The 70,402-nt window shown below is 45.9% G+C and overlaps 20 non-coding genes and 2 pseudogenes across 20 annotated transcripts; all 22 read right to left on the bottom strand.

Annotated features, from left to right (window-relative positions):
• Positions 1 to 20,550: 20,550 nt before the first annotated feature.
• On the bottom strand, positions 20,551 to 20,713 carry LOC135001665 (U1 spliceosomal RNA). Its single transcript, XR_010203043.1, has one exon. It is a non-coding gene; the product is annotated as a U1 spliceosomal RNA (small nuclear RNA).
• Positions 20,714 to 20,865: 152 nt separating this feature from the next.
• LOC135001650 (U1 spliceosomal RNA) lies at positions 20,866 to 21,029 on the bottom strand. Its single transcript, XR_010203029.1, has one exon. It is a non-coding gene; the product is annotated as a U1 spliceosomal RNA (small nuclear RNA).
• A 671-nt stretch (positions 21,030 to 21,700) lies between these two features.
• LOC135001657 (U1 spliceosomal RNA) lies at positions 21,701 to 21,857 on the bottom strand. Its single transcript, XR_010203036.1, has one exon. It is a non-coding gene; the product is annotated as a U1 spliceosomal RNA (small nuclear RNA).
• A 152-nt stretch (positions 21,858 to 22,009) lies between these two features.
• LOC135001642 (U1 spliceosomal RNA) lies at positions 22,010 to 22,173 on the bottom strand. The gene has a single exon (XR_010203022.1). It is a non-coding gene; the product is annotated as a U1 spliceosomal RNA (small nuclear RNA).
• Positions 22,174 to 22,844: 671 nt separating this feature from the next.
• On the bottom strand, positions 22,845 to 23,007 carry LOC135001666 (U1 spliceosomal RNA). Its single transcript, XR_010203044.1, has one exon. It is a non-coding gene; the product is annotated as a U1 spliceosomal RNA (small nuclear RNA).
• A 152-nt stretch (positions 23,008 to 23,159) lies between these two features.
• On the bottom strand, positions 23,160 to 23,323 carry LOC135001651 (U1 spliceosomal RNA). The gene has a single exon (XR_010203030.1). It is a non-coding gene; the product is annotated as a U1 spliceosomal RNA (small nuclear RNA).
• Positions 23,324 to 23,994: 671 nt separating this feature from the next.
• On the bottom strand, positions 23,995 to 24,157 carry LOC135001604 (U1 spliceosomal RNA). The gene has a single exon (XR_010202996.1). It is a non-coding gene; the product is annotated as a U1 spliceosomal RNA (small nuclear RNA).
• Positions 24,158 to 24,309: 152 nt separating this feature from the next.
• Positions 24,310 to 24,473, bottom strand: LOC135001639 (U1 spliceosomal RNA). The gene has a single exon (XR_010203019.1). It is a non-coding gene; the product is annotated as a U1 spliceosomal RNA (small nuclear RNA).
• A 671-nt stretch (positions 24,474 to 25,144) lies between these two features.
• On the bottom strand, positions 25,145 to 25,307 carry LOC135001610 (U1 spliceosomal RNA). Its single transcript, XR_010203002.1, has one exon. It is a non-coding gene; the product is annotated as a U1 spliceosomal RNA (small nuclear RNA).
• Positions 25,308 to 25,459: 152 nt separating this feature from the next.
• On the bottom strand, positions 25,460 to 25,623 carry LOC135001633 (U1 spliceosomal RNA). The gene has a single exon (XR_010203013.1). It is a non-coding gene; the product is annotated as a U1 spliceosomal RNA (small nuclear RNA).
• Positions 25,624 to 26,322: 699 nt separating this feature from the next.
• LOC135001614 (U1 spliceosomal RNA) lies at positions 26,323 to 26,457 on the bottom strand (annotated as a pseudogene).
• A 152-nt stretch (positions 26,458 to 26,609) lies between these two features.
• LOC135001647 (U1 spliceosomal RNA) lies at positions 26,610 to 26,773 on the bottom strand. Its single transcript, XR_010203026.1, has one exon. It is a non-coding gene; the product is annotated as a U1 spliceosomal RNA (small nuclear RNA).
• A 671-nt stretch (positions 26,774 to 27,444) lies between these two features.
• On the bottom strand, positions 27,445 to 27,607 carry LOC135001660 (U1 spliceosomal RNA). The gene has a single exon (XR_010203039.1). It is a non-coding gene; the product is annotated as a U1 spliceosomal RNA (small nuclear RNA).
• Positions 27,608 to 27,759: 152 nt separating this feature from the next.
• Positions 27,760 to 27,923, bottom strand: LOC135001636 (U1 spliceosomal RNA). The gene has a single exon (XR_010203016.1). It is a non-coding gene; the product is annotated as a U1 spliceosomal RNA (small nuclear RNA).
• A 671-nt stretch (positions 27,924 to 28,594) lies between these two features.
• On the bottom strand, positions 28,595 to 28,757 carry LOC135001609 (U1 spliceosomal RNA). The gene has a single exon (XR_010203001.1). It is a non-coding gene; the product is annotated as a U1 spliceosomal RNA (small nuclear RNA).
• Positions 28,758 to 28,909: 152 nt separating this feature from the next.
• Positions 28,910 to 29,073, bottom strand: LOC135001637 (U1 spliceosomal RNA). The gene has a single exon (XR_010203017.1). It is a non-coding gene; the product is annotated as a U1 spliceosomal RNA (small nuclear RNA).
• Positions 29,074 to 29,719: 646 nt separating this feature from the next.
• Positions 29,720 to 29,882, bottom strand: LOC135001613 (U1 spliceosomal RNA). The gene has a single exon (XR_010203003.1). It is a non-coding gene; the product is annotated as a U1 spliceosomal RNA (small nuclear RNA).
• Positions 29,883 to 30,034: 152 nt separating this feature from the next.
• On the bottom strand, positions 30,035 to 30,198 carry LOC135001627 (U1 spliceosomal RNA). The gene has a single exon (XR_010203008.1). It is a non-coding gene; the product is annotated as a U1 spliceosomal RNA (small nuclear RNA).
• A 698-nt stretch (positions 30,199 to 30,896) lies between these two features.
• On the bottom strand, positions 30,897 to 31,032 carry LOC135001621 (U1 spliceosomal RNA; annotated as a pseudogene).
• A 152-nt stretch (positions 31,033 to 31,184) lies between these two features.
• LOC135001648 (U1 spliceosomal RNA) lies at positions 31,185 to 31,348 on the bottom strand. The gene has a single exon (XR_010203027.1). It is a non-coding gene; the product is annotated as a U1 spliceosomal RNA (small nuclear RNA).
• Positions 31,349 to 32,019: 671 nt separating this feature from the next.
• On the bottom strand, positions 32,020 to 32,182 carry LOC135001606 (U1 spliceosomal RNA). The gene has a single exon (XR_010202998.1). It is a non-coding gene; the product is annotated as a U1 spliceosomal RNA (small nuclear RNA).
• Positions 32,183 to 32,334: 152 nt separating this feature from the next.
• LOC135001628 (U1 spliceosomal RNA) lies at positions 32,335 to 32,498 on the bottom strand. Its single transcript, XR_010203009.1, has one exon. It is a non-coding gene; the product is annotated as a U1 spliceosomal RNA (small nuclear RNA).
• Between the last annotated feature and the right edge of the window lie 37,904 nt (positions 32,499 to 70,402).

Below are 70,402 nucleotides of genomic sequence, written 5' to 3' on the forward strand. Positions count from 1 at the left end.
GCTTTGCCAACGTCTCCCTCCGACAGGGCGACGGTATTGGAAGCCATTCACAAGCTGTATTCTCAGCAGGTGATAGTCAAGGTACCCCTTCTACAACAGGGAAAGGGGTATTACTCCACGCTATTTGTGGTACCGAAGCCGGACGGCTCGGTAAGACCTATTTTAAATCTGAAATCTCTGAACCTGTACATACAAAAATTCAAGTTCAAGATGGAGTCACTCAGAGCAGTGATAGCGAATCTGGAAGAAGGGGATTTTATGGTGTCCTTGGACATCAAGGATGCTTACCTTCATGTCCCAATTTGCCCTTCACACCAAGGGTACCTCAGGTTCATGGTACAAAACTGTCATTATCAGTTTCAAACGCTGCCGTTTGGATTGTCCACGGCACCCAGGGTCTTTACCAAGGTGATGGCCGAAATTATGATCCTTCTTCGAAGAGAAGGCGTATTAATTATCCCTTACTTGGATGATCTCCTGATAAGGGCAAGATCCAGAGAACAGCTGGAGGTCGGAGTAGCACTAACTCAAGTAGTGCTCCAACAGCACGGGTGGATTCTGAATTTTCCAAAATCCCAACTGATCCCGACGACACGTCTGCTGTTCCTAGGGATGATTCTGGACACTGTTCAGAAAAAGGTATTTCTTCCAGAGGAGAAAGCCAGGGAGTTAGCCGAACTAGTCAGGAACCTCCTAAAACCAGGGACAGTGTCTGTGCATCAATGCACAAGAGTCCTGGGAAAAATGGTGGCTTCTTACGAAGCGATTCCATTCGGCAGATTCCATGCACGAATTTTTCAGTGGGATCTGCTAGACAAATGGTCCGGATCGCATCTGCAGATGCATCAGCGGATAAAATTGTCGACAAGGACAAGGGTCTCTCTGCTATGGTGGTTGCAGAGTGCTCATCTGTTGGAGGGCCGCAGATTCGGCATACAGAACTGGGTCCTAGTGACCACGGATGCCAGCCTGAGAGGCTGGGGAGCGGTCACACAAGGAAGAAACTTCCAGGGCGTGTGGTCAAGCCTGGAAACGTCTCTTCACATAAATATACTGGAACTAAGAGCAATCTACAATGCTCTAAGCCTGGCAAAACCTCTGCTTCAGGGTCAGCCGGTGTTGATCCAGTCGGACAACATCACGGCAGTCGCCCACGTAAACAAACAAAAAACTGGACAGGTATTGCGCCAGGTCAAGAGATCCTCAGGCAATAGCTGTGGACGCTCTGGTAACACCATGGGTGTACCAGTCAGTGTATGTGTTTCCTCCTCTGCCTCTCATACCCAAGGTACTGAGAATTATACGGCAAAGGGGAGTAAGAACGATACTAGTGGCTCCGGACTGGCCAAGAAGGACTTGGTACCCGGAACTTCAGGAGATGCTCACGGAAGATCCGTGGCCTCTACCTCTAAGAAGGGATCTGCTTCAGCAGGGACCGTGTCTATTCCAAGACTTACCGCGGCTGCGTTTGACGGCATGGCGGTTGAACGCCGGATCCTAAAGGAAAAAGGCATTCCGGAAGAGGTCATCCCTACCCTGGTCAAAGCCAGGAAGGAGGTGACTGCACAACATTATCACCGCATTTGGAGAAAATATGTTGCATGGTGTGAGGCCAGGAAGGCCCCGACAGAGGAATTTCAACTGGGTCGATTCCTACATTTCCTGCAAACAGGATTATCTATGGGCCTCAAATTAGGGTCCATTAAGGTTCAAATTTCGGCCCTGTCGATTTTCTTCCAGAAAGAATTGGCTTCAGTTCCTGAAGTCCAGACTTTTGTAAAAGGAGTACTACATATACAGCCCCCGGTTGTGCCCCCAGTGGCACCGTGGGATCTCAATGTAGTTTTGGATTTTCTCAAATCCCATTGGTTTGAGCCACTCAAATCGGTAGATTTGAAATATCTTACATGGAAAGTAACCATGCTACTGGCTCTGGCTTCAGCCAGGAGAGTGTCAGAATTGGCGGCTTTGTCGTATAAAAGCCCATATCTGATTTTCCATTCGGACAGGGCAGAATTGAGGACGCGTCCTCATTTTCTGCCTAAGGTGGTATCAGCGTTTCACCTGAACCAGCCTATTGTGGTGCCTGCGGCTACTAGCGATTTGGAGGATTCCAAGTTGCTGGACGTTGTCAGAGCATTGAAAATATATATTTCAAGGACGGCTGGAGTCAGAAAATCTGACTCGCTGTTTATACTATATGCACCCAACAAGCTGGGTGCTCCTGCTTCGAAGCAGACGATTGCTCGTTGGATTTGTAGCACAATTCAACTGGCACATTCTGTGGCAGGCCTGCCACAGCCTAAATCTGTCAATGCCCACTCCACAAGGAAGGTGGGCTCATCTTGGGCGGCTGCCCGAGGGGTCTCGGCATTACAACTCTGCCGAGCAGCTACGTGGTCAGGGGAGAACACGTTTGTAAAATTCTACAAATTTGATACCCTGGCTAAGGAGGACCTGGAGTTCTCTCATTCGGTGCTGCAGAGTCATCCACACTCTCCCGCCCGTTTGGGAGCTTTGGTATAATCCCCATGGTCCTGACGGAGTCCCAGCATCCACTAGGACGTCAGAGAAAATAAGATTTTACTTACCGATAAATCTATTTCTCATAGTCCGTAGTGGATGCTGGGCGCCCATCCCAAGTGCGGATTGTCTGCAATACTTGTACATAGTTATTGTTACAAAAAAATCGGGTTGTTTATTGTTGTGAGCCATCTTTTCAGAGGCTCCTACGTTATCATACTGTTAACTGGGTTCAGATCACAAGTTGTACGGTGTGATTGGTGTGGCTGGTATGAGTCTTACCCGGGATTCAAAATCCTTCCTTATTGTGTACGCTCGTCCGGGCACAGTATCCTAACTGAGGCTTGGAGGAGGGTCATAGGGGGAGGAGCCAGTACACACCACCTAGTGGTCAAACTTTTAAATTTTGTGCCCTGTCTCCTGCGGAGCCGCTATTCCCCATGGTCCTGACGGAGTCCCAGCATCCACTACGGACTATGAGAAATAGATTTATCGGTAAGTAAAATCTTATTTTTATTTTCAGGTACCCGTGGATTCTACTTGGAGAAGAGGACCGACTGCTTCGTGTCAACATAGGTAAGTATGTGTGTGTCGGCAGGTGTGAAATAAAGTTATACTTTCACGGTGTCTGTGTCCTGTTTTTATTTGGGTATTTTTTCCCCAGTAGAACTACAGGTACCAGCGGGCCCGTTTTTCTCCCGCATGCTGGTACTTGTGGTTCTCAAAGTACCAGATTGCGAGGGAGGCTTGCTGGGACTTGTAGTACTACTGGAAAAAACAATATTCTTTCAATTTTCTCAAGGCTATCAGCCTCCCATCCGCAGCACTTGGATGGGGGGGACAGCCCCGGGCTTCACCCCTGGCCCTTGGGTGGCTGGGGGGGACCCCTTGATTGAAGGGGTCCCCACTCCCCCAGGGTACCCCGGCCAGGGGTGACTAGTTGGATATTTAATGCCACGGCCGCAGGGCACTGTATAAAAGTGACCCCCGGCTGTGGCATTATCTGTCCAGCTAGTGGAGCCTGATGCTGGTGTAAAAATAATGGGGGACCCTACTCTTTTTGTCCCCCGTATTTTTTGCACCAGCACCAGGCGCAGAGCCCGGAGCTGGTTTTAAAAATACGGGGGATCCCCTGTCCGTTTTTCCCCCGGATTTTTAGAACCAGGACCGGCTCGAAGAGCCCGAGGCTGGTTATGCTTTGGAGGGGGGACCGCACGCAATTTTTCTTTTCCGGGTTTTTCACATTCCATTTAAAAAAATAATAATAATAATCTTTTAAAAAATATATAAATAATACTTGTGCCTCCAAAAAAGACAAACCAAGTACCTAATCCCTTCTAATATAAATTGATATGCTATTACCCCAAAAAAAACATGTTTTAAATTTTTTTTTATTAGATTCCGCCTGCAAAGTGTGGCGGATTGAAAATGACGAATTTACTGTTTAAAAGCACTGTTGTCGAATTTACAAACTTCAATTGAATATACTTTTGTTGAATTGCCGCATTTGTACCATTGCAGAAAAGTCGAATTTGTCAAATGTCGAATTTTGAAAGGATGCAAGAATAGGCCCCGCCCCCTTCTTCACATCAGCCGTCCCCTTCTACCCCTGTACCTTGCTCTCTCCTGTCTGTGCTCTCTCCCGTCTGTAGGACTAGGCCCCGCCCCCTTCTTACCCTCCAGTGACTGCTCTCTCCTGACAAGTGGACCAGGCCTGCCCCCTACACGCTGCTGGTGTCTTCATTGTTACTTGGTCTGGAGCTCCGTTGGGGAGAGAACTCACGTGAGCTCATTAAGAATGAGGAACTGGGATGTTTTAATTTTATTGTGAGTAGTGTAGTGTGGTGATGTAGTATGTTGTATGGGGGGTATAGTGTAACTATGTAGTGCAGCATATGGGAGGGCTATAGCATAGTGATGTAGTGTGGCATATGGGGGGTGGTAGCGCATAGGCGTGCGTACAGGGGTGCCTGGTGCGCACAGGCACTCCCTAATGTCCAGCACCGCTGCACGCCACGCTTGCTGTGGCACAGTGATCGCTGAGTGTGTGATCGGTGGAGCCTAGCCTGTAGCTCATTTCCGTACCTCCCACCACCGCTGCGCCCGCCCCCCTCTGCCTGCTGCTAATACTATGCTGAGTGCATTCGTCGGCGGCCTCACTGGGGGGACTGGTGTCACCTTGCAATGTGACGTGGTGATGTCCGCCTATGCTCTCCTCCCGCCCACCCGTGCTTTCCTCCCGCTGCGGTCTCTCCGTCCTAGTTTGCCGCGGCTGCCACACCACTGGCAGTGTTCCTCTAGGGGGGACTGGGAGCCGCCGGCAGACACATTCTGCTGAGACTTACTTGTCAGTGCGGGTTCCGGATGGCAGGCGGCGGGTGGGAGGGCAGACGGGGAGCAGGTGTCACAAGGAGTGTGTGGGTAACTAATTCACAATACTTCCGCTCAACGTGGCACTGCTGGTCTTTCATCTCCCATGTCTCTTCACCAGGTGGCGGGCGGCCCGGAAATTAAGTGATGTGTTGTGCAGCAGTCAGTGTGAAGTGACTGTGAGTAACACTGATGGTGCTGATGATGCTGCTGCAGAATCGGGAAGCAATTAATTCATAAATATAATGTACTCTATCAGTGTATTATACATACATAAACATGTACATACGTGTATTTGTGTATACATGTATATACATGAGTGTGTGTGCATATATATATATATATATATATACAGCCAGTTCCCAGGAACAAAAGTCCTCCCCCGCTTCCGCTAAGTCCACAGCATGACGCTGGGGCTCCACTGGTGGAGCCAGGTGCGGTGGGGGCCCGTCTCAAGTGCTTCAGCAATCAGTGGGCTTGCTCACAGGTGGATCCCTGGATTCTACAAGTAGTGTCTCAGGGATTCAAGCTGGAATTCGAGACGTCTCCCCCTCTCCGTTTCCTAAAATCTGCCTTGCCAACATCTCCCTTGGACAGGGAGGCTGTGATAGAGGCAAATTCACAAGCTGTATTTGCAGCAGGTGATAGTCAAGGTACCCCTCCTTTCAAAAATCCACTTCATTTTCTTTACCCTATTATTAAAATGGTAATTGACAAAAACAAACTACATTGTCACCAGAAGAGCAATACAAAATGTACAAGTGATATATTAAAATCATCTTTCCAGCTTGAATTTCAATGATGCATTGGGTCAACAAATTTGTGAGAAACATCTTCACCCTTAAATAAAGATTTTCTTAATTCCTTACCTGTGTGCTAATTAGATATCACCTTGTTTTCACATTAAACAGACTTCCACATGAGAAAGCAGCAAGGAAGCAGTGGCGTTAATGTTTCCTGGTGTCAACTTGTATTATTTCAGTAGACATTGAAATGAGGATGCATCTTGCTGCCTTTCCAATGAAGCAAGTTTAATTTAGTAATAGGTGAAAAACCATCCTTACAAAGGTGTTAATCAGAGACTTGGCTTTGTGGACACTTTTCAGAGAACAAATTTGTTAGCATAAAAATAAAGCCAGAAAATGAAGAGCTGTTTAATCACTCGATTGGATTTTTCTGCCAGCATATTTTTTTTCTCTGCAACCCACTGCTAAATTGTGCTTCCTAGCTGTTTTTTATAAAATCACTGAATCAAATCTAACTCTGATTACATCAGAGAAGGCCATGTACCCTACACCATAAGAGGGGGTTTGAAATTTTGACTTGTCTACTTAAATATCACCAAAATCTGATCACAAGTTTAATTACGTCCCTGGGTGGGATTGAACCACCAACCTTTTGGTTAATAGCCGAACACACTAACCGATTGCGCCACAGAGACACTTTGCAAAAAGTGCATACTGACAAAGGCTAATAAGCATACATCTAGAACGTTTCCTAGAAAAACATTAAAAAATCAATAATCTGGAGAGTTTTTGTAAGATGTTTCTTCCATCAACCAACGAATAAACACATTGGTACTTTCCCATGATGAGTGAGTGCTTCAGGATCTCTTGCACTTACATGTGCAGCAGAGTACTGCAATGGAAGCATGCTGGACCCATAACCCAGAGGTAGGCAGATTGAAACTATCCTTTGCTATATGCATTTTTTTTGTTAATTTAAGTAATCAAAACTGGGATTGATATTTTTGCTCTTTTATTTTTACTTAAAGTACAATAACTTTTACCATTTTAATTTGTTTTAATAGTATATTGACAGTATAGTTTTCTTTCAAAAATCCACTTAATTTTCTTTACCCTGTTATTAAAATGGTAATTGACAAAAAAAACTACATTGTCACCAGAAGAGCAATACAAAATGTACAAGTGATATATTAAATCATCTTTCCAGCTTGAATTTCAATGATGCATTGGGGCAACAATTTTGTGAGAAACATCTTCACCCTTAAATAAAGATTTTCGTAATTCCTTACCTGTGTGCTAATTAGATATCACCTTGTTTTCACATTAAACAGACTTCCACATGAGAAAGCAGCAAGAATGCAGTGGCGTTAATGTTTCCTGGTGTCAACCTGTATTATTTCAGTAGACATTGAAATGAGGATGCATCTTGCTGCCTTTCCAATGAAGCAAGTTTAATTTAGTAATAGGTGAAAAACCATCCCTACAAAGGTGTTAATCAGAGACTTGGCTTTGTGGACACTTTTCAGAGAACAAATTTGTTAGCATAAAAATAAAGCAAGAAAATTAAGAGCTGTTTAATCACGCAATTTGATTTTTTTGCCAGCATATTTCTTTTTCTCTGCAACCCACTGCTAAATTGTGCTTCCTAGATGTTTTTATAAAATCACTGAATCAAATCTAACTCTGATTACATCAGAGAAGGCCAGGTACCCTACACCATAACAGGGGGTATGAAATTTGACTTGTCTACTTAAAGATCACCAAAATCTGATAACAAGGTCAATTACGTCCCTGGGTGGGATTGAACCACCAACCTTTTGGTTAATAGCCGTACACACTAACTGATTGCACCACAGAGACACTTTGCAAAAGTACATACTGACAAAGGCTAATAAGCATTCATCTAAAACGTTTCCTAGAAAAACTTAAAAAAGTCAATAATCTGGAGAGTTTTTGTAAGTTGTTTCTTCTATCAACCAACGAAGAAACACATTGGTACTTTCCCATGATGAGTGAGTGCTTCAGGATCTCTTGCACTTACATGTGCAGCAGAGTACTGCAATGGAAGCATGCTGGGCTCATAACCCAGAGGTAGGCAGATTGAAACTATCCTCTGCTATATGCATTTTTTTGTTTGTTAATTAAAGTAATCCAAAACTGGGATTGATATTTTGGCTCTTTTATTTTTACTTAAAGTACAATAACTTTTACCATTTTAATTTGTTTTAATAGTATATTGACAGTATTGTTTTCTTTCAAAAATCCACTTAATTTTCTTTACCCTATTATTAAAATGGTAATTGACAAAAACAAACTACATTGTCACCAGAAGAGCAATACAAAATGTACAAGTGATATATTAAAATCATCTTTCCAGCTTGAATTTCAATGATGCATTGGGGCAACGATTTTGTGAGAAACATCTTCACCCTTAAATAAAGATTTTCTTAATTCCTTACCTGTGTGCTAATTAGATATCACCTTGTTTTCACATTAAACAGACTTCCACATGAGAAAGCAGCAAGGATGCAGTGGCGTTAATGTTTCCTGGTGTCAACCTGTATTATTTCAGTAGACATTGAAATGAGGATGCATCTTGCTGCCTTTCCAATGAAGCAAGTTTAATTTAGTAATAGGTGAAAAACCATCCTTACAAAGGTGTTAATCAGAGACTTGGCTTTGTGGACACTTTTCAGAGAACAAATTTGTTAGCATAAAAATAAAGCCAGAAAATAAAGAGCTGTTTAATCACTCAATTGGATTTTTCTGCCAGCATATTTTTTTTCTCTGCAACCCACTGCTAAATTGTGCTTCCTAGCTGTTTTTATAAAATCACTGAATCAAATCTAACTCTGATTACATCAGAGAAGGCCAGGTACCCTACACAATAAGAGGGGGTTTGAAATTTTGACTTGTCTACTCAAATATCACCAAAATCTGATCACAAGGTCAATTACGTTCCTGGGTGGGATTGAACCACCAACCTTTTGGTTAATAGCCTTACACACTAACCAATTGCACCACAGAGACACTTTGTAAAAAGTACATACTGACAAAGGCTAATAAGCATTCATCAAGAACGTTTCCTAGAAAAACTTTAAAAAGTCAATAATCTGGAGAGTTTTTGTAAGATGTTTCTTCCATCAACCAATGAAGAAACACATTGGTACTTTCCCATGATGAGTGAGTGCTTCAGGATCTCTTGCACTTACATGTGCAGCAGAGTACTGCAATGGAAGCATGCTGGGCCCATAACCCAGAGATAGGCAGATTGAAACTATCCTTTGCTATATGCATTTTTTTTGTTAATTAAAGTAATCCAAAACTGGGATTGATATTTTTGCTCTTTTATTTTTACTTAAAGTACAATAACTTTTACCATTTTAATTTGTTTTAATAGTATATTGACAGTATTGTTTTCTTTCAAAAATCCACTTCATTTTCTTTACCCTATTATTAAAATGGTAATTGACAAAAACAAACTACATTGTCACCAGAAGAGCAATACAAAATGTACAAGTGATATATTAAAATCATCTTTCCAGCTTGAATTTCAATGATGCATTGGGGCAACGATTTTGTGAGAAACATCTTCACCCTTAAATAAAGATTTTCTTAATTCCTTACCTGTGTGCTAATTAGATATCACCTTGTTTTCACATTAAACAGACTTCCACATGAGAAAGCAGCAAGGATGCAGTGGCGTTAATGTTTCCTGGTGTCAACCTGTATTATTTCAGTAGACATTGAAATGAGGATGCATCTTGCTGCCTTTCCAATGAAGCAAGTTTAATTTAGTAATAGGTGAAAAACCATCCCTACAAAGGTGTTAATCAGAGACTTGGCTTTGTGGACACTTTTCAGAGAACAAATTTGTTAGCATAAAAATAAAGCCAGAAAATGAAGAGCTGTTTAATCACTCAATTGGATTTTTTTGCCAGCATATTTCTTTTTCTCTGCAACCCACTGCTAAATTGTGCTTCCTAGCTGTTTTTTATAAAATCACTGAATCAAATCTAACTCTGATTACATCAGAGAAGGCCAGGTACCCTACACAATAAGAGGGGGTTTGAAATTTTGACTTGTCTACTTAAAGATCACCAAAATCTGATCACAAGGTCAATTACGTCCCTGGGTGTGATTGAACCACCAACCTTTTGGTTAGTAGCTGTACACACTAACTGATTGCGCCACAGAGACACTTTGCAGAACTAAATACTGACAAAGGCTAATAAGCATTCATCTAAAACGTTTCCTAGAAAAACTTTAAAAAGTCAATAATCTGGAGAGTTTTTGTAAGATGTTTCTTCCATCAACCAACGAAGAAACACATTGGTACTTTCCCATGATGAGTGAGTGCTTCAGGATCTCTTGCACTTACATGTGCAGCAGAGTACTGCAATGGAAGCATGCTGGGCCCATAACCCAGAGGTAGGCAGATTGAAACTATCCTTTGCTATATGCATTTTTTTTTGTTAATTAAAGTAATCCAAAACTGGGATTGATATTTTTGCTCTTTTATTTTTACTTAAAGTACAATAACTTTTACCATTTTAATTTGTTTTAATAGTATATTGACAGTATTGTTTTCTTTCAAAAATCCACTTAATTTTCTTTACCCTATTATTAAAATGGTAATTGACAAAAACAAACTACATTGTCACCAGAAGAGCAATACAAAATGTACAAGTGATATATTAAAATCATCTTTCTCTAACGTCCTAGTGGATGCTGGGGACTCCGTCAGGACCATGGGGATTAGCGGCTCCGCAGGAGACAGGGCACAAAAATAAAGCTTTAGGATCAGGTGGTGTGTACTGGCTCCTCCCCCTATGACCCTCCTCCAAGCCTCAGTTAGGTTTTTGTGCCCGTCCGAGCAGGGTGCAATCTAGGTGGCTCTCCTAAAGAGCTGCTTAGAAAAAGTTTTTTAGGTTTTTTATTTTCAGTAAGTCCTGCTGGCAACAGGCTCACTGCATCGAGGGACTTAGGGGAGAGAAGTGAACTCACCTGCGTGCAGGATGGATTGGCTTCTTAGGCTACTGGACACCATTAGCTCCAGAGGGAGTCGGAACACAGGTCTCACCCTGGGGTTCGTCCTGGAGCCGCGCCGCCGACCCCCCTTGCAGATGCCGAAGTTGGAAGAGGTCCAGAAGCAGGCGGCAGAAGACTTTTCAGTCTTCCTGAGGTAGCGCACAGCACTGCAGCTGTGCGCCATTGTTGTCAGCACACTTCACACAGCGGTCACGGAGGGTGCAGGGCGTTGGGGGGGCGCCCTGGGCAGCAATGTATAATACCTTTTTTATGGCTAAAAATACATCACATATAGCCCTTGAGGCTATATGGATGTATTTAACCCCTGCCAGATCTTACAGTCTCCGGAGAAGAGCCCGCCGAAATAGGGGGCGGGGCTTATTCTCCTCAGCACACAGCGCCATTTTCCTGCTCAGCTCCGCTGTGAGGAAGGCTCCCAGGACTCTCCCCTGCACTGTACTACAGAAACAGGGTAAAACAGAGAGGGGGGGCACTTTTTTGGCGATATTACTATATTTAAGCTGCTATAAGGATACAACACTTATATAGGGTTGTTCCCATATATATTATAGCGCTTGGGTGTGTGCTGGCAAACTCTCCCTCTGTCTCCCCAAAGGGCTAGTGGGGTCCTGTCTTCAATAGAGCATTCCCTGTGTGTCTGCTGTGTGTCGGTACGTGTGTGTCGACATGTATGAGGACGATGTTGGTGTGGAGGCAGAGCAATTGCCGGTAATGGTGATGTCACCCCCTAGGGAGTCGACACCGGAATGGATGGCTTTGTTTATGGAATTACGTGATAATGTCAGCACATTACAAAAATCAGTTGACGACATGAGACGGCCGTCAAACCAGTTGGTACCTGCCCAGGCGTCTCAGACACCGTCAGGGGCTGTAAAACGCCCTTTACCTCAGTCGGTCGACACAGACCCAGACACGGACACTGAATCTAGTGTCGACGGTGAAGAAACAAACGTATTTTCCAGTAGGGCCACACGTTATATGATCACGGCAATGAAGGAGGCTTTGCATATCTCTGATACTACTAGTACCACAAAAAGGGGTATTATGTGGGGGGTGAAAAAACTACCTGTAGTTTTTCCTGAATCAGAGGAATTGAATGATGTATGTGATGAAGCGTGGGTTAACCCAGATAGAAAAGGGCTAATTTCAAAAAAGTTATTGGCATTATACCCTTTCCCGCCAGAGGTTAGGGCGCACTGGGAAACACCCCCTAAGGTGGATAAGGCGCTCACACGCTTATCAAAACAAGTGGCGTTACCGTCTCCTGATACGGCCGCCCTCAAGGATCCAGCTGATAGGAGGCTGGAAACTACTCTAAAAAGTATATACACACATACTGGTGTTATACTGCGACCAGCCATCGCCTCAGCCTGGATGTGCAGTGCTGGAGTGGTCTGGACGGATTCCCTGACTGAAAATATTGATACCCTGGATAGGGACAGTATTTTACAGACTTTAGAGCAATTAAAGGATGCTTTTCTTTATATGCGAGATGCTCAGAGGGATATTTGCACTCTGGCATCGAGAGTAAGTGCGATGTCCATATCTGCCAGAAGAAGTTTATGGACACGACAGTGGTCAGGTGATGCGGATTCCAAACGGCATATGGAAGTATTGCCGTATAAAGGGGAGGAATTATTTGGCGTCGGTCTATCGGATTTGGTGGCCACGGCAACTGCCGGGAAATCCACTTTTTTACCTCAGACCCCCTCCCAACAGAAAAAGACACCGTCTTTTCAGCCGCAGTCCTTTCGGTCCTATAAGAACAAGCGGGCAAAAGGACAGTCATATCTGCCCCGAGGCAGAGGAAAGGGTAAGAGAGGGCAGCAAGCAGCTCCTTCCCAGGAACAGAAGCCCTCCGCGGGTTCTGCAAAGCCCTCAGCATGACGCTGGGGCTTTACAAGCGGACTCAGGAACGGTGGGGGGTCGACTCAAGAATTTCAGCGCGCAGTGGGCTTGCTCACAGGTGGACCCCTGGATCCTGCAGGTAGTATCTCAGGGTTACAGGTTGGAATTCGAGAAGTCTCCCCCTCGCCGGTTCCTAAAGTCGGCTTTGCCAACGTCTCCCTCAGACAGGGCGACGGTATTGGAAGCCATTCACAAGCTGTTTTCTCAGCAGGTGATAGTCAAGGTACCCCTCCTACAACAGGGAAAGGGGTATTACTCCACGCTATTTGTGGTACCGAAGCCGGACGGCTCGGTAAGACCTATTCTAAATCTGAAATCTTTGAACCTGTACATACAAAAATTCAAGTTCAAGATGGAATCACTCAGAGCAGTGATAGCGAATCTGGAAGAAGGGGACTTTATGGTGTCCCTGGACATAAAAGATGCTTACCTGCATGTCCCAATTTGCCCTTCACATCAAGGGTACCTCAGGTTCGTGGTGCAAAACTGTCATTATCAGTTTCAGACGCTGCCGTTTGGATTGTCCACGGCACCTCGGGTCTTTACCAAGGTAATGGCCGAAATGATGATTCTTCTGCGAAGAAGAGGCGTATTAATTATCCCTTACTTGGACAATCTCCTGATAAGGGCAAGGTCCAGAGAACAGCTAGAGGACGGAGTAGCACTAACCCAAGTAGTGCTGCAACAACACGGGTGGATTCTGAATTTTCCAAAATCTCAGTTGACCCCGACAACACGTCTGCTGTTCCTGGGAATGATTCTGGACACGGTTCAGAAAAAGGTGTTTCTTCCGGAGGAGAAAGCCAAGGAGTTATCCGAACTTGTCAGGAACCTCCTAAAACCAGGAAAAGTGTCTGTGCATCAATGCACAAGAGTCCTGGGAAAGATGGTGGCTTCTTACGAAGCAATCCCATTCGGCAGATTCCACGCACGAACTTTTCAGTGGGATCTGCTGGACAAATGGTCCGGGTCGCATCTGCAGATGCATCAGCGGATAACCTTATCGCCACGGACAAGGGTGTCTCTTCTGTGGTGGTTGCAGAGTGCTCATCTGTTAGAAGGCCGCAGATTCGGCATACAGGACTGGGTCCTGGTGACCACGGATGCCAGTCTGAGAGGCTGGGGAGCGGTCACACAGGGAAGAAACTTCCAGGGAGTATGGTCAAGCCTGGAGATGTCTCTTCACATAAATATACTGGAGCTAAGAGCGATTTACAATGCTCTAAGCCTGGCAAAACCCCTGCTTCAGGGTCAGCCGGTGTTGATCCAGTCGGACAACATCACGGCAGTCGCCCACGTAAACAGACAGGGCGGCACAAGAAGCAGGAGAGCAATGGCAGAAGCTGCAAGGATTCTTCGCTGGGCGGAAGATCATGTGATAGCACTGTCAGCAGTGTTCATTCCGGGAGTGAACAACTGGGAAGCAGACATCCTCAGCAGACACGATCTACACCCGGGAGAGTGGGGACTTCATCCAGAAGTCTTCCACATGATTGTGAACCGTTGGGAAAAACCAAAGGTGGATATGATGGCGTCTCGCCTCAACAAAAAACTGGACAGGTATTGCGCCAGGTCAAGAGACCCTCAGGCAATAGCTGTGGACGCTCTGGTAACACCGTGGGTGTTCCAGTCAGTGTATGTGTTTCCTCCTCTGCCTCTCATACCCAAAGTACTGAGAATTATACGGCAAAGGGGAGCGAGAACGATACTCGTGGCTCCGGATTGGCCAAGAAGAACTTGGTACCCGGAACTTCAGGAGATGCTCACGGAAAATCCGTGGCCTCTACCTCTAAGACGGGACCTGATTCAGCAGGGACCGTGTCTATTCCAAGACTTACCGCGGCTGCGTTTGACGGCGTGGCGGTTGAACGCCGAATTCTAAGGAAAAAAGGCATTCCGGAAGAGGTCATTCCTACACTGGTTAAAGCCAGGAAGGAGGTGACTGCACAACATTATCACCGCATTTGGAGAAAATATGTTGCGTGGTGCAGGCCAGGAAGGCCCCCACGGAGGAATTTCAATTGGGTCGATTCCTACATTTCCTGCAAACAGGATTGTCTATGGGCCTCAAGTTGGGGTCCATTAAGGTTCAAATTTCGGCCCTGTCGATTTTCTTCCAGAAAGAATTGGCTTCAGTTCCTGAAGTCCAGACTTTTGTAAAAGGAGTGCTACATATACAGCCCCCGGTTGTGCCCCCAGTGGCTCCGTGGGACCTTAATGTAGTTCTGGATTTTCTCAAATCACATTGGTTTGAGCCACTCAAATCGTCGGATTTGAAATATCTTACATGGAAGGTAACCATGCTACTGGCCCTGGCTTCAGCCAGGAGAGTGTCAGAATTGGCGGCTTTATCGTATAAAAGCCCATATCTGATTTTCCATTCGGACAGGGCAGAACTGCGGACGCGTCCTCATTTTCTGCCTAAGGTGGTGTCAGCGTTTCACCTGAACCAGCCTATTGTGGTGCCTGCGGCTACTAGCGATTTGGAGGATTCCAAGTTGCTGGACGTTGTCAGGGCATTGAAAATATATATTTCAAGGACGGCTGGAGTCAGAAAATCTGACTCGCTGTTTATACTGTATGCACCCAACAAGCTGGGTGCTCCTGCTTCGAAGCAGACGATTGCTCGTTGGATTTGTAGCACAATTCAACTTGCACATTCTGTGGCAGGCCTGCCACAGCCTAAATCTGTCAAGGCCCATTCCACAAGGAAGGTGGGCTCATCCTGGGCGGCTGCCCGAGGGGTCTCGGCATTACAACTCTGCCGAGCAGCTACGTGGTCGGGGGAGAACACGTTTGTAAAATTCTACTAATTTGATACCCTGGCTAAAGAGGACCTGGAGTTCTCTCATTCGGTGCTGCAGAGTCTTCCGCACTCTCCCGCCCGTTTGGGAGCTTTGGTATAATCCCCATGGTCCTGACGGAGTCCCCAGCATCCACTAGGACGTTAGAGAAAATAAGATTTTACTTACCGATAAATCTATTTCTCGTAGTCCGTAGTGGATGCTGGGCGCCCATCCCAAGTGCGGATTGTCTGCAATACTTGTACATAGTTATTGTTACAGAAAAATCGGGTTGTTCTTGTTGTGAGCCGTCTGTTCAGAGGCTCCTACGTTGTCATACTGTTAACTGGGTTCAGATCACAAGTTGTACGGTGTGATTGGTGTGGCTGGTATGAGTCTTACCCGGGATTCAAAATCCTTCCTTATTGTGTACGCTCGTCCGGGCACAGTATCCTAACTGAGGCTTGGAGGAGGGTCATAGGGGGAGGAGCCAGTACACACCACCTGATCCTAAAGCTTTATTTTTGTGCCCTATCTCCTGCGGAGCCGCTAATCCCTATGGTCCTGACGGAGTCCCCAGCATCCACTACGGACTACGAGAAATAGATTTATCGGTAAGTAAAATCTTATTTTCCAGCTTGAATTTCAATGATGCATTGGGGCAACGATTTTGTGAGAAACATCTTCACCCTTAAATAAAGATTTTCTTAATTCCTTACCTGTGTGCTAATTAGATATCACCTTGTTTTCACATTAAACAGACTTCCACATGAGAAAGCAGCAAGGATGCAGTGGCGTTAATGTTTCCTGGTGTCAACCTGTATTATTTCAGTAGACATTGAAATGAGGATGCATCTTGCTGCCTTTCCAATGAAGCAAGTTTAATTTAGTAATAGGTGAAAAACCATCCCTACAAAGGTGTTAATCAGAGACTTGGCTTTGTGGACACTTTTCAGAGAACAAATTTGTTAACATAAAAATAAAGCCAGAAAATGAAGAGCTGTTTAATCGCTCAATTGGATTTTTTTGCCAGCATATTTCTTTTTCTCTGCAACCCACTGCTAAATTGTGCTTCCTAGCTGTTTTTTTTATAAAATCACTTAATCAAATCTAACTCTGATTACATCAGAGAAGGCCAGGTACCCTACACCATAACAGGGGGTTTGAAATTTTGACTTGTCTACTTAAAGATCACCAAAATCTGATCACAAGGTCAATTACGTCCCTGGGTGAGATTGAACCACCAACCTTTTGGTTAGTAACCGTACACACTAACTGATTGCACCACAGAGACACTTTGCAGAAGTAAATACTGACAAAGGCTAATAAGCATTCATCTAAAACGTTTCCTAGAAAAACTTTAAAAAGTCAATAATCTGGAGAGTTTTTGTAAGATGTTTCTTCCATCAACCAACGAAGAAACACATTGGTACTTTCCCATGATGAGTGAGTGCTTCAGGATCTCTTGCACTTACATGTGCAGCAGAGTACAGCAATGGAAGCATGCTGGGCCCATAACCCAGAGGTAGGCAGATTGAAACTATCCTCTGCTATATGCATTTTTTTTTTGTTAATTAAAGTAATCCAAAACTGGGATTGATATTTTGCCTCTTTTATTTTTACTTAAAGTACAATAACTTTTACCATTTTAATTTGTTTTAATAGTATATTGACAGTATTGTTTTCTTTCAAAAATCCACTTAATTTTCTTTACCCTATTATTAAAATGGTAATTGACAAAAACAAACTACATTGTCACCAGAAGAGCAATACAAAATGTACAAGTGATATATTAAAATCATCTTTCCAGCTTGAATTTCAATGATGCATTGGGGCAACGATTTTGTGAGAAACATCTTCACCCTTAAATAAAGATTTTCTTAATTCCTTACTTGTGTGCTAATTAGATATCACCTTGTTTTCACATTAAACAGACTTCCACATGAGAAAGCAGCAAGGATGCAGTGGCGTTAATGTTTCCTGGTGTCAACTTGTATTATTTCAGTAGACATTGAAATGAGGATGCATCTTGCTGCCTTTCCAATGAAGCAAGTTTAATTTAGTAATATGTGAAAAACCATCCCTACAAAGGTGTTAATCAGAGACTTGGCTTTGTGGACACTTTTCAGAGAACAAATTTGTTAGCATAAAAATAAAGCCAGAAATGAAGAGCTGTTTAATCACTCAATTGGATTTTTTTGCCAGCATATTTCTTTTTCTCTGCAACCCACTGCTAAATTGTGCTTCCTAGCTGTTTTTATAAAATCACTGAATCAAATCTAACTCTGATTACATCAGAGAAGGCTAGGTACCCTACACAATAAGAGGGGGTTTGAAATTTTGACTTGTCTACTTAAATATCACCAAAATCTGATCACAAGGTCAATTACGTCCCTGGGTAGGATTTAACCACCAACCTTTTGGTTAATAGCCGTACACACTAACCAATTGCGCCACAGAGACACTTTGCAAAAAGTACATACTGACAAAGGCTAATAAGCATTCATCTAGAACGTTTCCTAGAAAAACTTTAAAAAGTCAATAATCTGGAGAGTTTTTGTAAGATGTTTCTTCCATCAACCAACAAAGAAACACATTGGTACTTTCCCATGATGAGTGAGTGCTTCAGGATCTCTTGCACTTACATGTGCAGCAGAGTACTGCAATGGAAGCATGCTGGGCCCATAACCCAGAGGTAGGCAGATTGAAACTATCCTTTGCTATATGCATTTTTTTTGTTAATTAAAGTAATCCAAAACTGGGATGGATATTTTTGCTCTTTTATTTTTACTTAAAGTACAATAACTTTTACCATTTTAATTTGTTTTAATAGTATATTGACAGTATTGTTTTCTTTCAAAAATCCACTTAATTTTCTTTACCCTATTATTAAAATGGTAATTGACAAAAACAAACTACATTGTCACCAGAAGAGCAATACAAAATGTACAAGTGATATATTAAAATCATCTTTCCAGCTTGAATTTCAATGATGCATTGGGGCAACGATTTTGTGAGAAACATCTTCACCCTTAAATAAAGATTTTCTTAATTCCTTACCTGTGTGCTAATTAGATATCACCTTGTTTTCACATTAAACAGACTTCCACATGAGAAAGCAGCAAGGATGCAGTGGCGTTAATGTTTCCTGGTGTCAACCTGTATTATTTCAGTAGACATTGAAATGAGGATGCATCTTGCTGCCTTTCCAATGAAGCAAGTTTAATTTAGTAATAGGTGAAAAACCATCCTTACAAAGGTGTTAATCAGAGACTTGGCTTTGTGGACACTTTTCAGAGAACAAATTTGTTAGCATAAAAATAAAGCCAGAAAATGAAGAGCTGTTTAATCACTCAATTGGATTTTTCTGCCAGCATATTTTTTTTCTCTGCAACCTACTGCTAAATTGTGCTTCCTAGCTGTTTTTATAAAACCACTGAATCAAATCTAACTCTGATTACATCAGGGAAGGCCAGGTACCCACACCATAACAGGGGGTTTGAAATTTTGACTTGTCTACTTAAATACCACCAAAATCCAATCACAAGGTCAATTACATCCCTGGGTGGGATTGAACCACCAACCTTTTGGTTAACAGCCGAACACACTAACCGATTGCGCCACAGAGACACTTTGCAAAAAGTACATACTGACAAAGGCTAATAAGCATTCATCTAGAACGTTTCCTAGAAAAACTTTAAAAAGTCAATAATCTGGAGAGTTTTTGTAAGATGTTTCTTCCATCAACCAACGAAGAAACACATTGGTACTTTCCCATGATGAGTGAGTGCTTCAGGATCTCTTGCACTTACATGTGCAGCAGAGTACTGCAATGGAAGCATGCTGGGCCGATAACCCAGAGGTAGGCAGATTGAAACTATCCTCTGCTATATGCATTTTTTTTTAATTAAAGTAATCCAAAATTGGGATTGATATTTTAGCTCTTTTATTTTTACTTAAAGTACAATAACTTTTACCATTTTAATTTGTTTAATAGTATATTGACAGTATTGTTTTCTTTCAAAAATCCACTTAATTTTCTTTACCCTATTATTAAAATGGTAATTGACAAAAACAAACTACATTGTCACCAGAAGAGCAATACAAAATGTACAAGTGATATATTAAAATCATCTTTCCAGCTTGAATTTCAATGATGCATTGGGGCAACGATTTTGTGAGAAACATCTTCACCCTTAAATAAAGATTTTCTTAATTCCTTACCTGTGTGCTAATTAGATATCACCTTGTTTTCACATTAAACAGACTTCCACATGAGAAAGCAGCAAGGATGCAGTGGCGTTAATGTTTCCTGGTGTCAACCTGTATTATTTCAGTAGATATTGAAATGACGATGCATCTTGCTGCCTTTCCAATGAAGCAAGTTTAATTTAGTAATAGGTGAAAAACCATCCCTACAAAGGTGTTAATCAGATACTTTGCTTTGTGGACACTTTTCAGAGAACAAATTTGTTAGCATAAAAATAAAGCCAGAAAATGAAGAGCTGTTTAATCACTCAATTGGATTTTTTTGCCAGCATATTTCTTTTTCTCTGCAACCCACTGCTAAATTGTGCTTCCTAGCTGTTTTTTTTATAAAATCACTTAATCAAATCTAACTCTGATTACATCAGAGAAGGCCAGGTACCCTACACCACAAGAGGGGGTTTGAAATTTTGACTTGTCTACTTAAAGATCACCAAAATCTGATAACAAGGTAAATTACGTCCCTGGGTGGGATTGAACCACCAACCTTTTGGATAATAACCGAACACGCTAACTGATTGCGCCACAGAGACACTTTGCAAACGTACATTCTGACAAACGCTAATAAGCATTCATCTAGAACGTTTCCTAGAAAAACTTTAAAAAGTCAATAATCTGGAGAGTTTTTGTAAGATGTTTCTTCCATCAATCAACGAAGAACATTCAAGCTGATTTCTTGCAGCAGCTGGGCACTGTAACAGCTCCAGAGCTGCTCTGTAAGGCAACTAAAAGGGTGTGGGCCCTGCAGCACTACCTGTAGTTCGCATTGTGCGTTGGAAGGCACAAAGTAAGCAGACGGGAGAAGTCAGGATAGTGCGCAAGGGCATCGAAGGGAGCGGCTCAAGAAAAGAGAAGTGGAAACAGACAGCAAACTATGCTGGAGAGAGACCTGAGACAAAGAGATCTGAATTATACGAGAGCCGACCAGGGGAAACACAAATTATGCAGTCGAGTTTCCCACATTTGGGGAAATCGCTGGAGCAGCACACACAGAGTGCAATGGGTGAGCCTTGCCCTGGGAGAAGCACCTTCATGATCATATTATCTCACCTGGCAGGTAAGTAGGAGTTGGGCAAGAGCTGAGGAGGGTCGCTGCTCGGGCACCCCCCTGTCAAGTGAAGGAGATCCAACTGAGGCAGCACAAGAGAACTCTCGAAAGAAGAACAAGGCTAGAGGAAGATCTGAGACACAGAAATCTGGCTTTTACCAGAGCTGACCAGAGGAAAGCACAAACACAGTCCCCCACTACCACAAATAATGCAGTCGAGTTTCCCACATTTGGGGAAATCACAGTGGTCAGCATACCCAGAATGCAATGAATGAACCTCACCCTGGGAGAACAATCTTCATGACCATGGTATTTCCTATGCAAAATAAGTATGATTTGGGATAGGGCTGGGGAGGGCCGCTGCTCAGGCACATCTCTGTCAAGTAAAGGAGATTCAACTGAGGCAGCACAAGGGAACTCTCATCTGGGGACAACAACTGCAGGGAGAACACATATTTTCAGATGAACATGGGAGGGCAGAAGGCTGCCTAATACTGAAGCACCCCCAAACAACAAACCAAATGCAACAACTAGTACAAGCATTCCTGGGGGAAGGCCTGCAGCAGATGGATTTGCATATGGTGATGTCATCCAAGCAGTGGGTCAAAGTTGGCTTCAACCCTCGTCTGCATATGAAAAGAGAAAAGGGGCGTGCAGGGCATGGCGGCCTTTTGCGGCGCTTGGATGACCCCTAGTTCGCATTAAACACCTCCACCCTCCTTCGGTGTGGGGCTCATGTTGGCTATGCCCCAGCCCCTGAAGCATTCAAGCTGATTACTTGCAGCAGCTGGGCACTGTAATAGCTCCAGAGCTGCTCTGTAAGGCAAGTAAAAGGGTGTGGGCCCTGCAGCACTACCTGTAGTTCGCATTGTGCGTTGGAAGGCACAAAGTAAGCAGATGGGAGAAGTCAAGATAGTGCGCAAGGGCATAGAAGGGAGCGGCTCAAGAAAAGAGAAGTTGAAACAGACAGCAAACTAGGCTGGAGAGAGACCTGAGACAAAGAGATCTGACGAGAGCTGACCAGGGGAAACACAAATTATGCAGTCAAGTTTCCCACATTTGGGGAAATCGCAGGAGCAGCACACCCAGAGTGCAATGGGTGAGCCTTGCCCTGGGAGAAGCACCTTCATGATCATAGTATCTCACCTGGCAGGTAAGTAGGAGTTGGGCTTGAGCTGGGGAGGGTCGCTGCTCGGGCACCCCCCTGTCAAGTGAAGGAGATCCAACTGAGGCAGCACAAGGGAACTCTCGAAAGAAGAACAAGGCTAGAGGAATATCTGAGACAAAGAAATCTGACTTTTACCAGAGCTGACCAGAGGAAAGCACAAACACAGTCCCCCACTACCACAAATAATGCAGTCGAGTTTCCCACATTTGGGGAAATCATAGGAGTCAGCATACCCAGAATGCAATGAATGAACCTCACCCTGGGAGAACAATCTTCATGACCATGGTATCTCCTATGCAAAATAAGTATGATTTGGGATAGAGCTGGGGAGGGCCGCTGCTCAGGCACATCTCTGTCAAGTAAAGGAGATTCAACTGAGGCAGCACAAGGGAACTCTCATCTGGGGACAACAACTGCTGGGAGAACACATATTTTCAGATGAACATGGGAGGGCAGAAGGCTGCCTAATACTGAAGCACCCCCAAACAACAAACCAAAATGCAACAACTAGTACAAGCATTCCTGGGGAAGGCCTACAGCAGATGGATTTGCATATGGTGATGTCATCCAAGCAGTGGGTCAAAGTTGGCTTCAACCCTCATCTGCATATGAAAAGAGAAAAGGGGCGTGCAGGGCATGGCGGCCTTTTGCGGCGCTTGGATGACCCCTAGTTCGCATTAAACACCTCCACCCTCCTTCGGTGTGGGGCTCATGTTGGCTATGCCCCAGCCCCTGAAGCATTCAAGCTGATTTCTTGCAGCAGCTGGGCACTGTAACAGCTCCAGAGCTGTTCTGTAAAGCATGTAAAAGGGTGTGGGCCCTGCAGCACTACCTGTAGTATGCATTGTGCGTTGGAAGGCACAAAGTAAGCAGACGGGAGAGGTCAGGATAGTGCGCAAGGGCATAGAAGGGAGCGGCTCAAGAAAAGAGAAGTGGAAACAGACAGCAAACTAGGCTGGAGAAAGACCTGAGACAAAGAGATCTGAATTATACGAGAGCCGACCAGAGGAAACACAAATTATGCAGTCAAGATTCCCATATTTGGGGAAATCGCAGGAGCAGCACACCCAGAGTGCAATGGGTGAGCCTTGCCCTGGGAGAAGCACCTTCCTGATCATAGTATCTCACCTGGCAGGTAAGTAGGAGTTGGGCTAGAGCTGGGGAGGGTCGCTGCTCGGGCACCCCCCTGTCAAGTGAAGGAGATCCAACTGAGGCAGCACAAGGGAACTCTCGAAAGAAGAACAAGGCTAGAGGAAGATCTGAGACAAAGAAATCTGACTTTTACCAGAGCTGACCAGAGGAAAGCACAAACACAGCCCCCCACTACCACAAATAATGCAGTCAAGTTTCCCACATTTGGGGAAATCACAGGGGTCATCATACCCAGAATGCAATGAATGAACCTCACCCTGGGAGAACAATCTTCATGACCATGGTATCTCCTATGCAAAATAAGTATGATTTGGGATAGGGCTGGGGAGGGCCGCTGCTCAGGCACATCTCTGTCAAGTAAAGGCGATTCAACTGAGGCAGCACAAGGGAACTCTCATCTGGGGACAACAACTGCAGGGAGAACACATATTTTCAGATGAACATGGGAGGGCAGAAGGCTGCCTAATACTGAAGCACCCCCAAACAACAAACCAAATGCAACAACTAGTGCAAGCATTCCTGGGGGAAGGCCTGCAGCAGATTGATTTGCATATGGTAATGCCATCCAAGCAGTGGGTCAAAGTTGGCTTCAACCCTTGTCTGCATATGAAAAGAGAAAAGGGGCATGCAGGGCATGGCGTCCTTTTGTGGCGCTTGGATGACCCCTAATTCGCATTAAACACCTCCTCCCTCCTTCGGTGTGGGGCTCATGTTGGCTATGCCCCAGCCCCTGAAGCATTCAAGCTGATTTCTTGCAGCAGCTGGGCACTGTAACAGCTCCAGAGCTGCTCTGTAAGGCAAGTAAAAGGGTGTGGGCCCTGCAGCACTACCTGTAGTTTGCATTGTGCATTGGAAGGCACAAAGTAAGCAGACGGGAGAAGTCAGGATAGTGCGCAAGGGCATAGAAGGGAGCGGCTCAAGAAAAGAGAAGTGGAAACAGACAGCAAACTAGGCTGGAGAAAGACCTGAGACAAAGAGATCTGAATTATATGAGAGCCGACCAGAGGAAACACAAATTATGCAGTCAAGTGTCCCACATTTGGGGAAATCGCAGGAGCAGCACACCCAGAGTGCAATGGGTGAGCCTTGCCCTGGGAGAAGCACCTTCCTGATCATAGTATCTCACCTGGCAGGTAAATAGGAGTTGGGCTAGAGCTAGGGAGGGTCGCTGCTCGTGCACCCCCCTGTCAAGTGAAGGAGATCCAACTGAGGCAGCACAAGGGAACTCTCGAAAGAAGAACAAGGCTAGAGGAAGATCTGAGACAAAGAAATCTGACTTTTACCAGAGCTGACCAGAGGAAAGCACAAACACAGTCCCCCACTACCACAAATAATGCAGTCGAGTTTCCCACATTTGGGGAAATCACAGGGGTCAGCATACCCAGAATGCAATGAATGAACCTCACCCTGGGAGAACAATCTTCATGACCATGGTATCTCCTATGCAAAATAAGAATGATTTGGGATAGGGCTGGGGAGGGCCGCTGCTCAGGCACATCTCTGTCAAGTAAAGGAGATTCAACTGAGGCAGCACAAGGGAACTCTCATCTGGGGACAACAACTGCAGGGAGAACACATATTTTCAGATGAACATGGGAGGGCAGAAGGCTGCCTAATACTGAAGCACCCCCAAACAACAAACCAAATGCAACAACTAGTGCAAGCATTCCTGGGGGAAGGCCTGCAGCAGATTGATTTGCATATGGTAATGCCATCCAAGCAGTGGGTCAAAGTTGGCTTCAACCCTCATCTGCATATGAAAAGAGAAAAGGGGCGTGCAGGGCATGGCGGCCTTTTGCGGCGCTTGGATGACCCCTAGTTCGCATTAAACACCTCCACCCTCCTTCGGTGTGGGGCTCATGTTGGCTATGCCCCAGCCCCTGAAGCATTCAAGCTGATTTCTTGCAGCAGCTGGGCACTGTAACAGCTCCAGAGCTGCTCTGTAAGGCAAGTAAAAGGGTGTGGGCCCTGCAGCACTACCTGTAGTTTGCATTGTGCATTGGAAGGCACAAAGTAAGCAGACGGGAGAAGTCAGGATAGTGCGCAAGGGCATAGAAGGAAGCGGCTCAAGAAAAGAGAAGTGGAAACAGACAGCAAACTAGGCTGGAGAGAGACCTGAGACAAAGAGATCTGAATTATACGAGAGCCGACCAGGGGAAACACAAATTATGCAGTCAAGTGTCCCACATTTAGGGAAATTGCAGGAGCAGCACACCCAGAGTGCAATGGGTGAGCCTTGCCCTGGGAGACGCACCTTCATGATCATAGTATCTCACCTGGCAGGTAAGTAGGAGTTGGGCTAGAGCTGGGGAGGGTCACTGCTCGGGCACCCCCCTGTCAAGTGAAGGAGATCCAACTGAGGCAGCACAAGGGAACTCTCGAAAGAGGAACAAGGCTAGAGGAAGATCTGAGACAAAGAAATCTCACTTTTACCAGAGCTGACCAGAGGAAAGCACAAACACAGTCCCCCTCTACCACAAATAATGCAGTCGAGTTTACCACATTTGGGGAAATCACAGGGGTCAGCATACCCAGAATGCAATGAATGAACCTCACCCTGGGAGAACAATCTTCATGACCATGGTATCTCCTATGCAAAATAAGTATGATTTGGGATAGGGCTGGGGAGGGCCGCTGCTCAGGCACATCTCTGTCAAGTAAAGGAGATTCAACTGAGGCAGCACAAGGGAACTCTCATCTGGGGACAACAACTGCAGGAAGAACACATATTTTCAGATGAACATGGGAGGGCAGAAGGCTGCCTAATACTGAAGCACCCCCAAACAACAAACCAAATGCAACAACTAGTACAAGCATTCCTGGGGGAAGGCCTGCAGCAGATGGATTTGCATATGGTGATGTCATCCAAGCAGTGGGTCAAAGTTGGCTTCAACCCTCATCTGCATATGAAAAGAGAAAAGGGGCGTGCAGGGCATGGCGGCCTTTTGCGGCGCTTGCATGACCCCTAATTCGCATTAAACACCTCCACCCTCCTTCGGTGTGGGGCTCATGTTGGCTATGCCCCAGCCCCTGAAGCATTCAAGCTGATTTCTTGCAGCAGCTGGGCACTGTAACAGCTCCAGAGCTGCTCTGTTAGGCAAGTAAAAGGGTGTGGGCCCTGCAGCACTACCTGTAGTTCGTATTGTGCGTTGGAAGGCACAAAGTAAGCAGACGGGAGAAGTCAGGATAGTGCGCAAGGGCATAGAAGGGAGCGGCTCAAGAAAAGAGAAGTGGAAACAGACAGCAAACTAGGCTGGAGAGAGACCTGAGACAAAGAGATATGAATTATATGAGAGCCGACCAGGGGAAAAACAAATTATGCAGTCAAGTTTCCCACATTTGGGGAAATCAAAGGGGCAGCACACCCAGAGTGCAATGGGTGAGCCTTGCCCTGGGAGAAGCACCTACATGATCATAGTATCTCACCTGGCAGGTAAGTAGGAGTTGGGCTAGAGCTGGGGAGGGTCGCTGCTCGGGCACCCCCCTGTCAAGTGAAGGAGATCCAACTGAGGCAGCACAAGGGAACTCTCGAAAGAAGAACAAGGCTAGAGGAAGATCTGAGACAAAGAAATCTGACTTTTACCAGAGCTGACCAGAGGAAAGCACAAACACAGTCCCCCACTACCACAAATAATGCAGTCGAGTTTCCCACATTTGGGGAAATCACAGGGGTCATCATACCCAGAATGCAATGAATGAACCTCACCCTGGGAGAACAATCTTCATGACCATGATATCTCCTATGCAAAATAAGTATGATTTGGGATAGGGCTGGGGAGGGCCGCTGCTCAGGCACATCTCTGTCAAGTAAAGGCGATTCAACTGAGGCAGCACAAGGGAACTCTCATCTGGGGACAACAACTGCAGGGAGAACACATATTTTCAGATGAACATGGGAGGGCAGAAGGCTGCCTAATACTGAAGCACCCCCAAACAACAAACCAAATGCAACAACTAGTGCAAGCATTCCTGGGGGAAGGCCTGCAGCAGATGGATTTGCATATGGTGATGTCATCCAAGCAGTGGGTCAAAGTTGGCTTCAACCCTCGTCTGCATATGAAAAGAAAAAAGGGATGTGCAGGGCATGGCGGCCTTTTGCGGCGCTTGCATGACCCCTAATTCGCATTAAACACCTCCACCCTCCTTCGGTGTGGGGCTCATGTTGGCTATGCCCCAGCACCTGAAGCATTCAAGCTGATTTCTTGCAGCAGCTGGGCACTGTAACAGCTCCAGAGCTGCTCTGTAAGGCAACTAAAAGGGTGTGGGCCCTGCTGCACTACCTGTAGTTTGCATTGTGCGTTGGAAGGCACAAAGTAAGCAGACGGGAGAAGTCAGGATAGTGCGCAAGGGCATAAAAGGGAGCGGCTCAAGAAAAGAGAAGTGGAAACAGACAGCAAACTAGGCTGGAGAGAGACCTGAGACAAAGAGATCTGAATTATACGAGAGCCGACCAGAGGAAACACAAATTATGCAGTCAAGTGTCCCACATTTGGGGAAATCGCAGGAGCAGCACACCCAGAGTGCAATGGGTGAGCCTTGCCCTGGGAGAAGCACCTTCCTGATCATAGTATCTCACCTGGCAGGTAAGTAGGAGTTGGGCTAGAGCTGGGGAGGGTCGCTGCTCGGGCACCCCCCTGTCAAGTGAAGGAGATCCAACTGAGGCAGCACAAGGGAACTCTCGAAAGAAGAACAAGGCTAGAGGAAGATCTGAGACAAAGAAATCTGACTTTTACCAGAGTTGACCAGAAGAAAGCACAAACACAGTCCCCCACTACCACAAATAATGCAGTCGAGTTTCCCACATTTGGGGAAATCACAGGGGTCAGCATACCCAGAATGCAATGAATGAACCTCACCCTGGGAGAACAATCTTCATGACCATGGTATCTCCTATGCAAAATAAGTATGATTTGGGATAGGGCTGGGGAGGGCCGCTGCTCAGGCACATCTCTGTCAAGTAAAGGAGATTCAACTGAGGCAGCACAAGGGAACTCTCATCTGGGGACAACAACTGCAGGGAGAACACATATTTTCAGATGAACATGGGAGGGCAGAAGGCTGCCTAATACTGAAGCACCCCCAAACAACAAACCAAATGCAACAACTAGTGCAAGCATTCCTGGGGGAAGGCCTGCAGCAGATGGATTTGCATATGGTGATGTCATCCAAGCAGTGGGTCAAAGTTGGCTTCAACCCTCGTCTGCATATGAAAAGAAAAAAGGGATGTGCAGGGCATGGCGTCCTTTTGTGGCGCTTGGATGACCCTTAATTCGCATTAAACATCTCCACCCTCCTTCGGTGTGGGGCTCATGTTGGCTATGCCCCAGCCCCTGAAGCATTCAAGATGATTTCTTGCAGCAGCTGGGCACTGTAACAGCTCCAGAGCTACTCTGTGAGGCAAGTAAAAGGTTGTGGGCCCTGCAGCACTACCTGTAGTTTGCATTGTGTGTTGGAAGGCACAAAGTAAGCAGACGGGAGAAGTCAGGATAGTGCGCAAGGGCATAGAAGGGAGCGGCTCAAGAAAAGAGAAGTGGAAACAGACAGCAAACTAGGCTGGAGAGAGACCTGAGACAAAGAGATCTGAATTATACGAGAGACGACCAGGGGAAACACAAATTATGCAGTCAAGTTTCCCACATTTGGGGAAATCACAGGGGCAGCACACCCAGAGTGCAATGGGTGAGCCTTGCCCTGGGAGAAGCACCTACATGATCATAGTATCTCACCTGGCAGGTAAGTAGGAGTTGGGCTAGAGCTGGGGAGGGTCGCTGCTCGGGTACCCCCCTGTCAAGTGAAGGAGATCCAACTGAGGCAGCACAAGGGAACTCTCGAAAGAGGAACAAGGCTAGAGGAAGATCTGAGACAAAGAAATCTGATTATTACCAGAGTTGACCAGAAGAAAGCACAAACACAGTCCCCCACTACCACAAATAATGCAGTCGAGTTTCCCACATTTGGGGAAATCACAGGGGTCAGCATACCCAGAATGCAATGAATGAACCTCACCCTGGGAGAACAATCTTCATGACCATGGTATCTCCTATGCAAAATAAGTATGATTTGGGATAGGGCTGGGGAGGGCCGCTGCTCAGGCACATCTCTGTCAAGTAAAGGAGATTCAACTGAGGCAGCACAAGGGAACTCTCATCTGGGGACAACAACTGCAGGGAGAACACATATTTTCAGATGAACATGGGAGGGCAGAAGGCTGCCTAATACTGAAGCACCCCCAAACAACAAACCAAATGCAACAACTAGTGCAAGCATTCCTGGGGGAAGGCCTGCAGCAGATGGATTTGCATATGGTGATGTCATCCAAGCAGTGGGTCAAAGTTGGCTTCAACCCTCGTCTGCATATGAAAAGAAAAAAGGGATGTGCAGGGCATGGCGTCCTTTTGTGGCGCTTGGATGAACCCTCCTTCGGTGTGGGGCTCATGTTGGCTATGCCCCAGCCCCTGAAGCATTCAAGATGATTTCTTGCAGCAGCTGGGCACTGTAACAGCTCCAGAGTTGCTCTGTAAAGCATGTAAAAGGGTGTGGGCCCTGCAGCACTACCTGTAGTATGCATTGTGCGTTGGAAGGCACAAAGTAAGCAGACGGGAGAGGTCAGGATAGTGCGCAAGGGCATAGAAGGGAGCGGCTCAAGAAAAGAGAAGTGGAAACAGACAGCAAACTAGGCTGGAGAAAGACCTGAGACAAAGAGATCTGAATTATATGAGAGCCGACCAGAGGAAACACAAATTATGCAGTCAAGTGTCCCACATTTGGGGAAATCGCAGGAGCAGCACACCCAGAGTGCAATGGGTGAGCCTTGCCCTTGGAGAAGCACCTTCCTGATCATAGTATCTCACCTGGCAGGTAAATAGGAGTTGGGCTAGAGCTGGGGAGGGTCGCTGCTCGTGCACCCCCCTGTCAAGTGAAGGAGATCCAACTGAGGCAGCACAAGGGAACTCTCGAAAGAAGAACAAGGCTAGAGGAAGATCTGAGACAAAGAAATCTGACTTTTACCAGAGCTGACCAGAGGAAAGCACAAACACAGTCCCCCACTACCACAAATAATGCAGTCGAGTTTCCCACATTTGGGGAAATCACAGGGGTCAGCATACCCAGAATGCAATGAATGAACCTCACCCTGGGAGAACAATCTTCATGACCATGGTATCTCCTATGCAAAATAAGTATGATTTGGGATAGGGCTGGGGAGGGCCGCTGCTCAGGCACATCTCTGTCAAGTAAAGGAGATTCAACTGAGGCAGCACAAGGGAACTCTCATCTGGGGACAACAACTGCAGGGAGAACACATATTTTCAGATGAACATGGGAGGGCAGAAGGCTGCCTAATACTGAAGCACCCCCAAACAACAAACCAAATGCAACAACTAGTGCAAGCATTCCTGGGGGAAGGCCTGCAGCAGATTGATTTGCATATGGTAATGCCATCCAAGCAGTGGGTCAAAGTTGGCTTCAACCCTCGTCTGCATATGAAAAGAGAAAAGGGGCGTGCAGGGCATGGCGGCCTTTTGCGGCGCTTGGATGACCCCTAGTTCGCATTAAACACCTCCACCCTCCTTCGGTGTGGGGCTCATGTTGGCTATGCCCCAGCCCCTGAAGCATTCAAGCTGATTTCTTGCAGCAGCTGGGCACTGTAACAGCTCCAGAGCTGCTCTGTAAGGCAAGTAAAAGGGTGTGGGCCCTGCAGCACTACCTGTAGTTTGCATTGTGCATTGGAAGGCACAAAGTAAGCAGACGGGAGAAGTCAGGATAGTGCGCAAGGGCATAGAAGGGAGCGGCTCAAGAAAAGAGAAGTGGAAACAGACAGCAAACTAGGCTGGAGAGAGACCTGAGACAAAGAGATCTGAATTATACGAGAGCCGACAAGGGGAAACACAAATTATGCAGTCAAGTTTCCCACATTTGGGGAAATCAAAGGGGCAGCACACCCAGAGTGCAATGGGTGAGGCTTGCCCTGGGAGAAGCACCTACATGATCATAGTATCTCACCTGGCAGGTAAGTAGGAGTTGGGCTAGAGCTGGGGAGGGTCGCTGCTCGGGCACCCCCCTGTCAAGTGAAGGAGATCCAACTGAGGCAGCACAAGGGAACTCTCGAAAGAAGAACAAGGCTAGAGGAAGATCTGAGACAAAGAAATCTGACTTTTACCAGAGCTGACCAGAGGAAAGCACAAACACAGTCCCCCACTACCACAAATAATGCAGTCGAGTTTCCCACATTTGGGGAAATCACAGGGGTCATCATACCCAGAATGCAATGAATGAACCTCACCCTGGGAGAACAATCTTCATGACCATGATATCTCCTATGCAAAATAAGTATGATTTGGGATAGGGCTGGGGAGGGCCGCTGCTCAGGCACATCTCTGTCAAGTAAAGGCGATTCAACTGAGGCAGCACAAGGGAACTCTCATCTGGGGACAACAACTGCAGGGAGAACACATATTTTCAGATGAACATGGGAGGGCAGAAGGCTGCCTAATACTGAAGCACCCCCAAACAACAAACCAAATGCAACAACTAGTGCAAGCATTCCTGGGGGAAGGCCTGCAGCAGATGGATTTGCATATGGTGATGTCATCCAAGCAGTGGGTCAAAGTTGGCTTCAACCCTCGTCTGCATATGAAAAGAAAAAAGGGATGTGCAGGGCATGGCGGCCTTTTGCGGCCCTTGGATGACCCCTAATTCGCATTAAACACCTCCACCCTACTTCGGTGTGGGGCTCATGTTGGCTATGCCCCAGCACCTGAAGCATTCAAGCTGATTTCTTGCAGCAGCTGGGCACTGTAAAAGCTCCAGAGCTGCTCTGTAAGGCAAGTAAAAGGGTGTGGGCCCTGCAGCACTACCTGTAGTTCGCATTGTGCGTTGGAAGGCACAAAGTAAGCAGACGGGAGAAGTCAGGATAGTGCGCAAGGGCATAGAAGGGAGCGGCTCAAGAAAAGAGAAGTGGAAACAGACAGCAAACTAGGCTGGAGAGAGACCTGAGACAAAGAGATCTGAATTATACGAGAGCCGACCAGAGGAAACACAAATTATGTAGTCAAGTGTCCCACATTTGGGGAAATCGCAGGAGCAGCACACCCAGAGTGCAATGGGTGAGCCTTGCCCTGGGAGAAGCACCTTCCTGATCATAGTATCTCACCTGGCAGGTAAGTAGGAGTTGGGCTAGAGCTGGGGAGGGTCGCTGCTCGGGCACCCCCCTGTCAAGTGAAGGAGATCCAACTGAGGCAGCACAAGGGAACTCTCGAAAGAAGAACAAGGCTAGAGGAAGATCTGAGACAAAGAAATCTGACTTTTACCAGAGCTGACCAGAGGAAAGCACAAACACAGTCCCCCACTACCACAAATAATGCAGTCGAGTTTCCCACATTTGGGGAAATCACAGGGGTCAGCATACCCAGAATGCAATGAATGAACCTCACCCTGGGAGAACAATCTTCATGACCATGGTATCTCCTATGCAAAATAAGTATGATTTGGGATAGGGCTAGGGAGGGCCGCTGCTCAGGCATATATCTGTCAAGTAAAGGAGATTCAACTGAGGCAGCACAAGGGAACTCTCATCTGGGGACAACAACTGCAGGGAGAACACATATTTTCAAATGAACATGGGAGGGCAGAAGGCTGCCTAATACTGAAGCACCCCCAAACAACAAACCAAATGCAACAACTAGTACAAGCATTCCTGGGGGAAGGTCTGCAGCAGACGGATTTGCATACAGTGATGTCATCCAAGCAGTGGGCCAAAGTTGGCTGGAACCCTCATCTGCATATGAAAAGAGAAAAGGGGTATGCAGGGCATGGCGGCCTTTTGCGGCGCTTGGATGACCCTTAGTTCGCATTAAACACCCCCACCCTCCTTCGGTGTGGGGCTCATGTTGGCAATGCCCCAGCCCCTAAAGCATTCCAGCTGATTTCTTGCAGCAGCTGGGCACTGTAACAGCTCCAGAGCTGCTCTGTAAGGCAACTAAAAGGGTGTGGGCCCTGCAGCACTACCTGTAGTTCGCATTGTGCGTTGGAAGGCACAAAGTAAGCAGACGGGAGAAGTCAGGATAGTGCGCAAGGACATAGAAGGGAGCGGCTCAAGAAAAGAGAAGTGGAAACAGACAGCAAACTAGGCTGGAGAGAGACCTGAGACAAAGAGATCTGAATTATACGAGAGCCGACCAGAGGAAACACAAATTATGCAGTCAAGTGTCCCACATTTGGGGAAATCGCAGGAGCAGCACACCCAGAGTGCAATGGGTGAGCCTTGCCCTGGGAGAAGCGTGTACATTTTCGGTATCGCCTGCCTAGAGAAATGGAACCTAGATGGCATTTGGTACCGGGGACACAGTACCTCAATCAAGTCTCTAGTTGCCTCTGAATTAACGATGGATACCGGAACCACGTTTCTCACCACCCAGGCTGACAAGACCTGAGTTATCCGCTTTGCAGCAGGATGACTGCTGTGATATTTCATCTTCCTCGCAAAGGACTGTTGGACAGTCAATTGCCTACTGGAAGTAGTACAAGTGGTCTTCCGACTTCCCCTCTGGGATGACGATCGACTCCCAGCAGCAACAACAGCAGCGCCAGCAGCAGTAGGCGTTACACTCAAGGATGCATCGGAGGAATCCCAGGCAGGAGAGGACTCGTCAGACTTGCCAGTGACATGGCCTGCAGGACTATTGGCTCTCCTGTCTAAGGAGGAAATTGACACTGAGGGAGTTGGTGGTGTGGTTTGCAGGAGCTTGGTTACAAGAGGAAGGGATTTAGTGGTCAGTGGACTGCTTCCGCTGTCATCCAAAGTTTTTGAACTTGTCACTGACTTATGATTAATGCGCTGCAGGTGACGTATAAGGGAGGATGTTCTGAGGTGGTTAACGTCCTTACCCCTACTTATTACAGCTTGACAAAGGCAACACACGGCTTGACACCTGTTGTCCGCTGGATTTTCAATATCCCAAAGTCGCAGTTGGTTCCTACGACTCGTCTGTCTTTCTTGGGCATGATTCTGGACACAGACCAGAAGAGGGTTTATCTCCCGATAGAAAAGGCCCAGGAACTCATGACTCTTGTCAGGAACCTATTGAAACCAAAACTTGTGTCAGTGCATCACTGCACTCGAGTCCTGGGAAAGATGGTGGCATCATACAAAGCCATTCCATTCGGCAGGTTCCATGCGAGGACTTTCCAATGGGACCTACTGGACAAGTGGTCTGGGTCACATTTACAGATGCATTGGTTGATCACCCTGTCCCCCAGGGTCAGGGTATCACTCCTGTGGTGGCTGCAGAGAGCTCACCTTCTCGAGTGACGCAGATTTGGCATTCAGGACTGGATCCTGGTGACCACAGATGCAAGCCTCCAAGGTTGGGGAGCAGTCACACAGGGAAGAAATTTCCAAGGTCTTTGGTCAAGTCAAGAGACTTGTCTTCACATCAACATCCTGAAACTAGGGGCCATATACAATGCCCTACGTCAAGCGGAGACCTTACTTTGCGACCAACCGGTTCTGATCCAGTCAGACAACGTCACCGCAGTGGCTCATGTAAACCGCCAAGGCGGCACAAGGAGCAGAGTGGCGATGGCACAAGCTACCTTTGCATTTTTCTCCCAAACGAAGGACACTAGAATGAAAATTTTAAAGCCTCCTGTTAGTGCTTCATCTACACGGTATAGCCCTGAATTTTCCAATGCGTAGCTCTTTGCAAAAGAGAGATATTGGCAAGGAAAAGCTGTCTTGTACCTTTGCATTTTTCTCCCAAACGAAGGACACTAGAAAGAAAATGTTAAAGCCTCCTGTTAGGCCATCATCTACACGGCATAGCCCTGAATTTTCCAATGCGTAGCTCTTTGCAAAAGAGAGATATTGGCAAGGAAAAGCTGTCTTGTACCTTTGCATTTTTCTCCCAAACGAAGGACACTAGAAAGAAAATTTTAAAGCCTCCTGTTAGGCCATCATCTACACGGCATAGCCCTGAATTTTCCAATGTGCAGCTCTTTGCAAAAGAGAGATATTGGCAAGGAAAAGCTGTCTTGTACCTTTGCATTTTTCTCCCAAACGAAGGAAACTAGAATGAAAATTTTAAAGCCTCCTGTTAGTGCTTCATCTACACGGTATAGCCCTGAATTTTCCAATGCGTAGCTCTTTGCAAAAGAGAGATATTGGCAAGGAAAAGCTGTCTTTCAACTCTTCCACAACTGAAAAACAGATAGTGTTCCCAAGCCTTCCATCCTGTAATATCTTCAGTCTCTCGTCAATGAAGAAAACAATCCCTCCAGCAGACTCTTCAACCACGATACAAGATCACAGCCAAAAGGGCGAGAAGCAACTACACTTGCGTTTAACCAAAATGGCTAAAACTTAGTGGAGGAAAGTGCAGTGCACCAAAACATAAGCTGACACAATCATGGAGAATGCGCCAGCATATATGCTCTTCTATCTATATTTTGCAAACCTGCTCTTGTCCCCTCCAGCTGCTCCATGTAGATTTGACGCCTGGCAAGGTGCATAACCCACTGACAAGCAGGCACACTCCTGCATGAGTTTTCACTCTCACTAGCAGGATGATACACATTCATTTGCATGTGCTCCACCTCTGACACACCGCCCACCCAACCACCCAGTCACCAGAGCCACCCACAAGCCAACTGGCTCCGTGATTTAATTTGCACAGTGCAGTCATCCAGGCAGCATGTCCTTCTCAATGGAATAATCTCTGGTTCCATGGAATCTTCCGCATTGGAATGCTGCGGAACAAAAAGGATTTAAACATTCAGCTTGCTAGCATTCAATGTACCTGCGGCTTGGCTCTAGCACATGGGTCTTCATCCTGTGGCCCTCCAGCTGCTGTGAAACTACACATCCCAGCATGCCCTGCCACAGTTTTGCTATTAAGGTATGCTAAAACTGAGGCAGGGCATGCTGGTATATGTAGTTCCACAGCAGCTGGAGGGTCGCAGGTTGAAGACCCATATTCTAGCATGCCTGTTCTATGATGCATGTTCCGTGATGTCACAATCAGCTTGGAATGGGGTGTCTAGCATGCATTTGCTGACAGCCACTTGAGGGAGACACACATCAGGAGATGCAGCATATCGGAGGTCTTCGATGCCTTTCCAGCAAATGCACACCACCAGCTGCTGGTCTGGACACAAAACAATACCCACAATTGAAGGCTCAAAATGCCCAACTACAGGATTAATGTAAGTAGTGAATTTAGGAATGAATTTAGAAGTAGGAAATTAAGTTAGTTCACAAGTACATTCAAATTCCGATCTAAAGTCTAGGTAGGCCTCACGTCCTGGCAGCCCCCAGCATTTAAAAATGCCTTGATTAGAGGTAGGGAATTAAATGTAGATAAGAAGTAGACACAAAATAACACTCCACAGAGCAATTATCAGGTGTCTTTATCAATTGTTGCATTTAAAAAATCAAGCAATTAGGGAACACAATGTGGCGACAATGTAACCCTATTTGCAAAATAGTACTAAATAAGTTTGTCGATGTAAGACATTTGCAAAGGCGCAAACAAAACACGCTGGAAAATGCAACTGAATCTGTTTTTGGAGGTTAGAATAGATGCAGGATCAAGTAGCTCAATGGGTAGGGTGTTTGATTAGAATTCAACAGGTTATAGATTTGAATCCTGGGTATGATAGTTTGAGGTGTTATTTAATAAAGTATGTTTATATATTAGTCACACATGGCTTACTTGTACAAATGGCATGTCACCAGTTAGTGCTGACTGCTGATATGCCATTTGCACAAACACGCCATGTGTGACTGTATATGCATTTAAGGAGGGCACCCCGGCAATACCACAAACCATTGAGTGTCAAGTATACTAGATATATCTTCATATCTCATGTGCTTTCTCTGAGACCAATCTTGTTATGCCCCTTCCCCACAAGGCATGCGCCTTTTGTCCATATTGCAAAAATGGGGAGGGGAGGGGGGGGGCATATAATTCTCTGTCACAGGGCACCAAAAAGTCTAGTTATGGCTCTGGTATGCATTATGTAATCTGGCAGACCATATCTCCAACACTGGCTGGTTGGAATAGAAATCCGGTTATCTATGTGAGCAAATGACCATCAACGATTTACTCTCAAACACTAGAAAATGGACAAACATGGTCCCCTAAACAAATTGGTTAAATTTTGGGTTTAACCAATTTGTGTAATGACCATTTTTGACCACTTTTCTAGTGTTTGGGAGCAAATGGTTAATTGACATTTGCTACTATACATTACCAGATTTTCATTCCATCCATCCAGACTGGATAGATAGCCTGACAGATAATTGTGTAGTGTACGCCCAGGATAACTGTCAGTTGTGCTTTCTTTTATGACGGCACATAAATGGGTGGGCAGATCCAGAGCAAGCACTGCCCACTCATGCATAGTTGTCAACTGATGTGAAGTTCCAGGGGGCAATCTCAGTTATAAAGAAAAGTATCTGGAAATTGTCCCTAGTTTAAAAAAAAAATAAAAAAAAAATTGATCAACTACATTTATTTAGTATGATATCCCAGCAGTCAGAACAACATACTTTATTAAATAACACATCTCAAACTACCATACCCAGGATTCAAACCTATAACCTGTTGAATTCTAATCAAACACCCTACCTATTGAGCTATTTGATCCTGCATAAAAATTGTGAACATTATATGAAGCTATTGGTACTTTGCAAAAAAAAAGTATCAGCATTACAACGCAGCAGATCCATGCAGTTTGCAGCCACACACTACATGTATCTGCTCAGCCACAATGCTGATTATTTCTTCACAAAGTACAAGGTGAGCTCCAAACAGAATTCTCTAGCTTAGAATTATACCTTTCTATGCCAAACCTAGAAGTCGGGCCCCCCACCCTGGGATCCCCCAGAGGGAGGCCTGCACCGTCATGCGGCAGGCTTGTCCGTTTTGGAAGCAGGCTGATGGGCAGCCCAGGCTTGCTTCAGTCTGGGCTTGGCAGGTATGGAAGCATGAGCTTGCTTTGGGTATGCCTGACCTTGGGTACGCTTTACCTGAGGGATGAAAGGGCCAAGGGAAAGTACTTTTAGCCTTCTGCGTGGTAGGAGTCATACGAGGTAGGCAAGCTGTTTTAGCAGTAGCCAGATCAGCTACAATCTTATTGAGGTCTTCTCCAAAGAGAGTGTCTCCCTTGAAAGGAAGCACCTCCAGGGTTTTCTTGGAATCCATATCCACCGACCAGGATCTCAACCAGCTGTATAAAGTATTACCTAGGAACTGGCTCTCCACTCCCCATTATCTGGTTATCATGGCTTCCTCCGCCAGTGTCCAGACTCGCTTGCTGAAGCTCGGCCACTTCTTCCTAGCAGCAGGCTCCTGGATCACTGGGCAGCAGAGGTGCTTGGGAGCCGGAAGGGGGCGGAGCAATCAGGCAGGCAGTTGCAGTGCTGCCCAGCTATCTGTGGTGTGAGAAGAAGCAGGGGCACCCCACCGCTGGCAGTGCTGCAGCTAGCGGTGGTGGCAGCGGCGAGGCTGCTGGGCTGGGTCTTGAAAAAGGTGGAAAGAAGGGTGTTACGGCATGGAATGTACAAACTGCGAGACCCTGCTGGTAGTGCCTTTGTCTATTTAGTAGGAAGGGCACGTAACAGCCGGGGGGCAATGGAGGAAGCCCCTTTAGGGCTGGAGCCCCTTCAGGGCTGGAGCCCGGCGGCAACTGACTCTGTTGTCTCTGGCAGTTCTGCCCCTGGACTAGAGGAATGGTCAAGAACATGGCAACATTTAATGCCAAAAAATGCAAAATCATACACGTCTCAAAAATGCAAAGGCTAACTATAATATTAAGGGCATTATAATGGCAAGAGGAAAGCTATCTAAGTATTACTATTTCAGGTGAGCAATGTAACAAAGCAATAGGAAAGGCAAGTCAGATGCTTGTTTGCATAGGTTAAAGAACCAGTAGCAGAAAAAAGTAATACAGGTTGAGTATCCCATATCCAAATATTCCGAAATACGGAATATTCCGAAATACAGACTTTTTTGAGTGAGACTGAGATAGTGAAACCTTTGTTTTTTGATGGCTCAGTGTACACAAACTTTGTTTAATACTCAAAGTTATTAAAAATATTGTATTAAATGAACTTCAGACTGTGTGTATAAGGTGTATATGACACATGAATGAATTCTGTGAATGTACACACACTTTGTTTAATGCACAAAGTTATAAAAAATATTGGCTAAAATGACCTTCAGGCTGTGTGTATAAGGTGTATATGAAACATAAATGCATTCTGTGCTTAGATTTAGGTCCCATCACCATAATATCTCGTTATGGTATGCAATTATTCCAAAATACAGAAAAATCCGATATCCAAAATTCCTCTGGTCCCAAGCATTTTGGATAAGGGATACTCAACCTGTAATGCCACTGTATAGGTCCTTGGTACAGCCACATTTAGAATCCTGTGTTCAGTTCCAGAAGCCATATCTCCAGAAGGCTGTAAATACATTAGGGCAACTAAAATTGTGCATGGCCTACATCACAAAACTTACCTGGAAATACTAAAAAATGTTGATGTGTATAGTTTGGAGAAGGGAAGAGGGAACATACAGTAATAGAAACATTTAAATATATAGGGAGGAATGTAATAGGGTGTGAGAATCAGAAAGTGAGAGATTTTGTGTTTTTTCCTGTTGTTTTTTTTTTTTTTTTATTGTTTGTTTTTTAAAGTGGCAATCCTTTACATGGCAAAACCAGGTTGATATTTGCCATGTAAAGGATTGCCACCGTGGGCATGTGTAGAAGGGGCACTGCTACTGTTGGCATTATGTGTGTAAGCTGCACTGATATGGTGGTTATGTGTATAAAGGGCACTGCGACTGTGGGTATTATTATTATTATTATTATTATTACATGCGGTGTAATGACAATAAGATAGTGCTACTGTGTGGCGTATTTTGATTTGGGGTGCTATTGTGTGGCCATGCCCCTTCCTTGTGATACCACACCTTCTTTTTTTAAGGAGCGCACTGTCCCTTTATTAAGTATTGGAGAGAGGGCCCAAATTAATAGTTTGCAGGGAGGCGCCAAACACCCTAGCACTGGCCCTTTGGTAGGGGACAGGATTTGCTTCTGCTTGTGCACATATGTTATGATTGCCAGCCAACAGCACTGGTTTTGCCTATAACACTAACTATAAATATTTTGAATTGGTCCTGGACCACCAATCCAAGGCACCCCTGCAAGTATCCTGAGGCACCCCAGGGTGCAGTTTGAGAACCACTGGTCTAGTGAGTACCCAGGATAATTATTGTAGCTGGTCTGCGGGTAACAGCTCTCAGATCCACTTCTAGAAAAAATGCAGCAATGTAATTTGAGTGACAAACTGCAGAGATGAACCCTTTCTGTGACTGCTGCACAGGGATCACACAAACTCTATTCATAGGGCTGACTTCACTTAGGGGAGATGTTCTCACCCCGCAAAGAAGTGCGAGTATATACCGCACTTACGGTACCATTTGATTTACAGATATTTTCTTGCAATACACTATGGGGGTCATTCTGAGTTGATTGCTCGCTAGCAGTTTTTAGCAGCCATGCAAACGCATTGTCGCTGCCCACTGGAGAGTGTATATTCACTTTGGAGAAGTGCGAACACTTGAGCAGCAGAGCGCCTGCAAAATCGTTTCAAAATAAGACCAGCACTGTAGTTACACTTCGTGTGCGTTGATTCTAACAACCGAGGGACGGCTTTTGATGTCACACACCCATCCAGCGAATGCCCAGCCACGTCTGCATTTCTTCTGCCACGCCTGCATTTTTCCAAGCACTCCCTGAAAACGGTCAGTTGACACCCAGAAACGCCCTCTTTCTGTCAATCTCCTTGTGGCCTGTTCTGTGATTGGAATAATCGCTAGAACTAGTGCAAAACCACAATGGACTTTGTACCCGTACGATGCGCATGCACATTACGGAGCATGCGCATGCACAGATTAGCCATTTTTTTTCAACTGATTGCTACGCAGCGAACAACGGCAGCAAGCGATCAACTCGGAATGACCCCCTATATACATAGAAACATGGATTTTTACTGCAGGAATTATGGTTAGTTTAGGGGTATCGGTTAGGGTCAACAGAGGTGTAGCTAGGGGTCCAAGCGCCCCTGGCAAAGTAAGGGACTGGCGCCCCCCCTTTCGATAAAGCATTGCAGTCCATTGGCGGTTACCATGTTGGAGCCACAGCAACTGACCCCCTCCCCCACACGCTGCCCTACATCATCGGCTGGGATTCAATTTGGTGTGAAGCCACTGGGAACATTCTGGTAGCATTAGCAGCAGTCTGTGTCATAGATAGGGAAGGCAGAAGGTTAACTAGCTAATAGCAGTCTGTTGGCAGCAGAGGCTGGGCGGGGGGCTGAGAATGAGCCAACGCTGATCAGTGTCCAGTCTGCTCAGACAAAAGTATTTTGTGATCAGGGCTGGTTCTAGACCAAAGGAGCCAATGGCAAAAATTTCCTTTGGCACCCCCCCCCCCCCCCACACACACACATACACACACACACACACACACACACACACACCAAAAAAGAACATATCCCAGTTTAACATAACGCTATGTGGTGCAAGGTGTGGAGCTGGTCACTTGTATCAGACCTCTGACATTTGCCTTTTCACCCATATTGCATACTTTTTCTTGCAGGTTGTGTCTTAATTCAAGAAGTGTTCTAAGTACTAAGTGTTCTAAGTACAGCTTAGTATCTTTACTGACCCCTCTTTACCCCACACTACATAACTGACCCCTCTATACCCTACACTACATCACTGACCTTTCTATAACCATCACTGCATTACTGACCCCTCTATACAGTACACTGACCTCTATATACCTGCTAGTACATCCCTGATGCCTATATTCCCTAAGCTAAATCCCTGACGCCTCTATTCCCTACGCTACATCCCTGACGCCTCTATTCCCTATGCTACATCCCTGACGCCTCTATACCCTACGCTACATCCCTGATGCCTCTATTCCCTACGCTACATTCCTGATGCCTCTATAACCTACGCTACAACCCTGACGCCTCTATACCCTACGCTACATCCCTGACGCCTCTATACAGTACAATGCATTACTGATCCCTCTAGACCATACATCCTCATTACATCAGAGAGATAGTGAAACACTGGAAAAAATAAGGATAAAGTGGACTACAGAAACTGATGCTCTAAACAAAGGAGAGAGAGAGAAAAGCACAAGGGAAAGTGGGCAATCGGAACACCATAGAGAGAGGAGAGATAGAAATGCCTGAAAAAGTAAAGGGGGTTGGGTATGGCATCCGGCGCTCGGGATTCCAGCAGTCACATGATACCTAATCCTAACCCTCTGGGGGGGTGGCGGATAGGGCTAACCCTCAGGGGGTGGCAGCTAGGCTAGACTGTATGAACTCTAATTCCCCAACTGAAACCTCTCACAAACACACACTCCTAAATCTAGTACACACACATTTCCCCAGTACTGACAACTCTCATCACTTCCACACACTGACAACTCCCTCCTGCTCCTCTCCCCACTGACACTGACAGCTCCCTCACAGTCACACACATCCTCCACCCCCCCACCCCCCCCCCCCCCCACACACACTGATAGCACACATGCACAAATCCCCCCCTCCTCGACACTAACTGTCACGGACTGCTTGGGCAGCAGGGGGCAGGCTCTGACTTGAAGTGCTGAAATTCAACAGCTCTCTCGAACTTGCAAGGCATGGCTGTGCAGCTGTCTCCAGCCATCTCCTTGCCCACTGTGTAATTTGTGGCGTTCTCTGATGTTCCCCGCTCTGCCTCTACAACCGGCACATAATGTACAGCAGTGGTGACTCCTGAGTATGGGCCTGGAGAACTCCGCCTACCGGGGGGTAGGGATTAATAATTTCAAAGGGGCAGAGCTAGGAGTGAAGCAGTGGACAGCAGTTGAGGGGCGTTTCAAACTGTAACAGGGTTGGGACAATTTCAGTATCCTTCCCTCACCGTCTAATTGGTCAGTCCCACGCTGATTGCCATAGCGCCCTTTCGAGACTGCAGAACTCTATCCCTTAGCCACGGTTGGCACAGCTGGATGGTGCCCCTGGCAAGTGCCATCCTGGCCAAGGGGTAGATACGCCCCTGAGGGTCAGGGCCAGCAACAGAAATCTCGGGGCCCAGTACACTGATATCTCTGGGGCCCCCTCAACCCCCCCTTAACTTGGCAGAGGGATCTTTAAAAAAAAATGGAGCCTTTGACTCGGACCGTCAGTGAGGCCGGCAGGTGGTTTTCATACTGGGCTATCCAGCTCTTCGGTGGCGGTGGCAGGGACATTCAGAAAAGGGCCAGCACAGCAACATGCATAATAATGGCAATACAGTATGGACCACAGGGACTGGACAAAGTGATGGGGTAAAAGGAGGGGGGAGGGTTTAGTTGGCCTGTTAATTGTTTTCCTGCTTAAATTGAGCAGTTGGTGGATACACTTTAAAAAGCAATATTGGCACTGTGGCCCCATTATTTCTGTTCTTAATACTTGGAGCCCTGAACAAGTGTCCCCTTTGTCCCCCCTGTCACCGGGCCTGTTCAGGCGTTACCTATGGAGAAGCTGCGACATGACATCCTAGGACACGATACTGCACCATGCATCACCATTATATTTCAGTGTGCCTTGTCAATATTTAAATCTTGTTCTGTGTGACGTGAGTTGTAAATGGTTGAAAATCTCTGTGCTACAGTATCGTCACCATGTAGTTATAACAACACCGCAAAACCACCAAAAGACGTGTTTTGGTAGAGGGACTGCTGGAGGGGCCCATTGGGGCCCCCAGTTTGCTACCCCACCCCAGTATACCTGTGCTGTAGCCAGTGGAAGGGGCACTATCTTCCCGGTGATCTCTTCGGGAAGATGGTGCCGCACATAGAAAGCAAAGACTCTGGCTGCACTCTCCTGCCCTCGCTCTAAGCAAGGTGATCGGGCCACAAAAGGACCCCTGTCGGACCCCTGCCGGACCCCGGCCTGTGGGCCACAAAAGGATGCATTGGGGGCGGCATGCGGCCCATGGGTTTGACACCCCTGCCCTAGAGTATCAAAATTTGTTTCACGGCACCCCTAGGCCAAAGTTTTTTTTATTGAGAAATTCAGAAAAAAATATAAAATTAAGTAAATTGTGTTTATAGCATGTCATCCTCAGGTTCAGTTATGTTGTGAGGGAATGGTTTTGCCAATTTAATAAAGTATAAATAATTTTAATTGGTCCTGGACCACCAAACTATGCTACCAGTGCAAGAACCCCAGTTTGGAAACTACTGCCATAAAATAAACCTTTTTTGTTTTTTTTAAACTACATGTAATACACCTTAGAGCTCAGTTCCTAAAAGGTTTTAAACCCCTGCATACAGTAAACTACACATATTTAAAAATCCTACACCGGGCACAAGTGCTCACGGGCCAATTTCATGGCAGTCTCGGATAGGAGGGCATTGTGGATTCACCAAGGGAATGCTGATGCTGACTCCAAGAAGAAAGGGAGTCTCTTCCCTATGAAGGTGAAGCCTTGTTTGGCGACGGCCTAGTTAATTTGATCTCGGCAGCTCCCGCAGGTAAGTCATCCTTCTTGCCCTATGTTCCCTCTCAACGGATGAAGACGCATCATTATCTGACGCAGTCATTTCGGCCCAATAGATATGCAAGAAGTTAAGATTCCCCTTTCTTTGCAGGTAGAGGAAGGAAAAGAGGGAAGAGGTCTGTAGCCTCTTCAAGATCGCAGGAGCAGAGATCGTCCTCTGCTTCTGCCAAATCCACTGCATGACGCTGGGGCTCTCTTGCAGGAGCCCGCACCAGTGGGGGGCACGTCTAAAACTCTTCAGTCAGTTCTGGATTCATTCGGACCTGGACTCGTGGGTTTTACAAATAGTGTCCCAAGGGTACAAACTGGGGTTTCAAGACGTTCCCCCTCACCGATTGTTCAAATCAGCCTTAGTCAGCAGGGAGAAGGTTTTTATTCAAGCCTCTTCGTGGTCCCGAAGCCGGACGGCTCAGTCAGACCAATCTGAAATCTGAAATCCCTTAATTTCTACCTAAAGAAATTCAATTTCAAGATGGAATCTCTCAGGGTAGTGATCTCCAGTCCGGGGGATAAAGGAGATTTCATGGTTTTGGTAGACATAAAGATTGTGACGCTCCTTCAGCATTGCCCCCTGGAGTGTGAAATGTATGCCATACTGTATCTCACTACATATCCGAGCGCTGCCACGTGCTGGGAGTTCACGGTCGGCGGCCATTTTGTCAGGTTGCTAAGCGATCCAGCTCGGTATACCGTAATGTGCATAGACCTCGCTTATCCCGGTGTAATTGAGCTAGGGGATTGTGACGCTCCTTCAGCATTGCCCCCTGGAGTGTGAAATGTATGCCATACTGTATCTCACTACATATCCGAGCGCTGCCACGTGCTGGGAGTTCACGGTCGGCGGCCATTTTGTCAGGTTGCTAAGCGATCCAGCTCGGTATACCGTAATGTGCATAGACCTCGCTTATCCCGGTGTAATTGAGCTAGGGGATTGTGACGCTCCTTCAGCATTGCCCCCTGGACTGTGAAATGTATGCTATACTGTATCTCACTACATATCCGAGCGCTGCCACGTGCTGGGGGTTCACGGTCGGTGGCCATTTTTAGTGTGCATAGAACTCGCTTATCCACATAGGCCCCTGTGTTTTTAACTACTATATTGAGATGCACATTTCTAGGCCTACAGTATTTAATATACAGTAAGCAGCATTGTTGTTAGGCAATAATTGAAGAATTTACATACAGTACTGACATGTACTGTATGTAATGCTTGTACATCATGTCAGTCGACCCTTATGCTGTACACTACTGTAAGTCTCACAGGGCCCATGCACTTCCAAGGAGGGTTATTTACTGTACTGTATCTGTTTCATACAGGAAACTAATTGCAGTCCATAACACTGAAGTGGTATTTTCAGTACTGTACAGTATACAATACTTAAATTTGAACATCAGGTACTGGATAGTAAACATGTACAGTATTAACTTCTATCATAAAACTCTTATGCATTTTCAGATGTGTAAATTTTAGACTACAGTATTCACAAATGTTTTTTCTCCATACAGGAATTATAGTTGGACAACATGCCAGTAACTATCAACAAAACGATGAGCAAGATAATCGCCAACATGAAAAAAGAAAATAAAACCATCAAAGAGATCCATGCATGGCTCAAGGAAAGTGGCATTATAGTCACTTTAGAAACGGTGCGCTATCATGCATTCGAGAGAACAACGCCCAGATTTGTATTTCCTACAAAATGCACATGGTACGTACACTACTGTAATGTTTAAATGACTTGCTTTATACCATAAACAATTTTTTTGAAATAAAATAAAAACTTCATCAATTGTAACTGTGATTGTGCTGTTCATGAATTCATATTTTTCATACTGTATTGTACTGTAGGAGAGTGCAACAAATTGTGGAGGAACTAACTCGTGAGGATGATGAGCGTACTGCTCTGCAAATAAAACGAATTCTCCATTCCAAGTATGACCTGGACATATCGGCCACCAGCATCAGAAGGATGCGACGGAAAATGGGATGGACCTTTGGCGCAACAAGGTAAAATACTGAAAGCAGTATAAACCATACAGTAAATGCACTGTTAATAATCCCTTGATACGTGATATAATAATGCCATAAATCATTATACAGAGTGTGTACTTTATACTATATACAGTATGTGTGTGTGTATATACTGTATATATTCTATCCCAAAAGAGATACCTACTGTATAGGCACTCAGAGACAGCAATGAAGCATTGCCGGCTTATTGTGATGATTACATACTGTATACTGTGTGTGTGTGTGTGTGTGTGTGTGTGTATGTACAGTATGTATATATATATTACTCTGTATGTACCTTAATGTACTGTATGTACAGTTTAATGTATACAGTAGGTATATAATACAGTATACTGCACATACAGTCTACTGTATATACAGTAATCTGTAAATCTGTAATTTCATAACTGTATCTGATTTCATTATTTTTGGCTCTTCACAGGATATCTCCAATGATAAGAGATGTGAATAAAGAAAAGAGAGTGGAACAGGCACGGCGATGGATTGAGAGTGGTGAAACATTTGATGATGTCATTTTCACAGATGAATCGTCTGTTGCCCTTGAGAGGTTCTCCAGAATGTCATTCAGGAAACGTAACCATATCTCTTTAAAACCACGCCCAAAGCATCCATTGAAAGTCCATGTATGGGGAGGCATATCACGATTAGGAGCTGGTCCCCTATTATTTTTCGAAGGTACAGTACTATACTTTATTCTGTGCCTGTGTTCTGTAAAAATACATGCTGTACTGTAGAGTACGTGTAACTGCACAATAAAAGGAGTTGCTTATTAATGAACAACATTTTTTGATTTCTGTAGGAATCATGGATAAGAAATTTTTCCAAGAAACAATAGTAGAGGAATGTATGGTGCCATTTGTGAATAAATATTACCCAACTCACCATAGGATATTCCAAGACAATGATCCTAAACACTCCGCCTCAGCCAAATTTATGGAAGAGAAAGGTATGAATTGGGAACGCACACCACCAGAGTGAGTATTCTTTCAACAGTGTACAAGTAAAATTTTGGATAGCACTCTAGTACTGTAAAAAAAAAATTGTTTAATAAACAGTACAATATTGTATGTTTAATTTTCTCTATTTACTGTAATGTAATTAATTTTTTCTATACGCTTTTTTTTAATTTTTATATAGATCACCAGACATGAACCCAATCGAATTAGTGTGGGCTCAATTGAAGAGGTACGTTAGGAGTGTTGCAAAGCCAACAACAAAACAGCAACTGGTGGATGGGATAAAGAAATTTTGGCTAGAAGTACTCACACCTGAACATTGTAATAATTATATAAATCACCTGTATAAAGTATTACCTGTTGTAGTCGAAAGAAATGGTCAAGCCACAAATATGTAGTTCTGTACTGTATTTTCTGTTTAAAATTTTAAATTGGTGCATTATTAAAAAAAATTATAAAATTGCCTTTGTCTGATTATTGCATAAACTAATGTAGAATATTATACAGTAGTAATGTTATTGATGTGTATGAACAGTTATTTTCAGTTTTATAAGTCCTGAATAAGAGTACTGTACATTTTGATCAGTGCAGTACATGGAATCGGATGTTGTAATACTTTTTTTTTACATTAATATTGATGTTTTTCCAATAAATATTCAATTTTACAGTATGGTACGGTACAGTACATGAGGGTACCTGTACAGTATGATACATCATTATGGGGGAGAAATACTGTATCCACTAAATGTACAGTAAAATGTTTTTTTCTTATTACAAACACACAAATGCATCTCAGATGGAAATATGCTATACACAGCAGACAGCTTATGGTGACAGAACTTCCCTACTGTATCCCCACCCATAGTCGTGGTATATTTTAGATTGCCTAATGAGACACTCCTGCAGCATTGCCAATGATTCATGTAAAACCTGTGTGCAAACAGTATCTGTATTGAATGCAAAGTACAGTAAGAGTACAGTATACAGTATTATCAGAGCCAAACCTGACCAACATGATGCCCTAGGCTAGATTTTGGCTGATGCCCTCTTGCACAGATGCTACGTAGTTCCGCCTCTAACCCTGCACCCCTTTCCCAGCACCATCACCCATTTTGGCGCTCCTACCCCCTATAATCTAAATAAGAACAATGTGCACATTTAGTGCCAGCCCAAAACAGTGTACAGTATGTTCTTGCTGGGAAGGGGCATGGTAACACAATAATACCCGAAGATGAAATGACACAACACAGTACTGCAACTTTATTCACATTATATCATGCAGTGGTGTCTCTTATTCTCATGACATCATATCATAGTACCACATTACTCCTAACAGTAATGCCCCTTATTCACATTACACCCCACCACATTCATCTTTATTTACATTAGACCACAGGTTCTCAAACTCAGTCCTCAGGACCCCACACAGTGCAGGTTTTGCAGGTCTCACAGAATCACAAGTGAAAAAATTAGCTCCACCTACTGTATGGACCTTCTAAAATGTGTCAGTTAGTAATGAATACATCTGTGCACTTGCTGGTTTACCTGCAAAACATGCACTGTGTGGGGTCCTGAGGACCAAGTTTGAGAACCACTGCATTAGACCATGCAGTAGTGCCCTTTCCTTATGTTACACTAGAAAATATTGTAGTACACCTTATACACATACAGTACAGTAATGCCACACATTAGTAATGCATTTCATATTTAAATTTTCTGATTTAATTTCATAGAGCCGCAGTCACTCACAGAATATAGGCATGTACTGTAGCATCTCATTTTATTCAGCAGAAGCTGATTATTCCCGTTTGGCTAGTTTGCCGCCTCTGTACAGTATATTACAATAGAAAAAAGTTATAGTGTCAGTGAAAAAAGCACCTCATGACAGATACTGTACACAAGCTCATGTCTAAATACTGTATACTGTAAGCAGTGACATTAAGGGGTACAGTACTGTATATGCAATTGCGGTCGAATTCCGGCAGGAATACGGAAAAAATGGACACGGGATCCCCCATCTTTTTAGAACCAGCACCGGGCTCTGCGCCTGGTCCTGGTGCAAAAAATAAGGGGGACAAAAAAGCGTAGGGGTTCCCCATATTTTTTGAATCAGCACTGGGCTCCACTAGCTGGACAGATAATGCACAGCCGGGGGACACTTTTATACCGGTCCCTGCGGCCATGGAATTAAATACCCAACTAGTCACACCTGGCCGGAGTACCCTGGAGGAGTGGGGGCCCCTTAAATCAAGGGGACCCCCCCTCCAGCCACTCGATTATCTCTATCACCCCTGTGTATTGTAGCTAGGGGATTGTGACGCTCCTTCAGCATTGCCCCGTAGCCTGCAAAATCTGTGCTGTTATTTGCTCCATAGCTGAGTGCCTCCTAGGAGCTAGGAGTCACAGGCGGTAGCCATTTCAATTGAGTCTGCCCTGCTATAGAATTGTATGTGTACATTACCGTACGGTGCATAGAACCTTTACAGTAGAAACTCTCCTGCAGCTTTGGCCTGCTTTACTGTATGTACTGTAAAACTTGTGTTTTGTCAGTTTGCTATGCGACCGAGCCCGGTGTAACGTACTGTAATGTGCATAGACCTCGCTTATCTCTGTGTATTTTGGCTAGGGGATTGTGACGCTCCTTCAGCATCGCCCCGTAGCCTGCACAGCTTATGCCATTTCTCATTCCATACCCAACTGCTGCCTGCCACGAGGTGGGGGTTCAGGAGGTGGGGGTTCATGGGTAGTGGTCGTTTTGACAGTGTGCTATGCGATTGAGTCCGGTGTACCGTAATACTGTATGCAATCCTACAGTAGCTTATCCCTATCTCCCCTGTGTATTTTGGTTAGGGGATTGTGACGCTCCTTCAGCATTGCCCCATAACCTGCACAAGGGTTCAGGGGCGGCGGCCATTTTGCCAGTGTGCTACAGTATGTGATCGAGTCCGGTGTACCATAATGTGCATACTGTGTATTTTAGCTAGGGGATTGTGACGCTCCTTCAGCATTGCCCCCTGGAGTGTGAAATGTATGCCATACTGTATCTCACTACATATCCGAGCGCTGCCACGTGCTGGGAGTTCACGGTCGGCGGCCATTTTGTCAGGTTGCTAAGCGATCCAGCTCGGTATACCGTAATGTGCATAGACCTCGCTTATCCCAGTGTAATTGAGCTAGGGGATTGTGACGCTCTTTCAGCATTGCCCCATAGTCTGTACAATCTGGACTATTACTTGCTCCGTAGCCTAGGGCCTCTGTGGGGCAAGGAGTCATAGGTGGTAGCCATTTCTATTCAGTCTGCCCAGCTACAGAATTGTACAGTATGTGTACTGTACGGAGCATAGAACCTTAACCTGCATAGAACCTGCACATTATGGTACACCGGACTCGATCGCATAGAACCGCTCATGCAGCTTTGCCCTGGTTTATGTGAATAAAAAAAATAATAAAGTGTCTGAAAAAAACTAACATGCATTCGTACTTAAGGAATCGAACCCTGGACTCTGAGTATAGGAAGCGAAACACTTCACCACTTCGCCGCAGACAAATGTATAAATCCGTTGGTTTTGATTATACTGTAATGGCTACGGGATTAGGACGATAACATACTGTACAAAATTCCTAATCTTGAGAGGCAATAGTGAACTTGTAACACACATCCATTTGCGACAGTGTACACTACTGGTTTTACAGTACTGTATGTTTTGTCTGCGGGACTTGGACGCTCACATACAGTATTCATAAAGTATTGTAGATGGATCATATACTGTATGCTGTACTATTTGCGTCGGTGTCGTATATACAGTACTGTATTAAATAATGCAGCGTAATGAGTACAGTATTTACTGTATGCAGCGTAATGAGACGCCTTAGTAAAGTAGTCCTTATTATGTATTTCAGTATTGTATTTTACGGGAGACCACACGCATGCGCAGTGGTGATTGTAAAAAGCGACATCTGGTGGCTGATCGCAGGTATTACACGTAAAGGTAACGCCAAACGTCAAATGTCTGTCTCCGTGCGATTAGATAGCCTCTCTGTGACTAGGCGCGCCTCGCTACGCCCCAGTACGCTGCGTATGGTCGAACGGGACAAACGCCGCAGCCACTCAAGATAAAGGTGGCTACATCTGTACTTTATCACCTTGCACTTTATCAGTTCACCAGGCTTAATAGATCTGCCCCAATGTTTCAAAATGGAATGCATCAAGAGAACGGTGTTGGTATTGTAAAAATACACACAGCTCCTGGTATTTCCTGGTGGTCTCCCATCCAAGTACTAAAACCAGGACCAACACTGCTCAGCTTCCATGATCAGGAGAGATTGGGCAAATCCAGTGTGCTGTGGCTGTAGATGAGCTCGTGGTTTCTGTTAGAGCTCTTCTACTTCTAACTTCTGGTACATAAAAGAATATGTGTAAAAATTAAATGTACAGTACCAAGAAAAGGGTGTTGGTAGTTTAAAAACACCTAAAGAATCTGATAATACATGGATGGGAGACTGCTTGGTAGTAACAAAGTCCAATACTGCTTTGCTTCAAAGATCAAATGAGATTGGGCATATCCAGTGTGGTGTGGCTTTAGATAAGCTTTGTGGTTTCTGTTAGAGCTCTTCTACTTCTAACTACTGGTACATTAATGAATATGTATAAGGTTGTAGTTTATCCAATATCCCTTTACTACCTTACCTCCCCCCCCCTCCCCTCCCCTCCCCTCCTTATAGCTTCCTTTGTTCTCTCCTCCTCGTGTGTGCGTTATTTGTTTTCTCATACGTCCTAGAGGATGCTGGGATCACATTAAGAACCATGGGGTATAGACGGGATCCGCAGGAGACATGGGCACTTTAAGACTTTCAAAGGGTGTGAACTGTCTCCTCCCTCTATGCCCCTCCTCCAGACTCCAGTTTTAGAATTGTGCCCAGTGAGACTGGATGCACTACAGGGGAGCTCTACTGAGTTTCTCTGAAAAGAGTTATGTTAGTTTTTCTTATTTTCAGGGAGGCTGCTGGCAACAGTCTCCCTGCTTCGTGGAACTTAGGGGAGAGAAGTATGACCAACTTCTAGTGAGTTCAATGGCTCTGCTTCTGGCTGACAGGACACCATTAGCTCCTGAGGGTGCTGATCGCTGGGTACGCCTAGATGCCCACTCCCGTAGCCTGCCATCACCCCCTTACAGAGCCAGAAGTCAGAAGACAGGCGAGTAGCAGAAGAACAGAAGACTTCTTCTCCAGTGACGGCATTCTGAGGTACCACGCAGCGAGCGGAATGCTGTGCGCCATGCTTCCACACAAACACAGGCACTGCAGGGTGCAGGGCATGTGGGTGGGTGGGGGGGGGGCACCCTGGGCAGCATAAATTCCTCACAAAAGGCTGGCAAAAGTGGACATTAGTGCCTGGGCACTGTCCTTACCCCGCCAGCGTAATTAATTATTTGTTTCTGAGCGGGACAGAAGCGTGCCATTACAGCGGCGGGGCTTCTTCCTCACCTCACCAGCACATCTATAGAGCGTTACAAGTCTATCACTATAGAGTTTATTATTTCCCAGACTGTGTACTTTTGGCGCTGGGTTGTGAGCTGAAAAATCCTCTCTGTCCCTCTGACAGATTTACTGTAGGTCTATCCCCCATAACCGATGTGTCTGTGGGTACTTGGTACATGTGTGTCAACATGTCGGTGGCTGAATGTTTTTCCCAAGAGGAAACTATATTAGGAATGCAGACATATGATGGTGGCCCTGTTGGCACCACCAATAACTGACTGGGTGAAAGTTTCAATAATATCAGAGTGAGGTTGGATAAATCTGTGTCCCAGACACAGACGTAGAGAATAGATGTGATGTTCATGGCTATGCTTCTTTTCCCTCAGGCCCGCAAAAATGTTACTACACACTGATACTGACTCGGATACTGATTCCTATGTCGACCATAATATTTCCTGATTAGATCCAATATTGGCAAGGAGCATTCAGTACATGATTGTGGATATTAAGGACATATTAACATCAATGAGGACCCTGCTGTTCCTGACAAAGGGGTCTATATGTATGTATATATAGATATATAATGAAAGCTGATGTAACGTTCCTCCATCCCTGTTTGAGAAAGTCTGGGCCAGCTCGACAAGATGGTTTCAAATCCCCAAAAAGTTTCCGATTGTTTATTCATTTCCTGCTGCGGACAGAATAAAGTGGGAGTCACCCCCTGTTCTGCACGGGGCCCTGTCACAAATCCAGCGGATCGTATGCAGGAAGCTACATTATTTCTAGTTATGTAACCACAGGTACATTACTTAGACCTGCCATTACATGCGCATGGGTGAGTAGTAGTATTCAAGAATTGGTCGAATACCTTGTCTTCCGATATAGATATCTTGGAGAGATGGGATAATCCTTACGTTGGATCATATCAAGGACACTGCAGCATACTTACGACTGCAAGGGATATAGGACTCTTGAGTTCACGGGCCAATTTCATGGCAGTCTCGGATAGGAGGGCATTGTGGATTCACCAAGGGAATGCTGATGCTGACTCCAAGAAGAGAGGGAGTCTCTTCACTATGAAGGTGAAGCCTTGTTTGGCAACGGCCTAGTTAATTTGATCTCGGCAGCTCCCGCAGGTAAGTCAACCTTCTTGCCCTATGTTCCCTCTCAACGGATGAAGACGCATCATTGTCTAACGCAGTCATTTTGTCCCAATAGATATGCAAGAAGTTAAGATTCCCCTTTCTTTGCAGGTAGAGGAAGGAGAAGAGGGAAGAGGTCTTCAAGATCGCAGGAGCAGAGATCGTCCTCTGCTTCTGCCAAATCCACTGCATGACGCTGGGGCTCTCTTGCAGGAGCCCACACCAGTGGGGGCACGTCTAAAACACTTCAGTCAGTTCTGGATTAATTTGGACCTGGACTCGTGGGTTTTACAAATAGTGTCACAAGGGTACAAACTGGGGTTTCAAGACGTTCCCCCTCACCGATTGTTCAAATCGGCCTTAGTCAGCAGGGAGAAGGTTTTTATTCAAGCCTCTTCGTGCTCCCGAAGCCGGACGGCTCAGTCAGACCAATCTTAAATCTGAAATCCCTCAATTTCTACCTAAAGAAATTCAATTTCAAGATGGAATCTCTCAGGGTAGGGATCTCCAGTCCGGAGGAAGGAGATTTCATGGTTTTGGTAGACATAAGGATGCCTAATTACATGTTCCCGTTTAGCCACTGCATCAAGCTACCTGAGGTTTGCAATTCAGGATTGTCATTACCAATTTCAGACGTTGCCGTTTGGTCTGTCCACGGCTCCGAGGATTTTCACCAGGGTGATGGTGGAAATGATGGTTCTCCTTCGCAAGCAAGGAGTCACAATTATGCCGTACTTGGATGATCTCCTGATAAAGGCGAGATCCAGGGACCAGTTGGTGCAAAACATCTACTCTCCCTGACAGTTCTTCAACAACATGGTTGGCTCCTAAACTTGCCAAAATCGCAGTTGGTCCCAATAACGTGGTTGTTGTTTCTGGGAGTCATACTGGACACAGAAGAGGCTTTCTTCCAGTGGAAAGGCTATGGAGTTCCAGAGTCTGGTCAAACAAATTCTGAAACCAGCAAGAGTGTTAATCCATCAATGCATTCTGTTGCTGGGGAAGATGGTTGCGGCCTACGAGGCCATTCAGTTTGGCAGGTTCCATGCCAGAGTGTTCCAGTGGGACCTGTTGGACAAGTGGTCCGGATCCCACCTACACATGCACCGGAGGATAATCCTGTCTTCCAAGACCAGAATCTTACTCCATTGGTGGCTGCACAGTTCTCACCTCCTAGAGGGGCGATGGTTCGGGATCCAGGACTGGATCCTAGGGACCATGGATGCAACCCTCCGAGGCTGGGGAGCAGTCACACAGGGGGAAAACATCGAAGGAAGATGGTCAAGTCAGGAAAGTTTTCTCCACATAAATGTTCTGGAGTTAAGGGCCATTTAATAACTGCAGACACAGTACACACTGGGGCGGGTGCCCAGCATCCTCTACGGACTAAGAGAAAAGGATTTACCGGTAGGTATTAAAATCCTATTTTCTCTAACGTCCTAGAGGATGCTGGGGACTCCGTAAGGACCATGGGGATAGATAGGCTCCGCAGGAGACATGGGTACTTTAAGAAAGACTTTAGTTCTGGGTGTGCACTGGCTCCTCCCTCTATGCCCCTCCTCCAGACCTCAGTTTGATACTGTGCCCGGTGGAGACTGGGTGCTTTTCAGGAGCTCTCCTGAGCTTTCTGACAGAAAGTATTTTGTTAGGTTTTTAATTTTCAGGGAGCACTGCTGGCAACAGACTCCCTCATCGAGGGACTGAGGGGAGAGAAGCAGCCCTACTCTCTGAGTTGCAAGGTCCTGCTTCTTAGGCTACTGGACACCATTAGCTCCAGAGGGATTGGTACGCATTATCTCACCCTCGCCGTCCGTCCCAGAGCCGCGCCTCCGTCCCCCTTGCAGAGCCGGAAGATAGAAGCCGGGTGAGTATGAGAAGAAAAGAAGACTTCAGAGGCGGCAGAATACTTCATGATCTTCACTGAAGTAACGCACAGCACTGCAGCTGTGCGCCATTGCTCCCATACACCTCACACACTCCGGTCACTGTAAGGGTGCAGGGCGCAGGGGGGGGGGGCACCCTGGGCAGCAATATAAACCTCTTTTTGGCAAAAATATAACACATATACAGCGGGGCACTGTATAAATGTATGAGCCCCTGCCAATTTTACAGTTTAAGCGGGACAGAAGCCTGCCGCCGAGGGTGCGGGGCTTCTCCCTCAGCACTCACCAGCGCCATTTTTTCTTCACAGCACCGCTGAGAGGAAGCTCCCCGGACTCTCCCCTGCTTATACCACGGTAGACAAGAGAGTTGAAAAGAGGGGGGGGGGGCACATAATTTGGCGCAAATTACATACAGCAGTACTACTGGGCAAACATTAAGTTACTGTGTATTCCTGGGTTATATAGCGCTATGGTGTGTGCTGGCATACTCTCTCTCTGTCTCTCCAAAGGGCCTTGTGGGGAAACTGTCTTCAGAAAAAGCATTCCCTGTGTGTGTGGTGTGTCGGTACACGTGTGTCGACATGTCTGAGGAAGAAGGCTATATTAGAGAGGAGCAGGAGCAAATGAATGTGGTGTCTCCGCCGACAGCTGATTGGATGGATATGTGGAATGTTTTAAATGCTAGTGTAAACTCATTGCACAAAAGATTAGACAAGGCTGAAGCTTTGGGACAGTCAGGGTCTCAACCCATGCCTGATCCTATGTTGCAGGGACTGTCAGGGTCTCATAAGCGCCCACTATCCCAGATTGTTGACACAGATACAGACACGGATTCTGACTCCAGTGTCGATTACGATGATGCAAAGTTACAGCCAAAATTGGCAAAATCCATTCGATATATGATTATGGCAATAAAAGATGTTTTGCACATCAGAGAGGAACCCCCTGTCCCTGACAAGAGGGTACATATGTACAAGGTGAAAAAGCCTGAGGTAACCTTTGAGGGGGTCACACGAGCTGAACGAGTTATGTGAAAAAGCTTGGGAATCTCCAGATAAAAGACTGCAGATTTCCAAAAGGATTCTTATGGCGTATCCTTTCCCATCAATGGATAGGTTACGATGGGAATACTCCCCTAGGGTGGACAAAGCATTAACACGCTTATCCAAGAAGGTAGCCCTCCCGTCCCAGTATACGGCTACCCTCAAAGAGTCTGCTGACCGCAAACAGGAGATTACCCTGAAGTCCATTTATACACATTCAGGTACCTTACTCAGACCGGCAATTGCGTCGGCCTGGGTGTGTAGTGCTGTAGCGGCATGGACGGATACCTTATCTGAGGGGATGGATACCCTAGATAAGGATACTATTTTATTGACCCTGGGGCATATAAGAGATGCTGTCCTATATATGTGTGTATGCAAACTACAGGTGGTGCTGCAGGGCTCACACCCTTTTACTTGTCTTGTAGAGCAACTCTGGAGCTGTTTCTGGGTCCAGCTGCTGCAAGAAATCAGCTTGAATGCTTCAGGGGCTGGGGCATGGCCAACATGAGCCCACACTGATGGGGGGTGGGGGTGTATAAAGCGATTTAGGGGTCATCTAAGCGCAACCCCACAAAGGCCGCCATGCCCTGCGTGACCCTTTTCTCTTTTCATATGCAGACGAGGGTTGCAGCCAACTATGCCCACTGCTTGGATGACATCACTATATGCAAATCCATCTGCTGCAGGCCTTCCCCCAGGAATGCTTGCAGTAGTTGTTGCATTTGGTTTGTTGTTTGGGGGTGCTTCAGTATTAGGCAGCCTTCTGCCCTCCCACATTCGTCTGAAAATGTGTTCTCCCTGCAGTTGTTGTTCCCAGATGAGAGTTCCCTTGTGCTTCCTCAGTTGAATCTCCTTAACTTGACAGGGGTGTGCCCGAGCAGCCGCCCTCCACAGCCCTATCCCAACACATACTTATCTTGCATATGAGATCTCTTGATCATGAAGATAGTTCTCACAGGGTGAGGTTCATCCATTACATTTTAAAGTAGGAAGGTACAAATTACATATTCAAATTACATATATGTGCTGGATTCAAATGTTTCCCCCCCTTCCTTTCTCAATTGTGCCCATCAGCAGCTATTCTAATGTTGCTGCCAATGGGTGTGACGCATTCATTTCTTCTGTGGGGTACACTGGACTCCACAAGGATTCACATTGTATATGTACACCAGAGTAGGATCTTGATCTGAGGCACCAACAGGCATAAAGCTTTTGACTGTTCCCAAGATGCTCAGCGCCCCCTCCTCTATAACCTCGCTTCCATGAACAGGGAGCTCAGTTTGTAGTTGGTGCCTTCAGTAGCAGGCCACTTAACAGGGGGCTGCCTCAGGCAGCCTATTCTTAGCTATTAATTTTGGCAAGAAAAGAAGAACTTTTTTTATAAGAATCTATAAGGGCTGCAGCAGGCTAGGTCTAATAGACCTCTTTACTGCAGCTCCATCACTCCCAGTGGCGCAGTATACTCCCGTGCCCCGGTTGCTGGGTCACTGCAGCGGAGGCTCCGGTTTCTTCCTAAGGTCAGTCACACACACACCGCCCTCCGGGATCACGAGGCCGCTGATGGGGGCGGGCCGTGTGCGCACTGGCGTGGACACTGATTACTGGGCAGCCGCTCCACTAGCCACCAGGGACAGTTAAGGAGCACAGCTCTGGGGTTTTTTCTCCTATATTAACCCCATTTTGTACTACCCGCAGTGCATTGTGATAGGTAATGGGGCCTGATTCAGGTTGGATCGCAATCCAACTGCAAAAACTGCTAAGAGCATACGCATCCGCCTGCATTTTCTGGGGCACCCCGCAGATAATGCGATCACCTCTGCCTGTGAATCGGTGAAGGGGGGGGGGGGAGGGGGGTCAACAACACTCCATTTCCAAGTCGGAGATGGAGCGGTGCGGGGGCACGGTTTCAAAATGGGGTCGGCAACGGAGAAACAGGAGGCGTGGTCAGAGCAGCTGCATGACATCACATGGGCCGGACTCTGCCAGTGGAGCCCCAGCGTCATGAGGTAGATTTTGTAGAGGCCGGGGAGGACTTCTGTTCCTGGGAACTAGCTGTGTTGTGCAGCTTTATTCCTCTGCCCCTACCTCTGGCAAGAAAGGACGCACCTCGCACTTTCTTGTTTCTTTGTGACCGAAAGGACTGCATTTGATAATGCGGAGCTTTCTTATGCTGTGAGGGAACATAAGGTAAAAAATTTGATTTTCCAACTGTAGCTGTGCGTGTTAATGCTTTGTCCATCCTACGGGAGGATTTCCATCGTAACCTATCCGTTGATGGAAAAGGATACGCCATAAGAATCCTTTTGGAAATCTGCAGTCTTTTATCTGGAGATTCCCAAGCTTTTTCACATAACTCGTTCAGCTCGTGTGACCCCCTCAAAGGTTACCTCAGGCTTCTTTCCCTTGTACATATGTACCCTCTTGTCAGGGACAGGGGGTTCCTCTGTGATGTGCAAAACATCTTTTATTGCCATAATCATATATCGAATGGATTTTGCCAATTTTGGCTGTAACTTTGCATCATCGTAATCGACACTGGAGTCAGAATCCGTGTCGGTATCTGTGTCAACAATCTGGGATAGTGGGCGCTTATGAGACCCTGACAGTCCCTGCAACATAGGATCAGGCATGGGTTGAGTCCCTGACTGTCCCAAAGCTTCAGCCTTGTCTAATCTTTTGTACAATGAGTTTACACTAGCATTTAAAACATTCCACATATCCATCCAATCAGGTGTCAGCGGAGACACCACATTCATTTGCTCCCGCTCCTCTCTAATATAGCCTTCTTCCTCAGACATGTCGACACACGTGTACCGACACACCACACACACAGGGAATACTTTTTCTGAAGACAGTTTCCCCACAAGGCCCTTTGGAGAGACAGAGAGAGAGTATGCCAGCACACTCCCCAGCGCTATATAACCCAGGAATAACACAGTAACTTAATGTTTGTCCAGTAGCGCTGCTGTATGTAATTTGCGCCGAATTATGTGCCCCCCCTCTCTTTTCAACCCTCTTCTCTACCGTGGTATAAGCAGGGGAGAGTCCGGGGAGCTTCCTCTCAGCGGTGCTGTGGAGAAAAAATGGCGCTGGTGAGTGCTGAGGGAGAAGCCCCGCCCCCTCGGCGGCGGGCTTCTGTCCCGCTTAAACTGTAAAATTGGTGGGGGCTCATACATATATACAGTGCCCAGCTGTATATATGTTATATTTTTGCCAAAAAGAGGTTTATATTGCTGCCCAGGGCGCCCCCCCTGCGCCCTGCACCCTTACAGTGACCGGAGTATGTGAGGTGTATGGGAGCAATGGCGCACAGCTGCAGTGCTGTGCGCTACCTCAGTGAAGATCATGAACTCTGTGGAGCCCGTCTATCCCCATGGTCCTTACGGAGTCCCCAGCATCCTCTAGGACGTTAGAGAAACTAGGATTTTAATACCTACCGGTAAATCCTTTTCTCTTAGTCTGTTGAGGATGCTGGGCACCCGTCCCAGTGTGTACTGTGTCTGCAGTTATTAAATGGCCCTTAACTCCAGAACATTTATGTGGAGACAACTTTCCTGACTTGACCATCTTCCTTGGACGTTTTCCCCCTGTGTGACTGCTCCCCAGCCTCGGAGGGTTGCATCTGTGGTCCCTAGGATTCAGTCCTGGATCCCGTACCATCGCCCCTCTAGGAGGTGAGAACTGTGCAGCCACCAATGGAGTGAGATTCTGGTCTTGGAAGACAGGATTATCCTCCGGTGCATGTGTAGGTGGGATCCGGACCAATTGTCCAACAGGTCCCACTGGAACACTCTGGCATGGAACCTGCCAAACTGAATGGCCTCGTAGGCCACAACAATCTTCCCCAGCAACTGAATGCATTGATGGATTAACACTCTTGCTGGTTTCAGAATTTGTTTGACCAGACTCTGGATCTCCATAGCCTTTCCACTGGAAGAAAACCTCTTCTGTGTCCAGTATGTGTTATGATTCCAGCACTCTGGTCAGAGAAGATCTTATGGCAAGGACCGGAGCACTGGAACGGAATGCTGGGGAAGGGAGCAGGACAGGAAAATAGCCCCTGGCGCCCTAACTCTGTTGTCTCACCCGTGTTGTCAGAAATCCCCTGCGAGACTATGGTTTCTTGAGCCCTTGGCAGCCGCGTTTGAAGGGCGGATTATGTCTGCCCAACTTCGATGCCCCCCGGTCTTAATGAGAGACAAAGGGAAACCCGAGACAGGGTGATAACAAGAGGCCCTCTAACTAAACAACCTGGCCAGGGGATAAGCAAACTCAAAACTATAATATGTGCGGAGAAACCGCCAGGAAAAAGGACAACCAAAATATCCACTTGTCCAATTCTCCTACCCGGCACCGCCGAGTACCAGAGAGGACTTGTGGAAGCGGAACCCTCCGCAAATGCTCCAAACACAAAATATAAAAGGTAAAGCGGCTGAGCCGCAACACACGGCAGAGCCGCAACTCACGAACACCACTGGATATAAAACGGTGATCAGTCAGGACTCCAGGGAACCAAACGACCTCTTGGGATGAGATGACAACTCCCGAATACCGGACTTCTGCGGACTGGAATGACCGGATACAGCAGGACTGGAAACAGATTCTCAGCAAACAAAGGCAGCATGCAGGAAGCTATTACCGGCATCTGTGAGAAGCCCTGGGAGTGTATTTAACAAGGAGTCCTCCAATCAGCTGCTAATGGCTGATTAGAATAAATGCCGTGCAGCTGCCTTGCTGCACGGCCAGAGAGCAGGTGAATATCTTAATTTCCTAAAGCCTAGCAACGGGGAACGCGGTCCGCCAGTGGCGTCCCCGTTGCTATGGTCCGTGCGGCTCAGCGCGCCCGGCGTCTAGCGTTGCTAGGGAGCCGGCGGCTGTACGTGCACAGCATCTCTAGTTGTTAGGCGCCGGGCCGCGCAGACCATCAAGCGGACCCCGGCGCCTAACAGTACCCCCCCTTGAGGAGGGGTCAAGGAACCCCTAAAGCCCGGTTTCTGAGGAAATTCCCGAAAAAATGCCCTCTTGAGCCTCGGGGCATGAAGATCCTTATCCAGGACCCAAGACCTTTCCTCCGGACCATAGCCTTTCCAGTGAACCAGAAAATACAGCCGATCCCGGGACAATTTGGAATCGAGAACCTTCTCTACCAAGAACTCCTGTTGTCCCTGTACATCCACTGGAGATCTACCCTGAGAGATCTTCCGAGGAAATCTACTGGAAGAAACGTATTGTTTCAACAGGGAACAATGAAACGTATTTCCAATCCTGAGAGATCTTGGTAAACGTAACCGAAAGGCAACTGGGTTGACTCTTTTAATAATAAGAAATGGCCCAATAAATTTGGGTCCCAGTCTAGCTGAGGATTGTCGAAGCCTGATGTTGCGAGTCGACAACCACACCCTATCTCCCACCTTAAAAGTGCAAGGACGTCGGAGCCTGTCAGAAAATTTCTTCTCTCGAAAGGCCGCTTTTCTGAGAGCAAGGTGCACCTTTTTCCAAATGGCTCTGAGATGGGAGGTTAAGGTAAGCGAGGAGACTGAGGAATGATGAAAAAAAGAATTAGCTCTGGGGTGAAAACCAAAAACTGAAAAGAATGGAGACTCTTTAGTGGAGGAATGACAAGAATTATTGTAAGCAAATTCAGCCAACGGAAGAAACTCGGACCAATCATTCTGGAGTTTGGCTGAATACAAGCGCAAATATTGTTTCAATGATTGGTTAACTCGTTCGGTTTGCCCGTTGGATTGTGGGTGGTAACCGGATGTTAACGACAATTTCATCTTCAATGAGGCACAAAAACATTTCCAGAATTGTGCGATGAATTGTGGACCCCGATCAGAAACAATATCAGTAGGCAACCCATGAAGCCTGAATACATGGCGGAGAAACAAAACTGCCAACCCTTGGGCAGAAGGCAATCGGGGAAGAGCAATAAAGTGAGCCATTTTACTAAAACGTTCCACTACCACCCATATGACTCGGAATCCGGCTGAAAGGGGAAGGTCAACCACAAAATCCATGAAATATGAGACCACGGCCTGAGAGGAACATTTAAGGGCATAAGTTGCCCGATGGGCAAGGAACGGGGAACTTTATGCTGTGCACAAACCTGACATGAATAAACAAATTCCTTGACGTCTTTAGAAAGACCAGGCCACCATACTGAGCGAGAGACTAACTCCAATGTCTTAGAGACTCCTGGATGCCCTGAAACTTTGTTATCATGGAATTCCGTTAAAACAGTAACTCTCAAAAACTCAGGGACGTAAAGACGACCAGCAGGAGTAATTCTAGGAGCTTGGTGTTGAAGCTGTTTTAACTGGGTAAATAAATCTTGTGTGAGGCCCGCCCAGATGACCGAAGATGGAAGTATGGGGGTAACAGGATTGTTATTGTGAACCGGAAGAAAGCTATGTGACAGGGCATCAGCCTTAGTATTCTTGGAACCAGGCCTAAAAGTGATTATAAATTTGAAACGCGTAAAAAATAATGCCCAACGTGCCTGCCGGGCATTAAGCCGCTTAGCCGATTCAATGTATTGCAGGTTCTTATGGTCAGTCAATACCGAAATAGTATGTTTTGCTCCCTCCAGCCAATGCCTCCACTCCTCGAAAGCCCATTTTACCGCCAGTAACTCCCGATTACCAACGTCATAGTTGGATTCAGCGGAGGAGAATTTCCTGGACATAAAGGCACAAGGATGTAACTCCAGAGACTCCGGATCCTTTTGAGAAAGGATAGCCCCCACTCCAACCTCCGAGGCATCAACCTCCACCACAAAGGGCAATTCCGGATTAGGATGTCTGAGGACTGGAGCCGAGACAAAGGCTTGTTTCAAGGCCCGGAAGGACAACTCAGCTTCACGCGACCAGTTGGTAGGATCCGCTCCTTTCTTTGTCAGAGCTACAATGGGAGCAACCAGGTCAGAAAAAGAATGAATGAACCTCCTATAATAATTCGCAAACCCTAAAAAACGCTGAATTGCTTTTAAATTGGTGGTTGCGCCCAACTAAGGATGGCCTGGAGTTTCTTTGGTTCCATGGAAAATCCCTGAGGGGAAATTATGTACCCTAAAAAAGATACTTCCGTGACATGAAACTCACACTTCTCCAGCTTGGCATATAAATGATTCTCACATAACTTTTGAAGAACCAGACGCACCTGGGTAACATGTTGTTCCATTGATTTAGAAAAAATCAGGATGTCGTCTAAGTAAACGACCACGAATTTCCCTAGGAAGTCACGGAGCACATCGTTAATGAGGTCTTGAAAAACTGCCGGAGCATTGGACAGGCCGAACGGCATCACCAGGTATTCGTAGTGACCCGACTGAGTACTGAAGGCCGTTTTCCACTCATCTCCAGATTTAATTCGGATGAGGTTGTACGCTCCTCTAAGGTCAATTTTAGAAAAAATCACAGCAGAACGTAACTGATCAAAGAGTACAGAAATCAACGGCAAAGGATAGGTGTTTTTAACTGAGATCTTATTCAGGGCTCTAAAATCAATGCAAGGTCTAAGCGAGCCATCCTTTTTCTCCACAAAGAAGAAGCCTGCACTTAAAGGAGATTTTGATGGTCTAATAAATCCTTTCTCAAGGCTCTCCTTTACATAATCATTCATAGCCGCAGTTTCTGGCCCGGATAATGCATATAATCTTCCCTTTGGCAATGCGGCACCAGGAATTAACTCAATAGCACAATCATAAGGCCGATGGGGAGGCAGAATGTCCGCATTGCCTTTGGAGAAAACATCAGCAAACTCCTGGTATTCCACCGGAATGAGTTCTGGAATGATAGCTGCTACTCTGACTGGAAACGTGATACATTCCTTATCACAAAAAGTACCCCAATGTGAAATTTCCCCCGACCGCCAATCAATGGTGGGATTATGAAAGGCCAGCCAAGGGTGACCCAGAACAACTGGAACTGCTGGGCAATGTGTAAGAAAGAACTCGATTTTCTCGGAATGTAGAGCTCCTACTGTAAGTAGTACAGGGGGTGTACGGAGAGAAATAATCCCATTAGACAGCGGACTCCCATCTAAGCCATGCATGGTGACACACCTACCCAAAGGTAACTGAGGAATGCCTAAGGCCTTAGCCCAAGTTAAATCCATAAAGTTTCCTGCAGCTCCACTGTCAACAAAAGCCGACACCGAAGAACTGAGGCTGCCAAAGGAAACTTTAACTGGGACTAAAAGGGAGTTATTCGAGGAGATAAGCTGCAGACCTAGGTGAACCCCCTCACAATTCACCTGGTCAAAGCGTTTCCCGACTGGTTCGGACAATTACGAGCAAAATGTCCCTTACCCCCACAGTACAGACAAAGACCAGAATTTTGCCTTCTGGCTCTTTCTTCAGGAGACAGCCGGGAGAGACCCATCTGCATGGTCTCCTCTACGTCTTCAGGAATGGAATATACACACGGACTTGACCTTACAGGTGCTCCTTTTTCAGCCCTCCGCTCTCTGAGACGACGATCAATCTTAATAGAAAGCTCCATGAGTTTATCGAGAGTCTCAGGAGCGGGGTACTGAAGGAGACTGTCTTTTATAGACTCTGATAAGCCGAGGCGAAACTGACTGCGCAGGGCTGGGTCATTCCAGCCACAGTCGTTCGACCAACGGCGAAACTCCGTACAATAAACCTCTGCAGGATTTCTACCCTGTCTGAGAGCGCGCAACTGACTTTCAGCGGACGCCTCTCTATCAGGGTCATCATACAAGAGCCCTAAAGACTCAAAAAAAGCGTCAACTGACAACAATGCCGGATCCTCTGCTCTTAAACCAAATGCCCAGGTCTGAGGATCCCCCTGGAGCAAAGAAATAATAAACCCGACCCGCTGAGATTCAGTACCCGAGGAAGTCGGTCTTAAACGAAAATAAAGTTTACAGGATTCTTTAAAATTAAAAAACTCTTTTCTATCACCAGAAAAATGGTCAGGCAAATGCATCTTTGGTTCAGGGACTACCCTTGGGGAAGCTCGCAAAAGATCTTCCTGCGACTTCACCCGAAGAGAAAGATCCTGAACCATCTGAGTAAGTTCTTGAATCTGGCTGACTAAGAGCTGACCAGGATTTGGCCCTAAACCTGTTGGATTCATGAGGCCGATAAACTCTCACAAAACTGAATGAGAAAAAATTAAAACCCGTTTAATTTTAAGTTTTGGTATGGCCGGTAATAATGTTATGATTCCAGCACTCTGGTCAGAGAAGATCTTATGGCAAGGACTGGAGCACTGGAACGGAATGCTGGGGAAGGGAGCAGGACAGGAAAATAGCCCCTGGCGCCCTAACTCTGTTGTCTCACCCGTGATGTCAGAAATCCCCTGCGAGACTATGGTTTCTTGAGCCCTTGGCAGCCGCGTTTGAAGGGCGGATTATGTCTGCCCAACTTCGATGCCCCCCGGTCTTAATGAGAGACAAAGGGAAACCCGAGACAGGGTGATAACAAGAGGCCCTCTAACTAAACAACCAGGCCAGGGGCTAAGCAAACTCAAAACTATAATATGTGCGGAGAAACCGCCAGGAAAAAGGACAACCAAAATATCCACTTGTCCAATTCTCCTACCCGGCACCGCCAAGTACCAGAGAGGACTTGTGGAAGCGGAACCCTCCGCAAATGCTCCAAACACAAAATATAAAAGGTAAAGCGGCTGAGCCGCAACACACGGCAGAGCCGCAACTCACGAACACCACTGGATATAAAACGGTGATCAGTCAGGACTCCAGGGAACCAAACGACCTCTTGGGATGAGATGACAACTCCCGAATACCGGACTTCTGCGGACTGGAATGACCGGATACAGCAGGACTGGAAACAGACTCTCAGCAAACAAAGGCAGCATGCAGGAAGCTATTACCGGCGTCTGTGAGAAGCCCTGGGAGTGTATTTAACAAGGAGTCCTCCAAACAGCTGCTAAAGGCTGATTAGAATAAATGCCGTGCAGCTGCCTTGCTGCACGGCCAGAGAGCAGGTGAATATCTTAATTTCCTAAAGCCTAGCAACGGGGAACGCGGTCCGCCAGTGGCGTCCCCGTTGCTATGGTCCATGCGGCTCAGCGCGCCCGGTGTCTAGCGTTGCTAGGGAGCCGGCGGCTGTACGTGCACGGCGTCTCTAGTTGCTAGGCGCCGGGCCGCGCAGACCATCAAGCGGACCCCGGCGCCTAACAGTATGACTCCCAAAAACAACAACCGCGTCATTGGGACCAACTGCGATTTTGGCAAGTTTAGGAGCCAACCATGTTGTTGAAGAACTGTCAGGGAGAGTGCAATGTTTTGCACCAACTGGTCCCTGGATCTCGCCTTTATTAGGAGATCATCCAAGTACGGGATAATTGTGACTCCTTGCTTGCGAAGGAGAACCATAATTTCCGCCATCACCCTGGTGAAAATCCTCGGAGCCGTGGACAGACCAAACGGCAATGTCTGAAATTGGTAATGACAATCCTGAATTGCAAACCTTAGGTAGCTTGAGGCAGTGGCTAAATGGGAACATGTAAGTAGGCATCCTTTATGTCTACCAAAACCATGAAATCTCCGTCCTCCGGACTGGAGATCACTGCCCTGAAAAATTCCATCTTGAAATTGAATTTCTTTAGGAAGAAATTGAGGGATTTCAGATTTAAGATTGGTCTGACTGAGCCGTCCGGCTTCGGGACCACGAAGAGGCTTGAATAAAAACCTTCTCCCTGCTGACTAAGGCCAATTTGAACAATCGGTGAGGGGGAACGTCTTGAAACCCCAGTTTGTACCCTTGGGACACTATTTGTAAAACCCACGAGTCCAGGTCCGAATGAATCCAGAACTGACTGAAGAGTTTTAGACGTGCCCCCACTGGTGTGGGCTCCTGCAAGAAAGCCCCAGTGTCATGCAGTGGATTTGGCAGAAGCAGAGGACAATCTCTGGTCCTGCGATCTTGAAGAGGCTACAGACTTCTTCCTTTTCCTTCCTCTACCTGCAAAGAAAGGGGAATCTTAACTTCTTGCATTTCTATTGGGCCAAAATGACTGCGGTAGATAATGATGCGTCTTCATCCGTTGAGAGGGAACATAGGGCAAGAAGGTTGACTTACCATTGAAATGAGGATGCATCTTGCTGCCTTTCCAATGAAGCAAGTTTAATTTAGTAATAGGTGAAAAACCATCCTTACAAAGGTGTTAATCAGAGACTTGGCTTTGTGGACACTTTTCAGAGAACAAATTTGTTAGCATAAAAATAAAGCCAGAAAATGAAGAGCTGTTTAATCACTCAATTGGATTTTTCTGCCAGCATATTTTTTTTCTCTGCAACCCACTGCTAAATTGTGCTTCCTAGCTGTTTTTATAAAATCACTGAATCAAATCTAACTCTGATTACATCAGAGAAGGCCAGGTACCCTACACCATAACAGGGGGTTTGACATTTTGACTTGTCTACTTAAAGATCACCAAAATCTGATAACAAGGTCAATTAGGTCCCTGGGTGGGATTGAACCACCAACCTTATGGTTAATAGCCGTACATACTAACTGATTGCGCCACAGAGACACTTTGCAAAAGTCCATACTGACAAAGGCTAATAAGCATTCATCTAAAACATTTCCTAGAAAAACTTTAAAAAGTCAATAATCTGGAGAGTTTTTGTAAGATGTTTCTTCCATCAACCAACGAAGAAACACATTGGTACTTTCCCATGATGAGTGAGTGCTTCAGGATCTCTTGCACTTACATGTGCAGCAGAGTACAGCAATGGAAGCATGCTGGGCCCATAACCCAGAGGTAGGCAGATTGAAACTATCCTCTGCTATATGCATTTTTTTTGTTAATTAAAGTAATCCAAAACTGGGATTGATATTTTGGCTCTTTTATTTTTACTTAAAGTACAATAACTTTTACCATTTTAATTTGTTTTAATAGTATATTGACAGTATTGTTTTCTTTCAAAAATCCACTTTATTTTCTTTACCCTATTATTAAAATGGTAATTGACAAAAACAAACTACATTGTCACCAGAAGAGCAATACAAAATGTACAAGTGATATAAAGATCACCAAAATCTGATAACAAGTAAAGTGAAGGAGATCCAACTGTAACCCTATTTGCAAAATAGTACTAAATAAGTTTGTCGATGTAAGACATTTGCAAAGGCGCAAACAAAACACGCTGGAAAATGCAACTGAATCTGTTTTTGGAGGTTAGAATAGATGCAGGATCAAGTAGCTCAATGGGTAGGGTGTTTGATTAGAATTCAACAGGTTATAGATTTGAATCCTGGGTATGATAGTTTGAGGTGTTATTTAATAAAGTATGTTTATATATTAGTCACACATGGCTTACTTGTACAAATGGCATGTCACCAGTTAGTGCTGACTGCTGATATGCCATTTGCACAAACACGCCATGTGTGACTGTATATGCATTTAAGGAGGGCACCCCGGCAATACCACAAACCATTGAGTGTCAAGTATACTAGATATATCTTCATATCTCATGTGCTTTCTCTGAGACCAATCTTGTTATGCCCCTTCCCCACAAGGCATGCGCCTTTTGTCCATATTGCAAAAATGGGGAGGGGAGGGGGGGGGGCATATAATTCTCTGTCACAGGGCACCAAAAAGTCTAGTTATGGCTCTGGTATGCATTATGTAATCTGGCAGACCATATCTCCAACACTGGCTGGTTGGAATAGAAATCCGGTTATCTATGTGAGCAAATGACCATCAACGATTTACTCTCAAACACTAGAAAATGGACAAACATGGTCCCCTAAACAAATTGGTTAAATTTTGGGTTTAACCAATTTGTGTAATGACCATTTTTGACCACTTTTCTAGTGTTTGGGAGCAAATGGTTAATTGACATTTGCTACTATACATTACCAGATTTTTATTCCATCCATCCAGACTGGATAGATAGCCTGACAGATAATTGTGTAGTGTACGCCCAGGATAACTGTCAGTTGTGCTTTCTTTTATGACGGCACATAAATGGGTGGGCAGATCCAGAGCAAGCACTGCCCACTCATGCATAGTTGTCAACTGATGTGAAGTTCCAGGGGGCAATCTCAGTTATAAAGAAAAGTATCTGGAAATTGTCCCTAGTTTAAAAAAAAAATAAAAAAAAAATTGATCAACTCCATTTATTTAGTATGATATCCCAGCAGTCAGAACAACATACTTTATTAAATAACACATCTCAAACTACCATACCCAGGATTCAAACCTATAACCTGTTGAATTCTAATCAAA

This window comes from Pseudophryne corroboree, unplaced genomic scaffold (genome assembly GCF_028390025.1).
Source record: "Pseudophryne corroboree isolate aPseCor3 unplaced genomic scaffold, aPseCor3.hap2 scaffold_166, whole genome shotgun sequence".
Taxonomy (NCBI): Eukaryota; Metazoa; Chordata; class Amphibia; order Anura; family Myobatrachidae; genus Pseudophryne; species Pseudophryne corroboree.